The following is a 58,918-nucleotide window of genomic DNA, read 5'->3' as shown; positions in this document are numbered from 1 at the left end:
CATATCCTGTCTATGGGATTAAGGGCTTTGGGGATCATAGCATTATTTCCCCTTTAAGTGATGTTATGTTAAAGTTCATAAATTTAATCTGTACAGCACCTTATTTAGAAAATTCATCATTTAACATAAACTCTTATCAGAGAGAGAGGGAGTGTTTTCATTGAAGGATTCTGAAGTTCTTGTTACTGAATTAACTCGAGTACTACAGATGAAATACCTTTTCTTAAGTTTAATAGAGTTATAGCAACTGCTTATTGCATGCATTTTAAAGTAAATGGCCCAAAAACAGTTCCATCACGTAAGTGTGGACTTATAGAACATTGGGGCTGGGTAAGATGCAAGAATCATTTGGTCTAGCCCCCTCAGTTTCCCCCAGATGAGGAAATTGAGACCCAGAAAGGAGGCACTATTTTTCTGAGGTTGCTAGCCAATTGGAGGAAGACTAGGCCTTCTGTTTCTCAGGGCTCTTTCCCGGTAAATTCCTCTGTGTGACCACCCCAGCAACTGAGGGAATCTGTACAGTCTCTACCCCCACCCGCCCAGCTGCTTCCACAGTCCCGGCCTTCCATTCCTTTCTGCAGACCAGGGATAAGGCCTGTATCCAGGCCATCCTTAGGACAACACAGGATTAAGGGAAACATTTTGCAAACACCCTCAGGCCCCACTCCCACCCAGCTCACATCTGCAACCTGAAAGCAGGTTGCAGCCACTCCTATCCTCCAGCCACTTCCTCAGCTAGGAGCTGGAGGCCTCACTCCCAGTTTAGCCAGGTTCTGCCCTGGGCTAGAGATGCTGCAGTTTGACATTTTTGGTCTTTTTGGATCCAGAATAGAAACTCTATTAAATTTGGAGTTCATTCGTAGAGACCGCTGTGCCAGGAACAAGGAGAGCAATTCCCTTAGAAGACTGAGCCGGCTTAAAGCCGTGGAAAGACTAAGATAATAAGTCTTACCTTCTTAAGAGGCAGTAAGAACTCAAAGCTGCATTTGGGGGAAGAAACTAGAAAACATTGTTTCCCCCTCCCTCCCACTCACTTCAACCAGGGTTGAAAGGCGATAAGACAAGCACGTGACTGGATATGTTCAGCTAAAGAGAATGTCATTTCTCCAAGTAAAAGAAATGGAACTTAAAGTCCCACTCAGTTCCTGTGCACAAGTGGAGTACAATGCTTAAATACATATTTAAGTGCTCTCTAGGGCTTCTCCGGACAATGAAGGGCCCAGAGGTCAGGCTCAGGGCCGTCCCCTGGTCAGAGACTAAGTGGTACCCAGGTCTTCAGTCAGAATGGCTGACCAGCTGGGTTTTCACCTTGCCCATTTTGATGGTCTTGGCCATAGTCAGTGAGCCCAAGAGGCAGAACCAAAGGGAGCGAGAGCGCAAGCAAGTGGCTGCAACTGTAGCATCAAGGGCTCCTCCTGCACATGGCTCTCAGAGGCTGGACAACCCTCTTGGTGAAGTGAGTACAGATGGTTTTTGGCTGACTCAGTTTCCCTCCCCTTGCTGTGCCTCATCTACATACGCCCCTCTGTATAGGGTCTTCAGTACTTACTTCCTTTCCCTCCACTAAAATCTCTCAGGAAAGCTCGGGAACTCATTCATACTGGCATATAAAGCACTGATTCCACTTCAAAGTTGTTAGCCCTTTAGAAGGACCATTGCCTTTGGACGGGGATAAACACTTACACGTGGTTCTCAGCCTTGGCCATGTGTTAGAATCACTGGTGGTACGTTGATAAATACAGAAGCCTGGCTCCACTCAAACTCTATAGGTAAAAAGTTCCACAGGGGGTTCTCATGCACAACTAGGGCTGAAAACCATTCCTACGGTAGTTTAAACGCGAGGTTCTCAGTGTGTGGTCCCTAGACCAGCAGCATCAGCGTTTCCTGGGAATTTAGGAATGCAAATTTTGGGGCCTGAATCAGACCTCCTAAATCAGAAACTCTGGGGGGGGGGGGGCCAGAAATCTGTGTTTTATTAAGGTTCCAGGTGATTCTGATGCATGCTCAAGTTTGAGAATGCTTTAAGAAAAGGACCAAGCTCTAACTGGGACGTTTTGGTCAGGAGTAGGGGAAATGTGGATGGAGGGCTGGAGTACCCTGTGAAACTACACTCCATAAATGGTTGGCTTGTCCGTGTACCCATAAGTCATCTGTGGTTCCTTGTCAATTGACTGAAGCCGTCTCAGATTTGCAGACCACCAGCAGTGTTAGAACCTTTTCTTCCAGTAGGAAGGACAGTTTTATTTAAAGTGGCCACAACATATTGGGTAGTAGTATTGACTGGTGGTAGTTATGTTGGTGGTTATAACTCCCCGCTTCCTTCCTCTTCTGCCGTACAAGCCATAGACCACAAGTGAGGCTGGTGGACAGGGCAGAGGCAGAGAATAAAGTTTTGGTATGGGAGTTAAGTGATTTGATTTGTTAAGCTAAATTAAACTGAATTAGCGGCCATGGAAATCTTCTGCAGAGTATTTCTTTTTTTAAAATTAAATCTATTGGGGTGACATTGGTTAACAACATTATATAAGTTTCAGGTGTACATCTTAATAATACGACATCTGTATACGCTATTCATTGTAAATTTCATCTCAAAACAGTGATCCCAAAGCACTCACCTGAAGAGTGATATCTTCATGGCCTGGAGCATCGTATGTGGGAAAGCTGTCCTGAACATTGGCTGAAATGTGGGGACATTTCAATTCTATTCAACTAGCATGATTCTTGGTACTGGGGACGTGTTGACCACCAAAAGGGACACTATCTGTGACCTCAGGATCTCGGAGGGAAAACAAACAGGTTAGAAGACCGCAAGTGAAGAGGAAACACAGGAAGGATGCTGGGTGAGCATCTGGCAGTTTCTCTGATCTTAGTTCCAGGGCTCAGATAAGTCCTCTCTGGGTAAGTGATGTTTAATCTGAAAACTGAAGGTTGAACTGGAATCAGCCAGGCGAAGGGATGTAAGGGAGGGAGGAAAAGAGTGGGAGGAAGAACATTATAGACAAAGAAAGGGCTTGTGTGAGTCCTGGAGTTGAGAGAGGCACGGCATGGAAGTTTTAAGAAATGCAAACCGAATATGTGGGACCCTAGAGAGCACAGGGGAACATGACACAAGATGAAGTTAGAGAGACAGCAAGTCTGGACCCCGGAGGGCCAAGGAAGTTAGATGAAGGATTTGGACTAGGGCCGAACGGCAATTGGAAGCCACTGAGGAGTTACAGCAGTGGAAGAAGATGACAGATTTGCATGAAAAGTAAATCTGTTGGCTGCATCTTGGAGAGTGGATTGGAGCGGGGAAGAGTGGATTATTGAAAGACAGGAAATGAGTATTATACAGACTAAATTTAGGAATGTTTTCTTAGGAAAAATATGAAATGAACTATGAAATTATGAGATTAAAATGTATGTTTCCTCTTATGTTCTTTTTCAGCCCATTTTTGTTGAAACAGACCCATAGCAGCTATCTTCAAAGAGTGTATATATGTCCAACATATGAAGTATGCAGCCAATGGCACCAGTGAGTCAACTAATGTTAATTGAACACTAGCCATTTGCAAATCACAAACTAACACATGGCTGGACACCATCGGGAATTCCAGGAATGCTTGGTCCTTGCCCTCAAGAAACTAACAATTGAGTTATGGAAATAAAAACACTTACATATTCATTGAAAATACAAGCAGTATGTGATTAATTATCAAAAAGTGAGGATGGACTCAACACTCTAAAAGGAGTAGTAGGAGAAGTAGTTTCACGGAAGGTGTGGGTCTTGGGCAAGGCTTTGAAGGACCCTGGGAAGTGGGTAGACGGCCAAGCATGGGGAGGACATTATATGTGTGTGTGTGTGAGTGTGTGTGTGTGTGTGTGTGTGTGTGTGTGTGTTTGGGGGGTGGGGTGGGTATAAGCAGTGGGCTTTCTGGGTGAGATCCACATTTGTAGTTTTAATTTGTCTTGATTTTTAGGAAAAGTCCACTGAACCTCAGACATAATAGAAAAGCAGAGTAGCTTTTAGCAAAGAATAGGGAGTCGTAAATATTCCCATCTTAATGAGTGGTCACTTTTCTGCTGCACCTGCTGGAACAGCAGCAGAATAGGGGCTGCGGGTGGACATGGCTGGAAAGGCATGTGGGGTTGATTTGGACAATGCCTGGGGGAGCAAGGGGCCCTGGCACTGCCTCAGGGAAGTGCAGTGGACCTTCTATAACTCTGACTGGTCACTGCAGATATCAGTATGCTATGGTTTTCAACACGTTACTAGTGCCAAAGCAGTTTTTAGAAGTTACAAGTAACGGAAGGGGCCATTTCTAAAGCCACACCCACCGGAAGCCCTACTCTTTGCCCCTCAGCACTGAGACAGTCTGGTCTTGTGTTCTGAAGGCTAGGCTCGGCTCTGAATTGCCCTCAAGTCCTAGGTACAAGTTGCCACTTGATAACCACCTGCCACCAACCTGGGCAGCAGGTGGGGAGGAGGTTGAAGAGCAGAGGGACCGAAACTAGCGCCTGCAACAGCAGGTGTGGGCCAGGCTGAGAGAAAACAGGCACAGTCTGGCCAGAAGACATTAGTCTGCAAAGTGAGTTCAAAGGGGACTGTCATGGGCAGAACATTTCTAACCGTGCGTGTTCTCTGGAGACACTGGTGGGGCCCACCGGACTCATGGCCAGAGAACCCAAAGATAGCCTAGTGCTCCTCCCTATTTTCACTGGAGTTGGTCCTCTTCTATTTGTTTTATATCTGGGAGATCCATTTAATAATTCATATTTAAAAAAAGGATTCTGATGACAGACATGAGTTGAAAATCTTTGTTAATAGAATGGCTTTTTCACAAGATTCTGTTTTGGTCCCTGTTTGCAGGAATGTCCCCCAAATAGGGGAGGTACTTGTTGAGCACCCAGACTGCTGTGGCACCCACCCTGCTGTGGCACCCACCAGGGTGGTAGCACTGAGCCCCTAGATCTGCTCAGGGTGCACAGACCAGGAGAGGCTCCGCTGTGGTCGCTGGGGGCAGGCATTGGGGGGTGGGGGCAAGAGCTCCAGAACTGCCAGCAGAGGAAGAACAATGGGCCAGTGTGAGTGCTGCCTGAGGGGCCCAGCGGAGGTGACAGTCCACCGGGGCTGTGGGGGCGTGTTTGTCCAGGCAGGAAGCCACAGGGGATCCCAAGCCAGCCTCCCCTGGCACATCTCCTGACCACACCTGCAGCGGAGCCCTTGGCACCTGGAAGATGTCAGAAGCGGTTGCTGGGAAGCCTGCTCCAGCCCCCTGGCCGGGCCAATTCCTTCCTTATTTGCTGGTGTGTTTGAGGACGGCCCCCTCTGCTCCTGGAAGGATTCTCCACTGTATTCAGGTTGCTCAGCCTTCTCCCTTAGCCACCTCATGGCCCAACTATCCGGAGACACTCCCTGTGTCAGGGAGACTAAGATCTAATGAAACAGCTTCCAAGGGGGAAGGCTTGGATGGGACAGGACACCTCGTAGGCTGTCATGGACTTTTACATGGAATGATTTTATGAGTGTGCTGGGGCTGTCCCACTGTGTTAAGAATGTTGGGCCAACACAGGTATAACTACATTTTGGTAGGTGGGAGTAATTGGATGAGAAGACAACACCATTCCTGGTGTCAGTCACTTGGGGAGGAGGCTTGCATCTCAGATCAGGCACGGGCTCAGGCAGAAGCGTCTGAGCGTGGAGTCAGGGTGGGCTGACGTAGAGATAAACCGCAGAAGTGAGGAGGCAGTGAAGGTGGGCCACACACCTGGCATTAGTTTGAACATCGTGTGTGTAAAAGGCAGGACCTGTGAGAATAAACTGGTTACGGCAAGTTCCAAAAGCTGGACTTTGTTGGTTCGTTTTCTTCACCACACCTGGTGTTCTCGGGGCTCATTCCCAGGGCAGTGTCTCTTGACCAGTTTTTGGTAATACAATGGCCAACTTTGTTGGGTATCTACTATTGCTGGAACTGTGGTGCTCCTTTTCATGCAGTATTTGATTTGATCCTCACAACAGCCTGGTGAGGAATTATTATCTGTATTTTACAGATGAGGAAATTGAGACATTAGGTGACCTGCTAAAAGTAACACAGTTTAAATCATGGAACCAGAATTTATTTATTTATTTTTTTGGGGAGCCAGGATTTATACCTACATCTGATTCCAAAGATCAAATTCTTAACTGCTTTCTGCTGTGGATACTTTCTAAAATTCAAGTTTGGAGGAAACTTTCCAAGGGGTGGTAGAGCTCTCTAGGAGAACAAAGTTGCAGTGTGAGATGGAACTTGGGGAACGGGTCATGTCACTTGGTCAGTTATCCTTCCCTCCTTGAGTGTTTCCTTCCCACGCTAGCCTCAGACACTGTCGTCTTACTTTAGTAATTTGGGAGCCATCCATCATGGCTTCTTTTTGCAACCCTTCCCTGCTGCCTCCCAAAGACAGGAGTGGCAAATGAGGAAATTCTTCTAGAAGTCCGATGGTGCATCCAAAATGTCAGGCTAAAGTAGAAGACCTCCAAATACACAGTTCTCTGGGTGCCTAGCACGTCATGGACCCACACCCAGTTACTGCCTGGTTTCAGCTGTCCTTCTCAGGCATCCGTGGACGCTGAGATCCACAGTCAGTGGCTGAGGCTGCCTGAAGGCATTTGGAGGCTGGATAGGAGCAGGTGTTCAAATGTTTGATGGCTGCCATTTGCTTTGGTCAGTCTAATCAGTCCAAGCTGGCATCATAGCACCTGACAGATGGGAGCATATAGCTGCCTAGATTAGATTATGTGACTCATTGTCATGTATAAACTAGTTCCTTGACCCAGAGAAATACCAGGAGAGTGCCATGAGAACGGTGGACTTGGAGGAAGCCTGGAGAGATCTAGATAGCATCAGTCCACAGTGATCTCTGTTCTTCTAGCAATCTTTGTACTCGTTTATGAATCTAGGTGACTCTATCATGTAATCTCTCATCACCCTGCTGCCTGTTCTCATGCCTTCCTGTGTGCCAGGCAATACCACAGGACTTCCCTGGGCCCAGGCTCAAGCCCATCCACGGTATTGTAATAGTAATAGCTGTCCCTCTTAGATGCTTACTATTTGCCAGGCACTGTTATAGTGTTTCACATATTAATGAATCTAATCCTTACAAAAATTTTATAATATATGCATCCAGATTGCCTAGCTAGATGAACATGGGCAAATTTCATCTCTCTAATCTTGGTTTCCCCACCTCTAAAACGAAGGGCTCACTCCAGGTTCATTTACTTTACATTAATTGAACAAACATTACTTGAGTGCCTACCATGTGACAGATTCTGAGAATATAAAGACACTGTCCCTGCACAATGGAACACAATGACATCCAGGTGGTTGGGATCATCTATGGTCCCCACTCCAGGTTCAACCTAGTTAATTTTGCTGGAGCCATTGTTAGAAAGACTCTCTTTCTACCTCCCCTTTCTCCTAACTCCAATATATTTCCACACTGTTTCCAAGCCATGTTTAAAGGGAGCATAACTCTGACCTTGTTTGTTCCTCAGTTAAAAATGTCAGCGGCCCTCCTCCCTATTGTCTATGATTTCCAAATACAACACCAAGAAGGACCAGCCTGCTTCTGATCCTTGTAAATGGCAGAGGCGTCAGACACGACTCTGCTCAGGACACACAGGTCTGTAGGTGGTTAGAAGGAAGGAGTCCTGGCCAGCAGAGGTCCTAGGTTCTACAGAACATAATCCAGTGGCAGAAAGAAAGAGAGAAAGAAAGAAGTAGGAAGGAGAAAGAAGGAAGGAAAGGAAGGAGGAAAGGAAGGAAGGAAAGGAAGGAAGGAAGGAAGTAAGAAAGAAAGAAAGAAAGAAAGAAAGAAAGAAAGAAAGAAAGAAAGAAAGAAAGAAAGACTAAGATTCTCATGCAACATTTAGCAAAACTCTGCTCTTCCCTGGACCTCATATGACATTTCTCCAGACAAACCTGGATATATTTCCTGCCTGAGTTTCAAAACCTACAAAATGTTTGGAGTAACAGAAAATAGATGCATTGGCAACAGCATGAGATTGAGTCTCATATTGTGGCAACTGGAGCCATTGAACTCGTCAATCAGCATCCTGAATAATGTCCTTGGGGTTTAGTGACTGCAGTCAACTTACACGGGCTGGAGAACTTGCTCCCAACTTCAGGTGCAGCCCTGATGTCTACCTGGTTGTCTCACCCTCTGAAAAAGAAAAAGGGACAGTGATCAATAGGTCCATGAGACATTTTTGAGCACATATTCTGCAATTGGCATTGTGTCAAATTTTTTGGACACAAAAGGAATCCGAAGTGCTTCCCGAAGGAACTCACACTGCTTGCACCAGAAGAGGCCATTTGCCAAGGTTTCTGCATTCCGTGGCTTGGCATCATCTATATATTGGGCAATCCACACTTAAGCTGAGTGTGGGTCTGGCACTGCTTAGCAATCTGTCTGGAACTTTGCTCTGGAGTCTGTGCATCTGCCTGTGAAAGCCACCTCACTGGTGCAAATGGTCGCCTTGTTTTTGAGGGATAAGTGGTCTAAGTTGCATCCCAGGCTGTGCATGTGTGACTGCAATCCTTTGAAAAAAGAGGGAGGGCAAGGATGTTCAGAGTTCTATTTAGACTTTTAGCTTTTGGGCTCACCATTCCCTGGTTAAAACCCTCCTGGGCATCTGCGGCAGAGTGGAAAGCCCACCAGAGCCCTAGTGCCCACTTCCTACTATCTGAGTGAACCTGGGCCTCCCTGAGCTCAGTTTTTACTTTGCCATTGTGAGGACAGTGGCTGGTGCTCAACTGATGTTTGCTGAATTTGTTGAATATAGAGTATCAGGGTTTCATGCCATTGATGGTTTTTAATGTTCCCTTAGTTGGGTTTTTAGAAATGCTCCCGCTCTCTCTCTCTCTCTCTCTCTCTCTCTCTCTCTCTCTCTCTCTCTCCTTTCTTCTCTCTCACTCTATCCCTTTCTCTCTCTTCATCTCCCTCCCTCCCTCCCTCCCTCTTCCTTCCTTTCTTTTTAGTATTTGCATTTTTCCAGTTTTATATAATTGATATTGAGATATAATTGATATACAACATTGTGTAAGTTTAAAGTGTACAGTGTTGATTTGATATGTTTACATATTGCAAAATGATTACCATCATAGCCTTAGCTAATACATCCATCATGTCGTATAATTCCCATTTCTTAATTGCCATTTCTTTTTGTAGTGAAAACATTTCAGATCCACTCTCTTCACAACTTCCAAGTATATAGACTAGGATTAACTATAATCACCATAGAAATGCTTTGCTAAATGTGCCCTATGAAAACAGAAGGCTGGAAGGCTCAAGATATTTATTTGGAGAGATGCTTTCTGATTTACTGCTTTCCTCCTGGTGGGAAGATCTTTGTGCTGGCTGTCTCTCCTCCAGCCCCCGCTGCCACTCTCACTGAAATGTGATGTCCTTGAAGTCAGGGACCTGGTTTTCCTTGTTCACTGTTACAGCCTCAGTGCTAGATACAGATTGGATGACAGTAGGATGATAGTCAACAAATATTTGCTGAATGGATGGGCAGATGAATAGAGGGAGGAATGGAGGGATAGATGCATGAATAATTGACTGGGACTAAACTCTCTTGTGGGGAGTTAGTGTTATACAGTGATAGGAGCTGTTCTTACCATAGAAAAAAATCGTGACTCTATGTGGTGATCATTTTGTCATATATACATACATCAAATCATTGTGTTGCACATCTGAAACTAATATAATATGTCAATTACATGTCAATTAAAAAAATAAAACAAACAGCTGACAATCAGTTTGCCCAGGCTGGACCCCGGCTCTTCTAATGAGCTGTGTGTTTTAGCCAAATTTCTTAACCTCATTCTGTCTGTTTCCTCATCTGTATAATGAGGCTAATACTTCAAAGCATTGTTATGAGGATTAAATGAAATAATATGTGCAAAGTATTTAGAGTTCCTGGCATATAGTAAATGGCCGGAAATCTTGCCTGTCATTGGCTTTGCAAACTGGAACGTACACGTGGAGTTCCGGAAGTTGTTTTATCTCCATCCTCCTCTCCTTTCTTTTCCCCCATGACTTGACTGTGCCTATTTGTTGAACACGTTAGCTAAAGGAGGTTTGTTTTTTAAGAAGAAAATACTCATGCCAATCAACTTATACTTATTGTATACTTGTTACAAGCTCTTACTCTGTTTTGCTTTTATTTTTTGTACTTGCTCCTCTAGAGAAGAGACACGGTTCAAGTCAAAAGCTTTCCTAGTCATAATTAATAAAAAAGAGAAACAACAGTAATGGCTACAATTTATAGAGGCTTTACTATGTGCCGGCCATTATATATTTTGGTGGCTAAGTCATCGCTTGGACCAGGAGTTCATGGATACTCAGGTATCGACTGACTGTTAGCATCTGACTGTCTCTGGATTCACACAGGTGAGGCTTAGCTTCCTTCATTCACTAGTCTCTTCCTGGTGTTACTGTGGCCACACATACCTCACATTGACTTACTGCTTGATGGAGTTAACTGCTCTTCGGAGGCAATTTTTCCCTTTGACCTTCAAGATATCTAAAATTCTGAGTTGTCTTTCTCCCTTCTCACCCTTTTCTACTTCTTCTTCCTCCACTTACATTTCTTTTTATCGTCTCTCTCTTTTCAATTCATTCATTCAAGTTGCTCTCCCACTAAATTAGGGAAGTGACAGTTCAAAACAAGCAGCACAGCTGCCCGCCCAACAGCTCCACCCGTGACCGAAAGTTGCCCGGGAGCATGGCACGCATGCAAATAGACTTGTCTTGACGTGCTGGAGCCTTTTCCTTTTTGTAGTAAACTAAACCTTTGATTCACAAGGAAATGGACTTTGACTTTATTGAAATTCCTGTTTCCATAATGTTTGGGCACAAATCATGAATTACACCTGGTGAAAATTCTGAGTCACTGGAGGGCTTGGTGTTTCAGGAAGAGGAAGAGGAGGAGGTTCTTTTTTGCATTTTTAGAAGGAAGAATGATTAACATGTATCACCTCAATCATTGGACAAAATCCCTTTACCCCTTTGAGCCTTTAGCTCAAGGGGAACAAGGGACAACAGTATCCCTTATGTCTGTTGTTTGGGGGGCTCTGGTCACTTGGGGGTCTTTAAATACTACACAGAGAAGCAATGAGGCTGAGCGGTCTGAGTCATGGGTGTGCAGCGTGGGTGCCAGGTCACAGGGTCACCTGATTACTATTCCTTGGCTGGTGGAGGGAGGGGGGACTCCAGAAAAGGGATTGTCTTTGGGTGCAGAGCAAGCTCCTTCCTGTATGGGGCAAATAATGGTTATGTGCTTAGCTAGACAAAGGATCTTCCACGCTACACTTAAACTGGAGATTATTGTTTTTCTTCTTAATCAGGGCTTTCTAGGGGCATTCCAATGAATAAGAGTTGAAAGACGATAGATAGGAAAAGGGATCTTGAGGAAAAAGGGAGGACCAGTGTGGGGACAGAGCCAGGAGTGCAGTTTCCAGGCTGTCGGCCTCACGTGGAAAGGTGCTGGCTCAGTTAGTAAATGGCCATCAACCGTGATTGGATGGCCATCAGCTGGGGCTAGTTGTCCGTCAGCTGTAACCAGTGAGCCATTGGCCACTAATATAACTGCCGTGGCTACGCTAGCAGAAAAATGGGGGCTAGCAAGAAGCTAGCCCTCAGATGGTGGCTGAGCTAGCAAGAGCGGATTGCAGTTGGCACAGTGGATTGCAGCTAGCAAGTAGGGTTGGTTGGCAGAGAGAGGTGGAGGGCAGGTTCCGGATAGTGTGGATCCTGCTTCCTGTGCCTCCAGCTCAGCCGCCAGCAAGACTATAGTGATACGTCTCCCCTATCTATGGCTCTGTGGGTGTTCCTTTTTGGCCTCACCATGTCCTGCGTTCTTATGTGGGGAGCAGGACCAGAGACCCCGCCCGACACCCCGTGTGACAACCAGTATTAGATTGCATAGGTTATTAGTTCTTTCTAAATCCCAGAGTAATGTCACCTGATTTTTTTTTTTTTCTTACAAAAACAACCAACCAGCCAACAGAGTCATGGACCACTCCAGACTTACTGAGTTTTTCTAAGGGTGGGGCCCTGGAATACCTTTTTGTAATAGTTATCTTGTGTAATACGGATGGGAACCACTCTAGGAATTCTTGTAGGACTTTCCATTATTTTTAAAAATCAGATTTTTTCACACCAGTGATAATTGCTTGAGCACAGGGATTGTGTCTTCCTCACCTTAGTATGTCTAACATCTAACGTAATTCCTAGCACAGAGCACTCAATAAGCATTTGTAGAAGTATTATGGAATATATTTCTTGAAGGTAGTCATTAACTGTGCAGACTGTGGAGGAAGTTACTGTTGGTGACACAAATGTAAAACTATCAAATTAAGGCCATTATTCAGTGTGGTGGTGCCAAATAATGGTAAAACAAAACAAAACAACAAAAACCCTTTTTTGCCTTGGAAGGACCAAGTGTTAGGTAGAATAGCCTAGAGACATTTTCTTTTACAAAGGCTATTTTCAAAAGCTCCATGAAAAAAAAAAAAAAAAAAAAAAGCTCCATGGTAACAAGGACATCAAAGGTAATAACCACTAGGTTTTTGTTTTTTTTTGTTTTTCCCTATCTTCCAGGATTATTATTGGCAGTCTTGCGCCAGAGATAATAATTAAAGCCACACGTCCTTGGTTTTCTCATTAGCAAAATGGGGGCATGGTCACTTGCCAGCTGCCTGTGTTGAAGAGAGGTCAACACGACTAGACTCCATCTTTCTAACCTCAGAGGGCACTCAGGATAGCCATGAAGAGAGGTGGGCATCCTCCAGCCTGCCACAGAGTCCAGGCTGTTACATAAAATAAAGCCCTAGCTTCTGAACACTGGTGCCCATCCAGGCCACTCTGGCTTGGGTCTATGCAATCTCTATTTCATCAGAACAAATGCTATTTCCTTTTTAATTATTCCTATTCATAATATCTAATTATTTAAGGCACAAAATTCCTGAAAATCCCAATCATTAAGGCCATTTCTAGAAAAGGACCTGCCATATAGCTGTCAGCCATATTTGCAAGTGGTGGCCGGGAACTGGGGATGATGAGATGTGGTCAGAATCCCATCGCTTCTTTGGCAGGTGCAGTGGGACGTGCTCTTCTCTTGGAAAAGTACACATTAGTGAAGATTGAAGGGGTAGGGACCTGTTGTACATGAATTTTGAGAACAAAATCATAAATTCAGTTATGTAGCCTCTTGATTGGAATGAAGCAATGAAACTTAATATATGTAGAGGATTCTGCATTAGGCTATTGCATTTAATAATTGCAACAACAACAGCTATTATTATTATTATTATTATTATTACTTTGATTTTGAAGAGGAGGAAACTAACGCAAGGGGAATTTAAACAACTCAAGACCACACTGCTAGCAAAGTAGCCAGATTCCAAACCAGGTCCTCTGACTCTAGTAATCTCTTCACTATACCCTGTTGCCTTGTCCAGAGGCAAATTCTATGGAAGAATGAAATGATATTCATTTGCAGGAGAAATGAGAAATGGGCTTAGCTGCCTCAGTGTGTGAAGGAAACATGGGAGACTGCCTGTAGGCAGCAATGGAGTTTGATATTCTACCCACATCACTGGGGGCCCATTATTGTTCCAGCTGGACATATGCAATTTATCTTTGATGTGTATAAAAATTTGATATCATAGTATTTCTCTAAATTAAACAGTGTTTCTTAACCTTGGAATTCTCATGAACTCTGTGTACTGTCTGCCAAGGAAAATGTATATGTGCACACAGGACCCTCCTTTAAAATTACCCAGGCTCTCCCCCACCCTCCCACTCCACCTCTATGGTCAAGAACTCTTTCTCTAGATATTTGACTTTATAAATTGTTCTGAATTTCTGAGTCAGAGATGATCTGTATAGTTTAGGGGCTATTTCGCCTGTAGGACATCAATTTCTCTACACTCTAGTCTGCCCATAGCAACACTTACGATAAATCATTCATTGAAAAGTCATATGGATTTCCTGTCTACCCACCACCAAAATATCTGGCTATATGATGCTAACAATTTTCTGTTTTGCTTATTGCTGTATCCCTAAAGCCTAGAACAGTACTTGGCCCAATTACATGATATGATCTGTATGTTTATTTTTTGTATTTAATATGTTTCTGAAAATTGTTGTGTGTAAAAATGTTTAGAAATTAATCACATAAATGCAGTAGGAAAACTTGTTCTTAAAGGGAATTTAACTGTAATTTATCCATTATATTCATCATGGAAGATTTTTGGTATATAAACTTTACTAAGCCAAGGAAATTTCCTTCTAGTTCTAATTTTCTAGGAGTTATTTACAAAACAATTACAAACAGATGTTGGACTTTATCAAGTGTTTAGGCATTGATTGAGGTAATTTCATAATTTTTCTCCTACAATTTATTAATGCAGTGAATCACATTGTTAAAATTTTAAAGAATAAACCATCCTTTCATTCCTGGGATAAATCCTACTTTATTGTGATGTGTTATTATTATTATTATTATATCATCATCATATGTTATTTTTTAATACAACATTGAATTCAGCAAACTAATACTTTATTTAGGATTTTTGAATCTATGTTCATAAATTAAATGGGCCTATAATTTTCTTTTTTTGTATTGACCTTATCTAGTTTTGAAATCAAGAATTACATCAGTTTTTTATTTGAAATCTACCTTAGATTTTTTTTTTCCTTTTTTACTATATCTAAGAGACAACTTATTATTGGATCTTTTTAAAATTTAAATTCAATCCAGGAATCTGTGACTTTTAACTGGTAAGTTTAATCTTTTTATATTCATTATAGTTACTGTACTTTTAGAAATCATCCTGTTACTTTATTTCTATTTTCCAGTTTCTGTATTTTTTTTAATACCCCTTTCCTGTTTTCCATAGAAAGATGAGTTTTCTTCAGCTGGTTTGAAAAGTAAGCATTCTATTTCTGTTCTTATAGTAAGGACAAAAGTGGCAGATGCCCCTTACCTCAGTGCCCTACTTGCACTTATTTTCCCTTTTGATTTCTTAAATTTATCAATAGCTACATTTTCTCCTTTATAAAACAAAAACATTACTACATTTTAAATTCCCTTTGATCTCCTTTAGGGCCACACATTACACACCTGCGCAAATAAAATAAAACGTGAATGGTGTCCCCTGGACTTCTGCAATCATGTTGATATTTTCTATACATTTTGTTCTGAATTCTTACAAATGTATTTTCTCTTTTCTTCTAACTTTAAGAAAATAGTAAACTTTATCCAGGTATTTGACCACCTTTTGCTCCCATATATTTTGTAGCATCCTGTTGGATTGCCTATTTTATTTGAGTGCTTCCTCTAAGAGCAATTTTAATGTGAGGCCTTGTCTGCTTGAGGATACTTTTCTTATGTTACAATATTTGAATGACAGTTTGGCTGGATTTAAAATCGTAGGTTCAATGTTCTTTTCTTCAATGCATTAAAAATATTTCTGGGGCGGCCAGATGGCTAAGTTGGTTAGAGCATGAGCTCTCAACAACAAGGTTGGGGTTCAATTCCTGCATGGGATGGTGGGCTACGCCCCCTGCAACTAAGATTGAAAAGAGTGACTGGACTTGGAGTTGAGCTGTGTCCTCCACAACTAGTTTGAAGGACAACAACTTGACTTGGAGCTGATGGGCCCTGGAAAAACACACTGTTCCCCAACATTCCCCAATAAAAAATTAAAAAAAAAAAGTGTTTTTCCATGGGAGAAAAATATTTCTGTTTGCATCAAGTTTTGCTATTGAGAAGTATACTATCAATATGATTCTTGTTCTTCAACTATTAATATCCTCTTTTTTTCTCAGTAAGCTTTTAGAATTTCCTCTTTGTATAAGTTGTTTTTAAATTGTATTATAATACGTCCAGGTGTTAGTTTTTCCTTACCTCTGTTGTATGACTGTTCATGAGTACTTTTTTATTTGTTTGTTCACGAGTACTTTTAATCTTAGATAATTTATAATTAAAAAAAAAGTTTTTGGTATTTATCTTTATCATATCTTCAAGACAAGGAAAAGACAAAAATAACCACTATCACCATTACAGTTTATCGTAAGACTGGCCAAAACTCTAAGGAAAGAAATAGAGATATAAGGATTAGAAGGGAAAAGATAAAACTGCTATTATTTTCAGAAAAGATGCTCGTCTACCTAGAAGGACCATCATAATCAACAGACAAACTATTAGAACTAATAAGAGAGTTCAGCATGTTTACCAAAAATAAGAAACTCACAAATACTATTAGAATTTTTCTACACCAACAACCAACTGGAAAATGTAATAAAAAGTGAGATGCTATTCACAATGTCAAAAGAAACTAGAAAATAATTAAGAATTAACTTATCTAAGAATACACTGACTTCTGTGGAAAACAATTACAACTCTAATAATAAAGAACATAGAATATGATCTCAATAGTTGGAGAGCTTTTCCATGCTTAGATGTGCCAAATTACTCTTATAACGATTTCGACTCTCCTTAAATCAATCAATAAATTAAATGAAATTGGATTTTAAAAATTCCAGTCAGATTGTTTTTGAAGGACTTGAGAAACTTATTCTAAAATTTTAAGATGTACTGTAAGAAATAGTAATGAAACCGGTAAAGTGTTAGTACAGGAACAGACAATGAGATCAATGAAATAAAATACAGTTCAAAGGCAGGCCCATATATGTAACTTAATTATTTCTTTTAAAAAGAAGGAAACAATGAATAAAGTTAAGAGATGAAGAAAAAGAAAATGAGAGACGACAGATTAGGAGAAGAAATTTGTATTGAGTAAAACTGGTAGTAGCTAGAATTGTACATGTAGAATATACAAAAACTGCTAATCCACAAGAAAAACATACCAATGCCAGTAGAGAAACTGGCAAAGGAATGAACAGACATTTTAGGGAAGAGGAAATCCAGAAGGTTAAGAAGCATATGAGGAGACTCTCAAATTCATTAGTATTAGTAATATAAAATAAAATTACAATAAATTATCACTACATCTATTAGGTGGCAAAAATTAGAAAGCTGGATGATGCCAATTCTGGTGCTGAAGTGAAAATATGCGAAGAAGCTTCATTAACTGCTACCAGGGAGTCTGGAGAGCAATCTGTTTGTAATTAGTCAAATAGCCGCATATTCTTTGACTTAGGAATTCTATTTCTGGGATATAACCCCAAGGAAATTTTCACATGCCCCTGTGAAAGGATGCATATCAAAATGTTTACTGCTGCTTTGCTTTGTGGAAGGAGAGGTTAGAAACAATCTGGTTGAGGAAAATACAGTGTTTGCATTCCATGAAATACTTTCAAGCTATTAGAAGTGACAGTTGGAATGTATACATAGCAATGTGGATGAATCTTACAGCGTACTGCTGAGATATGAAACACTATGAGTTCCGTAATACTACACCACTTAAATGAATTAAAAATCCATGTGCGTAAAGCAATAGACATTTTGTAAGAACAGGTTACAAATGTCTACGAATAAAAGGATTGATATCAGAATTGAGAATTTTTTGCACGTTTTGCCCAGGGAACTTGTTGTTCATTCGATTCTTTAGGGAGAATGTACCCCTACTGACAAGAGGAACTGATTGTTTTGGCAACCTCGTGTTACTCTTCCCTGGGTCTAAGACTGACTTTCAAAGTATGACAAAAATGTTTAATTTTGATTTTTTTTAATTATGTTGCTGGGAATTATTTTAGATCTCAAAGAAGGCGTTCCAGTGTTCATCTGAAAAAGAAAAAAAAATCCTGGCAGTTTTTTGAATTAAAGCCCTGTTTTTTCTTTAAAAAAAAAAAAAAAAAGGATTGATATCAACCAGATAAAAATAGGTTGCTTTGATTGGAATGGGGGGTGTCTGATGGAGGTGGGGGGAAACAGGAAAAAGAATAGGCATGGAAGATGGGAAGGAAAGTGAGTGAATGAATGAATGAACAAAAGAATGAATGACTAAATAAATGAGAGAGAGACCTTTTGTGGACAAATGATGATAAAGTGCCATGGATAAAGAGGATGATCAAACCCAAATGGAAAGAGAAAAATAAGGCCTAGTATGGATGATAACACATAATGAACACTTAGTAAATATTTGTTGAGAGAAGGAAGAAATGAAGTCTGTGGTGAATACTTTTTGCAAAGCTGAGTTCTTTTTGCAATATGGATCAGTGCTCTTTACTGAATTATTTTAGGAGTTTTGATTTGGTATATTAATTTTTTAAAAAAATGTGAGCACACCTGTGTTTGGAGACATCTGGATGACAACAGGATTTTTTTCTTTTCCTCCACTTCTTGAGTTATTGCATAAACATGGACACCTTGTCCTCTTTTGAACTATGCCATGCAATTTGACTTTTGATTCTGAGTCACAGAAAACGTCTCCTCAGAAAATATTTGCTATTTTGATCAAGTCTTGGTTCCGAACTATCTGCCCATATGTGGTAATTAATATCTAGGGTCTTGCTGGAAGCACTGATCTGGAATCTGTTTCCTGTGCTTCAAAGTTGTCAGAGGTGGCTAGTCATGAGGGTGGACTTGTCTATTGACATTTTTTTTCCTCTACCACTATACAAGATTTGATTTGTCAGAGCATCTCTGGGTTTGTCCTCTTCCTCTCCTCTTTCCAGAGGACAAGGATTTATCCTAGGGGATATAAACTTCTATTGATCTGCTCCAGGTTTTAATGTCAGTGATCCTATGTTACTGCTAATAAACATGGCTGACATTTGGCTTTCACTGATTTCAACTTAATGAATATCTACTAGTGTAATTCTTTAAAGCTCTGGATCCAGTCAGATGAACTTGCGTCTGACACCCAGCCTATACCTGATAGTCCTATGACACTGGGAAAATTAAATTTCCTAAGCATTTCTTTTTTTCTCTAAACAATATGGCTAGAAGTTTCCTCACAGAGTTGACTAGATTAGATAATGTAGTTAAGGCTTAACATGGAGGTTGGTGCGTAGTAATTAGTTAATATTATTTTTCATGGAAATCATTATGCTAGGCTAATGAGGAGAAACAAAGATGAACTTCGAAAGTTCTTAATTTTATGGAACTTGGAGAGAATAAGACAGATACCCAAAATACAGAGCAATGTGAGGGAAGACCAGTGAGGTCACATATTCTCCTAAGAACCCTGTGAGACATTCTGGGGACCCTTTGAAACATTCTGAGGACTGCTTCTTCATTTTATTTTTTATTTTTTGAGGGGAGAAGGGGGATCGGGACTTTACTGGGGAACAGGGTGTACTTCTGGGACTTTTCCAAATCAAGTTGTTGTCCTTTCAATCTTAGTTGTGGAGGGTACAGCTCAGCTCCAGGTCCAGTTGCCGTTGCTAGTTGCAGGGGGCGCAGCCCACCATCCCTTGCGGGAGTCGAGGAGTTGAACCTGCAACCTTGTGGTTGAGAGGACACGCTCCAACCAACTGAGCCATCTGTCCACCCAACAGCTGAGCGGCAGCTCATTGACTTCATTCTAGTTGTGGAGGGCGCAGCTCGCTGGCTCATTTGGGAATGGAATCGGCAGCCCCGTTGCCCAGAGCTCGCACTCTAACCAACTGAGCCACCCGTCCGCCACTGCTTCTTCATTTTATAGACAAGGAAAGGGAGACTCAGAAGAGTTACCTGACTTGGTTAAGGGGGCACAGCGAGCGAGTGGCAGAGCCTTGACGGGAGCCACATCTCCTATAACTGAGCCAGGCCTGATGGATGTGTCTCTGTTTCCAGTGGACACTTCTTAGTGTGGCCCAAAGCCTTATGACATTGCTACTTACCAGGCCACTGACAGCATGGGGCCCTCCAAGTCCTAAAGTCCAGAGGGTTTGGAGTGCGGGCTCATAACTCAGCCAGGAGATAAACTTCTCTGTGAGTGAGTTGTTTATGCAGACAACATTTCTCCTCAAGATCTGCTCTCAAACCAACAACCCATTAGATGCAGTAACTCATTGAATCCATTACTTCATTAAATGAACATTTATTGAGGGACAAGTATGCTCCATGTCCTATGGGAGGTACCGGGGAGACAAAGATGAAACCTCTTTAAGGAACCTGTGGACTCATGCAACAATTTGCTGTCATATAATGAACAAAGTGTTCCAGGAGGTAAGAAAGAGGGACTAATATTTTCCGGACTAGGAGATTTGGTGGGTCAGAACATTTTTTTTTTTTTTTTTTTTTACCAAAAAAGGTACTATTTGAGCTGGATCTTGAAAAATGAAGAGAAGATTTTCAGGTGAGGAACTAGGGAATAGGAACCCAGCAAGAGAGGGCAGCAAGGTCAAAGACAGGGAGCTGCATATGTGTGAATAATGGAGCTTAGAAGGCACTGGGGACCAGTGGTGGGGGTGGAGGGGGGTGGGGGGTGATGGGGCTAGAAACGTAGATAAGACTAGATTGTGAGGGACCTTACGTGCCTCTAGTTCTGTGGCTGAAGGCAGTGGGTGGAGGCTTTTTAAGCTGGAGAATGGCATGATTCAATCTAGGTTGTATAAGTTGGCTCTAAGGCAGCTTGGAGGGCAGAGTAGCAAGGCCCCAGACTGGCCTAGGAGGCCCTCACCAGGTGGTCTTGACCCCAAACTGACTGGATCACCAGGGCCTGAGCATGTCTTGGACTTTACCTACACAGTGGCAGAAGGCGGCTTCCAAACTGAGAAGGTGTCTGGCCTGACACCCCATACACTATTTGATGGCGAACCCCACTACCTTCCTTTGAGAAGCTTCATACTAACAGCTGTGTGGGTGCTGGGAGAGAGGCCCTGTCGATATTGTGCCTGCAAGTTGCCTTTGCGTAACCAGCTCCAGTTAAAGAGCATGGGTGTCTTCTCCTTTCTTTCCCAAGTGAGTTGGCCTCTTTCTTAATGGGCGTATGTATGATCAGAACCAGTGTTCCCCCATATTGAAGCATGATTAAGCCTTACCATTTTGGTGGCAGCTGGAGGGCAACCGGAGGGGTGTTTTAAAATGGAATAAACAGAAAAGCAATATTAAAAGAATGAGGAGGTTGTTTAGTGAGGCTTGAAGAGACTACAGGTGTTTCCTCCTGTGCTAAGTGAGAACGAGAGACCCCTGGGAATAGCATTTCCCGCTGAGCAGGGCCCATGGCAGACTGAATCTTACTGACATCCTGATGGTGTAGAAGCTTGAACGTGGAACTGCAGAGTTTTCCACGGGGTCTTTTGGGCTCATTGTTGGTGTGGGGAGGTATACGACTTGACACATGTGCTCACACTGTTCACACTCATACACACTTTCACACTCACCATGCATCACATCACACTCTGTGGCCACGTCCGAGGGACCATGGCTTTCTGTGCTGTGTTGTTGTTCAGATCCAGCTGGCTGGCTCCGCGAGTGAAGTAGTTTGCAGCCGGTGGGCCTCTGAGGGTGTGCACAGGGGGGGTGGCAGGCAGCCTCACTGAAGAAAAAGTGCCTGGTGCCTGAGGTGGGAGGATGTGATGACGCTGTGCCCCTGCGCAGCGGGAACTTGGGCCTTTAAAAAGCTGAGGAAACAGCCTGAGCAAGCAGTGGCTACACTGGAGGAAAGCACACCCAGATCTCACATTAAAGAAGCCAAACTGTCTGCTTCAAAGAGAAAAGGCAACATCCTGTCACAGGCCATGCTCTGGCAAAAACGTAAGTGGTTTGGCCGTGGCTGTCAGAGCCATGTAAGCATGGGTAGGGGCTGGGGGTTTACCAGTTAGCCCGTAATTAGAGAGCTGGTAGTGGTGATGGGGGCAACAGCAGTCTAGGTTCCTAGCCAGGGGAGCAGGGAGGAGTGAGGTGGGCGAGATAGAGCCTGGTGGAGAAATAAGCCTGTCAGAGGTGATGCTGATTTTCCAGGCTGGAGGGGAACGAACTACTGTTCCAAGGTGGGACAGCTCATCATACCTCCGCTGCTGTGCATGAATCACTGCGGTGAAGAAAGGGCAGTTTATGATTCACAAAACAAATATCAAATGTGATATTGGTTTGGGGCTGGGAGGGGAAAGCTGTGGGGTTCTTACATGATACTACTTTATAAACAGCTACTCTTCAGCCCAAGTCTTTAGGTTCAAGCCTGTTGGCCTGTTTCTCTCTGAGTTACTTAGCTTTCTGCCAAAGGTGTGATTTGTTTCTGTGAATTCATTGGGACAATGTGGGAAGTTGGCTTTGTCAAGCAGGTCTTCACTCGCTTCACTGTTTTCCCTCTTGGCTTTCTTCTTCCCATTCAGTGGCAAGCCTTGTGTGCCCCGCACAAGGGGGCAGCAGGTTTATCTTTGACCTTAATGTTTATCCCTGCAGTTGGATGGAACAACTGTGAACTTTATTTTCCACTATGTGGGACTGAACAGAGACTTGTGTTATTAAGAACTGAAGTCATACAGAGATTTATCTACAACATTCCCTTCCTGAAATAACAAAGTTAACGCAATGGCCTCATGACAGTTGAATCTTATTGGGGCTTAGTTCTGTACGTCCTCAAGAAAGAAATACTACTAAACAATTGCTCTGTCTTTTTAAAGGTCTTTCAAATGTGTTTTAATGAATTTAGGTACACCCTACCTCAAGCAAACTTAATATAAGAGAATCTAGATTTACAGAAAAAGATAAATTAGGGAGTGCATTTCTTTTACAAAAAGATATTCTATTGGAGCCCTTAAAGTTCCGAAAATACACCTTCATTGAATAAAATATAACCTACTGTCATTTTATCATTAGTTCATTGTTTCTTTATTTCTTGTGTAAATGCTCTGAAATTGAGCTGGTTGATATGTAAGATGGAAGAAAGATTTCAAAATTTCTCAGATTTTGAAGTCTCATCACTGTTTGATATTAGCAAGATGCAATTTTTTTTTTTAAATAAAAAGAAGTGAATCCTAATTTGAGTTTGAGATTTATGGAATCCTTCCAAGATCATTGGAGATATTCTAGTATGGGTGGTGTGCAACTGCTACCTGAAGGAGAAGAGAGCAAGACCCTAACCTGTGGGGGCAATGATAGCCAGCCCCGCGGGAATGCCAAGTGGCTGAGGACAGGTGGACATTAGTGTCTTTAGTGGAAGCTGCTGCATGTCCATATGCCCTTAGAACTGAATCATTGGGTTTTATGTGAGGCCCTGGAGGGACTTCTGCCTTGTTCCTACCTACGCAGAGCAAGTCAGTCCCCTTTTATATATAATCTTTAGGTTTCTCAAATGTAAAATGGGGTAGAGATGATACCCATTCTGCAGAGCTCCCCTTAGTAAGCAGAGATGCCACCAAAATGATGTGGATTGCTCTGATTTTATTTCAGTGTCTGAGACCTGGTTTGCTTCTCTGTGTTTATATTCTCCCCTCTTGGTTATATACACTACATTTTTTTCTTCTTTAATTCCTCCTAAGAGACTAGAAATTTTTTAAAAAGGGGTTGCTGAAGGCATGTTTCCTGTTCACACCCTGGAGGTCAAATCAGGTGCAGCATAACTCCATCCCTGGGGAGGGCACATTGTAATCTTGTCAGTTGAATAACTGGGGGGAACAGTTGTACGTGTTCAGATGCACACAACCAAAATTCTCCTTAATTGTCCTTTAGCACCTTAGAGGAACTTAGGAAAGGCCGTGGTCACTGGACGCAATCCCTTGTCTAGGATCCAAGTCAGGCCCTTGTCTAGGGCACCGAGGGCACCTGGGTGACTAAACCCTGTGGGAAAACCAGTAAAAACAGGGCAGCATTGTCAGCGCACTTAGAATCACCTGCTGGAAGGGCAGGGTTTGAAATCAGACACCAAGAGTGCTGAAAAGGCACTTTCTTTTTTCAGAAAACACCCTCAAGGCATGAGCTGAAATGACTGTACTACAGGGTTCTGGAAAGGGTTAAGAAAACATTCACTTTGTAAATGTTGCCTCTTCCTTACCTGGCCCATGACCCTCCTTTGTGGACTAAGTGTGAACACGGGCTTTTGTTCAGGTCAGCTCAGACCTGATAGCACACAGAAGTAGAAATCTTCAAGCCCCATCCACACATTTGAGATTTACCTGACTGATCCATTGGATAAAAAAGTCCCTCCACCTGCAGATTCTCCCCCTGGATTCTGCACTTGGTCCTCTAGGTCCCGCGTGGATGTGAGGAACTGACATCCACTCCAAGAAGAAGCCCTTGTTAAGGCCAGTGACTAACAGTGCAGCACAAAGAGCAGGCACGATGGAGTCAGCAAGTCTGGGTTTGAAAGTTGGCTCTGCAACTTAATTATTTAAACCTAGATTTTTAAAAATATAGAAAATGGGAGATCTTAGGTGTGCCTTACAAGGTTTTTGTCAGAGCTAAAGTAGAGAATGTAGGGAAAGTGTCATGAAGTCTCCTGATACGTAATGACAGTCATGAGAGAGCACCTTCCCTCCAGTGACACCTCCTGTAAGCCCATCTCGAGTGACCAGGGTGACACCAAAGTCCTTCCTGTCTATCCTTTCCCACACTTTGATTAGAATAGTTAAAAAGGCACAATCAAAATATTCTTAAGTGATATGATCTTATGAACAGTTTTCCAAGGGGTCTGCACACTATGGCCGGAGTGCCAAACCAGTCCTGGGTTGTAATTTTACAGGAGCACAGCCCCGTCTATTCATTTACATATTGTCGGGCCTGCTTTTGCTACAACGGAAGAGTTGAGTAGTTGCCACAGAGACCATACGGCCTGCAAAGCCTAAAATATGTACTATCTGGCTTTTTGCAGAAAACGTTTGCTGACCTTGGATTTAAAATGATTTGGGTAATACCTTTGCTATTCATTTCCTTAGGTCACTCAGTATACTGAGTTTGCACAATGCCAGCACCAATGGAGATAAAGCTTGCAGTCAATTGATTAAGTGATTTGCATGATGCCGAAATTAGATTCAGTTGACTTCTTTTTCAAAAGCAATGGTACTGTGTGTAATAAACTAAACACCATTTGTTAGAAAATGAATGAACTGAAGAACTGATTTTTATTGTTGTTACTTGTATTAAGGGGAAATCTACATGATAATGAAAGGCAGGTCTGACTGATTTCCTTTGAACTGGCTATCTGTCTGATGTCCCATAGACTTGGACTTGGCATTTCTTTGCTGTAGTGCCCAAGGAGGCACCTTAGGAACAGGAAATAGTTTTATCATATTATTATGGCATGGATGTGCCTTTGCTTTCAGACAACTTGAACAGAGCAGAGGTTCACCAGACAGATAAATTAGGGTCTCAAAATTCTCATTAACATAGAATTCTGGATTTACTCCAGGGTTCCACTAAATGGTCAACTCTTTAGGGCAGTTAAAAATGCAGTTAAAGATAAGAAAAACTTGTAATAAATTTTTGGAACTCTATCCCCTGCATAACTTCAGAAAAATAAGAAGTAATTTACGTCTCTGGACTGTCTCTAATATTTCTCTTCTGTGTTACCATCTTTGTTTACTTAATAAGCTCCTTTGCTTCCTACTATGTTTATCTGTTGATTCAATGGTTCTTGTTGATAAGGACAAGTAGGATCCAAAAGACAGGTAGGAATTCACAGTCTCAGAAGGAGGGGAAGTAAGTGACATCTACTAAACTCACAGATTAACCGGTAAAAGAGCAGATGATTTTCAAAATAGATGTTTCACTTCCTTCTCCCTAAAGTTACTACAGAAAAATGCAACTTTGTCTCCCTTGACACCCAGAAAGTTCCCGAGTCAGAGATTTTGAAAGCTCTCTTCCATTCAAAGCTGCAAATCTATTCTGTTGTTTGTGAGGAACAACAACAAAAAATCAAGGTTGTCTACACTTATTAACTAAACATGTGGACATTTAATTTACTTAGAAGTTCTGTAAAATTTTACTTCTAAACATTTTTAAAATAAAGGTGTTTTTTCCTCTGACTTCTTTCTAAAGTAGTTTATTTTCCCACAGAATAAAGATGTCCGTCAGTTTCTCCCTTTGAGCCAAAAATACCAAAGTTAGCTAATTGATTATGATCATTAACATAATTTTCACCTTTATGAAATTCTTAGCAACATTCTAGTTTTCTCATTTTTCTAGAGTAACTGTAAGAATGGGCCTGCCTAGGATGGAGAGGCCTTCTCTGAAATCTTCTGGTTTTGGTTATATGATGCTATGGACAAAACATGGCTGTTGCAGGCAGCAGACATGGATTCTATTTTCCAATCCATGTAATTAGACAAGCCACCTAACCACTCTGGGTCTCAAGTGTTCCAGCTGTAAAATGGGACTCGCCTTTTCCTGCCTCAGGGTAAAGAGACCGAACTCGACTGAAGTTTTCCAGCTTTAATTGCTGAGCTCTTATGAGTGCTTATAAAAGAAACATTTATGTTTTCGGACGCGAAGCCTTCATTTAACAGAAGGGATTCTTGCATCTGCTTACAGCAGTGCTTTTAAACCTTGACTACACATTGGAATGCTCTGGGAGATTTAAGAAATACTGAGGCCTAGGTCCCGACCCAGACAGAGGTTCTCATGAAGTTGTCCTGGGCATTAGATTTTCAAATGCTTCCCAGGTGACTCTAATGTAGTCACTATGAGGACCCCCGACCTGGAGACTGAAATTGATGGCTTCTCATATACTTTTGGACATTACGCTACTGTGAGCAGAACATGCCCAATCTATATTTATCATAGCGATAAATATCTGCTGTTGGGCATCGAATACTTATTTGGTGTGTGCAGTGTACCAAAAGTCCTGTCGGATCTGTTTGAATTACATTTGGTTGCTAGTGAAGAGACCTGAAACAACATGGATTTAAACAGGACAGTGATACACATTCTCTCACATAAAAGAAGTCCACAGTAGGCTGTGTAGCACTGTATGGAGTCTCCACAACAGCCCAGGCCACTTTTGTCTTTCTGGTCTGCTGTCCTTGGCATGTGGCTTTTGTCCTCAAGATTGCTTCATAGTTGCCACTGTAGCTTTAGCCATCACATCTGTGTTTTGAATAACTAAGATTAGAAGGAAAGGAAAAGTCAGAAACATCATGCCTTTCTATCATTGCCTTTTCCACCAACACACATCTTCTGCTGACATCTAATGGCCACTCCTATCTGCAGGGGAGAATAGTGTAATGGTTTGGCTGGGCACATTGCTACTTCCCATAATGCAGAGGGTGTTGGTCAGGAAGGAGGGACAATGTTGGGTTGTGGCATCTGTGGGTCTTTACCACACTTTGAATGCATATCTCATTTAATCCTCATAGAAACTCCATGAGGTAGGTTCTATTTTAAGCTCCATTTCATAGATGAGAAAACTGAAGTTTAAAGATTAGGTTAGTAATTTATCTACACAACTAAAAGCATCTGAACCAGACCATGAATATTGTCTTGCTAAGCTACCCTGTCTCACTCACAGGGCTTAGGAGGATGTTCTTGGTAAAAGCATAGGCCTTCCACGTTAGATAAAGGACCGATGGCAAAATGAAATGCACCAGCTGGCAGATGTCTGGTGATATCTTGAGAACTCATTTTTTTTGTGGGAGGGAGATGTTTTCATTAAACATAAACAAAAAAGGACTCCTATCAAGATAAGTAAAGAATACTTTCAAATCAATAAGAAATTTAACTTCCAATCAATTACAAAGCAGTAAGATGATATAATAAAAAATTGTAAGAAATTTGAAAAGGTACTTAACAAAATGGACAATGATCATATGAAGTTATATCAGTATCAGTAAAATGGAAAATAAAACAATAATGAGATATCCTTATTTTAGATATTCATCAAAATGTCTAAAAATAAAAATTTTTATAATTTAAGTTTGGTAAGAATGTAGATCAATGGTATCCTTGTCAATACTGAGCATTTGCTTTAAACATTTTAGAAAACATATTGGCATTATCAACTAAATTTACACATAATATATAATCTGGCAATATCTAGCAGAAATGTATTAGTGTGTATAAGAATATGTATGTACAAGAATATTTATAGCATTATTAATCACAATAGCCACAAAGTAGTAACCACGCAAATATCATCCACTCCAAATAATAAGTCAACAGAACATTATATAACAATAAAAACATTGAACTATGACTACATGTACAAAAATAAACAAATCCAACAATTTGAGCCAAGTAACACAAACATAAGCAATTATTTTTATTTCATTTATTTATTTATTTATTTATTTATTTTTTAAAAACTTTTATTTATTTTAAGCGTGTTTTTGCAGGACCCATCTGCTCCAAGTCAAGTAGTTGTTTCAATCTAGTTGTGGAGGGCGCAGCTCACAGTAGCCCATGTGGGGATTGAACCGGCAACCTTATTGTTAAGAGCACTGTGCTCTAACCAACTGAACTAACCGGCCACCCTCATAAGCAATTATTTACTGGATTATTCTATTTATGTAAAGTTTAAAAATAGAAAAACGAATATACAATGTTAGAAACCGTAATACTTGTAAACTTTGAAGAGGAGAGAGAGAGAGGAATATTTGGGAGGGAGTCTGAAGAAAACTTCCAGGATTCTCAATACTCTGTTCTTTGAACTATTTATCTAGTTAATAATAATTTATTGAGCTCTAAAATATTTTAATGTACATTTTGTGGATATATTCTATATTGATACAATACAATTTTTAAGAAGATGTTTGGTAATAGTTTAGAATAAAGAAAAATGGAAACAAATGTCCTTCAATATGTTGAAAACTTATTTTTAATGCAGCTTACTTATTGAAGGAACTAAGGTCTTTGCATTGCTGCTATGGCTCCTCCAATGGGTTCTTTGCATATATTTTAGCTGCAATGGAGGGCTCAAAAGGAAGAGAGGGACGTAGAATGTCCCCAAAATAACCCAGCCCACCTGTTTTCTAGCAGTACGAATGAAGAGTCCTGTGTGGCAGCCTGTGCTGGGAGCCAAAGCTTCTGCCTCCTTGGCACTTCTTTCATTCTGAACTGTCTAGACTTCAGAAGAGTCAGGCTATTCCTTTGTGTACTCACATACGTGCGCGCGCGTGCGTGTGTGTGTGTGTGTGTGTGTGTGTGTGTAGGTAAGGGTGTGGAAAGCAAGGTATAGAGAGTAGGGTTTAATTTTGACTTAGACAGTGACATCTCTGTTCTTTCTTTGCCGTTAGTGGTTTTAAAGTTAGCCTCTGGAGCAGACAGATCTGAGTTTGAATCCTAGATTTATACCTCACTGGTCGTATGATGCAGGCAAGTCCCTTTGCCTCACTCTGCTGCCATTTCCTTTGGTACACAATGGGAATACAGTTCTTACTTCAGAGGGTTGGGGTAGGTGTTTACTCTGTGCTTGGTGTTAAGTCTACATCTAATAAATATTAGTTGCTATTATCATTTTCCTATTCTCTCTCACTTTTACCTCTGAGGACAAAGGTTATGTAGCTAATTTTAAATTACAGTTTGTGTGGCCTCTGAATTCGCATTTCTTGTGAAATAGCAGAACACGTATTTCCAGTCTCGTCCCTCGTGGTGAGGTTAATGACCAGGGCTAATGCTGACGGTTAAGCTGGCCATTCTGTGACCAAACTTGGAACCTGGGCCACAATTTCCTACCAACTTCGTAAGGTGGATGGCAGCAGGCTTGCACTTACTGGCAAGCTTGTATTTGTTTTTTTAATTCACAAGATTGAATTGACGTGTTTATAATCTCGATGCAAGGAGGATGACATTTGAGCATGCAAGAAATAGCACAAATGATACCGAAAACTGAAACAGCAATGTGCTGCCTGCTTTTCTTAGTAATGGTTTCATTAGTATCACTTTCTGGGAAGAGCAGGTAGCCAAAGAATTATAAACTAGAGTCATTCTCAGACCAGGTGTTGGGACCAAAAAGGATTTGACCACACGTAAGAAAAGCTGAATTATTTTTTAATCCTCTGGAAAGAATCATAATTTAATTGGAAGAGTCCAAAGATTGTTATAACTTTCCAGGACTGAGAATTTCTGGGAACATGAAAAAGAAAGGAAAAAAGAGAGGCAAAAAAGTTGAAAATAGGAGCAAGTTTTAATGCTGAATGAAAGCAAAACCAATGCAGGAAAAAAAGGTGTGAGGAAAATCAACCACCCATTTATCACCCCATGCATGCATCCATCCAATAATGGAATTATTTTCAAATAGAAAATTCAACTTCTAAAATCAGTTATCTTCAGCAGGAGGGACGGGAAGATGGACTTAAGGCAGGTGTCACGGAGCATATGGCATTGGAGGTGAAGCCTCAAGAATAAATGATAACCAGATATTTTACTCAGATACTGGGGGTGAAGAGGCATCTTAGGACATAAAATATGAGCACCGGGAAGAAAATCCAAAGGCATGTAGGCTGATGTCTACAACATGTTTGTCACAGATTCCTTTATTCAAAAGAAATCTACTGCAGAACTCCAAAACAAAAATAAAAATGGAGCAGTTTTGGGGGATATCAGAGCTCTGATTGCTCATTCACCCCTATACCCCTCTGCTTCCTTTCTCGTATTGGCAACTATAGGCACCTTTGCTGTATTCCAGGGTTCTTTAGATCACAGCTTGACAGCCCTGACCTGGACCAACCCTCCCTTCCTTCAGCTTCCCTGACAGCTGGTCACAGGTCCTTGGTTACTTCCAGGGTAAGGACCTCGTTCCTAGAGAAAAGTTATTGTGAAGCAAGTTGTATTTGTCTTTATGAAGCTGTGAAGGTCATATTTTCAGTCTATGTGAGTATCTATGTGGGAATTAGGAGGGAGGTACATTCCTTAAAGATTGACCTAAAGACTTCTTTTCCAGGCTTGATATCTAACAACTTCTCCAATGTCCTTCACAAGGGAATCTCCCCCACATTGTGGGGCCATTGGTAGTAACCCAAAGACTTAGCACAAGAGCTTATCTTGACTGGCAGTTATATCTCACATCATGAATCAATGATTAGGGATACTCATACAGGTTGCACCCCAGGCTACCATCAGTTTTGGGGCTTGGATAGTTGGGTTGGACCCAAAATGTACAGGTGTTGCTGGGTTTGAAGAGTCCTTCTTCCAAGGATATGGTCCATACCTAAGGGTCTCAGGGAGCATTTATTTCTTCTGTAAGAATCTCTTTGGTAAGCGGGGAGAGGGGTGGTAGATGAGGGTAAAGGGGATCAAGTATATGGTGATGGAAGGAGAACTGACTCTGGGTGGTGAACACACAATGGGATTTATAGATGATGTATTACAGAATTGTACACTTGAAATCTACATAACTTTACTAACAGTTGTCACCCCAATAAACTTTAATTAAAAAAAAATAATGCAACGAGTGTATTAAATTATAATGAATATTCTTTATCCTTAAAAAAAAAAAAGACAATTCCAAACTAGATGTTGCTTAAATCGAGGAACAAGCAATGAGATTTCCTTTCCGCCAGCTTCCTAACCATACATTTTTCCTGTTCCAGATCAGACTGGCAATGCTAGATTCAGGCTATGGTCTTGATCTAATAAGGAAAGATGTATCAGTGTCCTCTGCTTTACCTCCTCTTTTGGTGCTGCCTTGCTATAGAATTTGGGTGGACGTCTTGGTTTGGTTCACCCCCTGATATGGTCTTGTGCTCTCAGTGTGGGCTCTTTCTGTTCTGCTTTGATCCCTGCTGCTCTCAATGAAGTTGAGGCAATGCCCAATACGTCAGCTAAAAAACTGCCTTGCACTAGGAGGTGATAAAAGTCCCCTCTCTGACCACTGAAGAGCCTTCTCACATTTCCATCTCATATGTGATACGTACTCTGAGGGTTCCAGCCCTTTGAAGAAGTATCCATGACTATGTCCCTGTCCTTTTGGAGATATGTACAGGTTCCTCATGTCAGGACAAGAACATGCCATCTTACTTTGTCTGCCATTCAAAAATCTCCAAAAATCTCCCTGGGGTCATCTTTTAAAAACTCAAATTTGCCATAAACTTAATCTTCTGGTGGTGTCTGAAGAACGAAATCCTGCTCAGCTCATGGTATCTTTACCAGAGGCCAATGCCAGGATTTTGATGTCTCCTGTTTGCAAGTGAGGTATTGGGCCATTCTCTCTGTGGCATCATTGGCCTCCCTGTCTCCTGCTTGGGGACACTAAGCCCAGGCATCTGAAGGATGACTTCCAGAAGCACAATGAAGGCAGGTAGAGATGAGCCTTGCCAGCACTAGAGGGTCCTGAGTGTTCTGAGGATAGAGACATTTAGTGTCAGGATGCATCAGTGTGCGGGCAAGCCAGGGCCACTGGACCAGACAGGGGTACTTCTCTGCTAAGTGCTGGGCCATGGATTGTTGGCTGCGATCAAAGGAGAACCAGCCACTTGTGAGCACCTACTATGTACTGGGTGTTTAACGGTGTTAGTTTTATATAGCCCTCACAATAACCCATCAGGTGGATATTATTCTCATTTCGCAAATCGCACATACAGGTTAAGTGATTTGCCAAGGGTCACACAGTGATGTGCTATGTAGTAGCTTTTCCAAACTAGGTCTGTTTGAGTCCCAAACTACACCATACCACCTCTCAATGCCAAGGATTTTAGGGGTGCATTAGATGCTTCTTTCCCTCCCAATTGAAATACATCCACCCTTAGATAGAGGTGGGCTCTGAATTCATTGAGGGTAGTGATAGTCTGACTCAAAAGCCCCTGCAAATTTGAATCTCAGGATGTTATATCTGAGATTCAGTACAGAACCTCTGAAGCCAGCTGATCTCTATCTTAGAATCTGAGTTCTCAGGACTGGTCTTCCCCTAGTGGGCTAATCTGCAAAGAGAGGATAGGACCAGCTGGTGAAACATCTTTGGGTTTATCCAGGTCCCTAGGCTGGGGAAGGACCCTGAACATCTGGGGATACTTTGTATGCCATAGGCAAGACTTACATTCATGGTGTGGGTAGAACCTGACCCTCGAGCAGACTCATCATGTCTCTTGCCACTTTCCTTTTTATACAGCCCCTACAGATTGGGGCCCCCAGCTTGCTGCTCATTAAAGCCCTACTGAGTCGAGTAAATATGGAAACCAGCCAAACAAGCCCGAACCCTTCAACCACGAGGCAGATGTAGTCCTGTCATAGTTTGTAATTCTAGGTTTGCTTGTGCAATTATTTCATTAAGTCTACACATCCCACTAGGCTAGACAGTAAGTTCCATGGTGGCACCAACATGGTTTACTCTGCTCAGCAAGTACTTGTTCAGTGAATGCTCTGACAGGGGTCTCCTAGTCTTGCCCCTAACTTGGGACACGGTGTATGTGACATGGGAGCCCTTTCTGCTCTAGTGACCCCAGTTTCTGTAAAAGGCGGGCAGATGCAGCTGGTTTCTCAGGTGGACCTATCCACTGTCATTTCAGTTGAAAATACCAAAAATAAAACTTTGCGGGGAATTGTTTGGGTCTCTCAGTTCTCGTCACTCCTCATGTGAGCAGATTGCTAGTAAACCTCTCATGGACTTTCTCTCTCAGCTGGGAAACACTATTTCTTGCGGGGGAGTTGGCCATCATTGGAGACTAAATCAGAATGGTCCAAGCCCAGACTCCGACTGGAGGAAGAAGTGTTAGAATTGGACAGGGCATCATTCAATGACGGACCTCGTGTTACCTAGAAAACTAAACGTTGCTTGCCTGGGTAGGAAAGAGGTGGACAGTAAGGCAGAAACGGACTGTGCTTGGAATCAGAAGTCCTGGGTTTAGTTGATGACGCTGTTATTTACAAGTACAGTCCTTGGGCAAGTTGCTTAACACCTCTGAGCATTACTTTCCTCATCAGTGAAAAGGAGGGTGAGAGGAAGACCTCCCCTGCCAATCTCAGAAGCTGTGGTGAGGCTTCACATGAAATCATTTGTGTCAAAGGCTTTGTGAGGCACAGTACATCATGCAAAGGTGACTGTGGTTATTTCTCAGTTCTTGGGAGTTAAGGTTGTGATCAGGAAACACATGGACCCTTGGCAAGCATTCATTCAACATACCCAAGTCTTCACAAAGAAAAGGAATTGACACTGTCTCTGGGAGTAAGGAGTAGACTCCAACAGCCTTCCCTGTCTCCTTGCTCTGCAAGAGGTTTAGAAGGAGGATGGATGCGTGGTGTGAAAGGTGCTGAGAGCTCCTGGAGGAAGGATGCCTTTAGCAGGATTGCATAGAAGGAAAAAGTCTAAAGGCTCTGGCACTACAGGTCTTTTGGCTGACCCTACCCAAGGTCATGGGGTGGAACATCCAGAACTTTTGGGACAATCCATGGAATCCTGAGGCTGCAGAGTGGGTACACCTTAGGCAGGAGCTTGGTGGATGAGTGTGGGCTGTGGGTAAATGGGCTCTCTACTTAAGCCTAATGTAACTTGGGAGGAGTGTGATCACCCTGGGTGACCCTTCCAGGTGTAGCTTCCTTTAACGAGGGATCACTTGGCTCCTAGACACTTTTGGTCTGGGACTCCGTGGGTCTAAGACTGAACAATTCTTTGCAATCACCCCAAAAGTATTTTAAGAGCTTCTCATGGCTTTCTTCATCAGGGTGTTCCCTGTAGGTTTTTTGGCTTGCTTAGTTCTAGAGAAATTCTAACTGATTGTAGCCCTCCTTTAGTCTTTCCCAGTGACCTGCCCATGGTTGGTGAGTGAGCTCTGTGGGGGCTGATGGGAATATGCTTCTTAGAATGGGGACACAGCGAGGGCAAATGCCACTGACCGTTCCCTTCCCTTCTTTGACTAGACCAGAGAACATGGCGTCTACCGCCATTTTTGAGATTTTTTTTGATAGAGACATCAAGACATTATGACTTACTCCTCTTTGGCTGTCGCAGCAGCCTCACAAGCGACATCAAACTACAATGAAGTTGAGGTTCCACTTTCTCATATCTTCTGAACACCTTCTTTAAAGCTTCCTTTTTTGTGCACCGATTTTTCCCCACTGCCCGGGTGTTATCCAGATTGCTAGCATATATGAATGATGTGTTGATATTTCCTGGTTGCAGGGCCTCTCAGTTCAAACATTAGTGAACAGAAAGCCCACATTTACATACATATGGGATCTCTCTGTTGGCCAACACTTTTTTAAAACAGTACACTATAATCTAGTGTAAATTGGGCGGGAAAGCCTTTCTATAGCGTGTCAAGTCCAATTTTGGCCAAAGCCCAAGTTCTTTCTTCCTGTTTGGAAAAAAATCAGCCATTGTCCATGAATAGAAAGAACAAATTTGAAAACTTTGACACTCAGACTTTCACTATAAGAACACTTGCATTAGTGTTTCTATTAAGGATCTGAATAATCCTTTAGCTTCCCTAAGCTAAACTTTCCCAGGAGTCCTCAGCTATCTTAGGCCGAGAAACAAACAATCTTCTTTACATTAAAGTGAAAAGTGTCAGCAACTTTTCTGACTTTATTTTCAGTTAGAAGCTAGGGCAAGTTTGTTAGCCCTAGGCTTGAATTCCTATTGTTTAATTATTTGTTTTTGGTTTTGCTACAAGTAAAGAGAAAATTATTTGTATTTCTCCTTAGTGAGTCTTTTTTTTTTTAAAATAATACTGAAGATTCAGCCACAAAAGAGAATAATATTTACTGTGGTTACTTGCAGTGATTAATAGTCTATCACGTGTCCTTCTGAGTAAGGAAGGTTTTGTCTTTCAAAATGGCCTTGTGTGGCTGCACCTTTGAGGTTGAACCAGTCACTTGTAGATGGAAAGCATTTCCAGAGAGCTAGATTGTCAAGATGGGTGGGATGGATTCCTCTTCCTGGTTCCCTGGTAATGAAAATGTGGGCTTACCTGAATCTCACTTAGCCCTTAGAGCAGCAGTCTCAACTTACTGCAGGTGTCCAACTTACTGCGTGGGTCTGGTGGCTCTTGGGAAATCTGTAACAGGACAATGGCTGAGAGGAGTCTTCTTTCATGATCATCTTGAAGGCTGTTCTAAGAACACTTGTCAGAAGACGGCTCTCTTAAAGCCGCCCAGAGGAGAAGTTGCAGCAATAAATGCCTGGGTGCTAGTTCCTCTAGAAGACATTAGGAGGGACCTACCTTCTTAGCTGAGTAGCTTCCTCACTCTGGCACGAATGTGGTTTGCACGGAGTCATTAAATAAACAAGTGCTGACAATTTTGCATATTTCCTCAGTGATATTTCTTATACCTTCATCAAGGCACTGGAGGGCCATGTTTATTTAAATCAGTAGAATCCACATGTTCCCTAAGCTTGGTGCAAAGCAAGCATAATGCCCACATGCAGCCAGAGCTCTGTCTGAGGTGACCAGTCAGCTTAGGGCTGTCATGGTCTGTGCTCTCCAGCGGAACAGCAGCTGCATGACTCTTATTTTTGTGATGTGGACCATGTCCGGGTGTGTGGCAGGAGGAACTGAAATGTCCTGTGCTGACTTTTTATACCATCAGATTTTTTTCGTTGCTCTTTTTGGAAAAGGGAAGCCCTTACTGGGGCCGAATTTATAGGTTTTTCTGTAAATGAGTTTTGTTTTCTTCCCAAACTCCACTGGTGACTGATTTCCACTGGTGGAAAGGCAAAATGGCTGAACTTCTCAGACTGAAAAAGGAGATTACCAATGAGGGACAAGAGACTCTTGTTTAGGTGAAAAGATTTTTCTCAGTGGTGGATACTTGGATGCCCACAGGAGACTTACAGGGCCTTCAGAACACAAGAAAAATGGTGAGAACGCTACAGGCTTTGAAGGTGTATTACCTGCAGCTGAAATTTGATCAGGAGGCTATTAAAATCTCTGGTCAACTCTACTCTAGATAACTGGACTTTCATCTTCTGTGTATTATTTCAATCTCCTGTTTTGTTTGCTTTGGCTCTTATTTATTTATTATTATTTTAAGAAATTATTTTAATAATCTTAAATTTTTTCTTTTAAATATTATAGTTTAGTTGTTTTAAAGCTAGCTCAATGCAAGGATCCAGAAGCCCCAAGGCAAAGCAATCATTATTTCAGACAAACTTGGTTTCCTCTTCCAAATTTGTATTTGTGGGCTCATTTCTCATGCTGGTGGCAGTAGGGAGTACAGTGTTTACTGTGGAATTAGAAGTGTTTATTGTTGCTTCACAAAGGTTGGTGTGAAAGGCACCAACTGCAAGTTTTCACCTTGCAAATACACGTGGCCGTTGGGCTCCTGTGGGAATTGTCTTGAGTCTTTAGACTCTGATAGTTCAGGGTCACTTTGCAAAGATACTATCAGAAGCACCCTCATTCTTGCCTACTCACCTGGAGTCAGTTACAGGATACTTTGGCAGCTAGTGGTAGACTTATGGGTGGGCAGTCAGGAGCTCCTTGGGAGCTGTGGAAGCTTTGTGACTGCAATAGGTACTGCTTTCCATATGGTGGTTGTTCCAGGGCTTGCATACCTGTTGACATTGCGAGTTCCAAGGAAGTCCAGACATCAGAGTGATGCCCTCTGCTCATAACACCTCCCCCAAGCCCTCTTTGTTCATTGATTCAAAAACAACAGGAGGCAGGCAGTCTTTGCTTGACAAGATCCTGAAAATGCCCAGCTGGCCACTTTGCAGCCAAGTGTTGGATGTGCCTACTTCCTGGGAGGGAGTGGGATCCAGCGTGCTCTCAGTCCTTCCCCAGAGTACATGCAAATCAGAGGGGGGATTAGCCATATACCTGTCTTTGATCTGATCTGAGATGTGTGCATGTGGGATTGAAACTGTCTTGTCCCCAGCTGAATTAAGAGTGTGGCTACAGTGCTCAGACCTCCAAATAACTCTGTGCCCCGAGTTTCTCCCAAGGGCGCAATGCCTCAGGCTGCACTTTGTGCTTAGGAACAGCTGGAGACCGAATGGGAGACCAGTGTAGGTTGAGTTATATGGGTATGAACAAAGCTGATGTGGCCGTGGGTGACTGTGAGAATGAGTAAGCAGAGTGTGGGAGGGCAGGTGCTCCTGTTTGCTGCCATGTCAGGCTACACCTGGGGTCTGTGGTCAACACCGGGCATCACCTATATAAGGGGAAGTGGCAAGTAGAACTTGTGCAGGAGTGCTATGCCCGAAGGACACATGGAGGGATTCAAAACACGTCAGTAAGAAAGAGCTAAAGGAAAGAGATATTCGTTCCAACTCTACAGGGGACCTGGTATCTGTCTTTAGATGCTGGAAAGGGTTACTACTATTACGACTGCTACTACTACTACTGAATACATTAGCTCACATTGATTTGATGCTTACTCAAGTGCAAGCTCTGTCTTAAACATTTACATGTAATTCTCAAATTGCCCTACAAAATACATACCGTTATGATCCTCTTTTTATAGATGAGAAAGCTGTGAGTGGATTACGAATTGTGAGTTTCCTTAGAAGGTGCTGCAAGGAAAAATCATTACCAGGAGGCAGGTCTAGTAGGAGGAAAAGCTTTCTGATATTACAGCTTTCCAGAGGAAGGTGGAAGTGGGTGTGGGGATGGGAAGGAAAATAACATGTACTGAATATCTATCATATCCTGGACATGGCTTTGGGAGCTTCCCATGTATTATGTCAGTTAATCCTCATAACTACTGTGTGAGACAGGAATTCTTATCCCCATTTCACAGATGAAGAAACTGAGTCTCCAGGATATTAAATAAATCACCTGAGACTTGAATACAAGTAATTTTGGCTCTCAAGTCCATTGTCACTTCAGCTTAGAAGGGGGGTGATAGTCCACAGGTGGTGCTGGGCACAGGTAATAGGCTGGCTCCCTTTGTTATACACTCCCATTTCAGCCTGAATTCACAAGTTGTAAATGCTTTATTGCTTGTCTCTCCCACTAGACTGTAAGATGCATGTGGGCAAGGGCCACACCTGTTTTATTCAGTGCTATATTCCTAGTGCCTTGGGATATCTGAAAGAATGCATGAATACCATTAGAGATCTCTTGTTATGACAGGGGAAGTTAAGAGGGTAATCACTCTCCTATCAGGATGTTGGAAGAAGTTCCTTGTATTAGATCAGGGATGAATGATCAGTGGGTCTGCTTCTAGCACAGCTTCTAAATCACCTGAGGGATTTTTATAAAATCCTAGGATTCCTAGGCCCACAGCAGACCACCAGAATCAGACTCCCTGGGAGCAGGCCCTGGGTATCTGTATTTTAAAATGCTATGTGGCCAGGTTAGGAAGTCCCCATGGATGCATCTGAGTTTGGGGTTCTCTGACACCACATCGTGTTTTCCTGAGGCTCTTGGACACCCCTTCCCACTTCCTGCTGCCTTCTCTGCCTGCTGAGCCAGGCCATGTGCGGGCCTGGAGCACAGATGGAGTCCTGGTGCTGAGTCAGGCATGGGATCTTATCAGCTGGGTATTTACTGAGCAAAGTTCAACTAGGGCAACGCTGCAGATCCGGGTTTAATAGATACCCAGGCTTCCGGGCTTTTGATTCAGAACCCAGTCCCTGGCTCCCTTATCAGTGGATGATAATGAACTCCCTGCGTGAGTCCTAAGGGCCAGTGCTACATGCCACCTTATGCTGTGGGCTGTCTGGGTGATGGCTGCATTTGGCTTGCTCTGCCAGTCCAGGAAGAGCCCTATGTTCCAGCTCCATGTTTTGGTTTCCTGGCTTTGATGACAAAAAGCATAGGAAACCTTCTCTCAGCAGCAAGGCTGGACACCCTTTGACTCCAGAGCACATGGATCACCACTGGTTATTTGTCCTGTGTCCTGGGAGCCATGCAGCAGCTGGGAACTATTTGCTTCAGCCCTTTCTAAAGACCCAGGAGAGGTGGAGGGAAGGTGAATGGCAGGCAGCACATTTTGAATAATCATACAATCAAGTAATTAACAAATAACTTATTAAGCTTATTATGAACATGCCACTTGGGAAGATATAGAGAAATGAAGTGCAATACCTGGTACTGAGAAGTTAGGAATCTAGTTAAGGGCATAAGAAATTCATACCACAAAGGATAACTAATTATTACACAGTCTAAAAATGTATTGAATGCCTACTCTATATCTGATTTCATGTTAAGCATATACTATACTTCCCATTTACTATGTCAGTGAGTCCTTATAACATTCCTTAAATTGCAGGTGAAGAGGCACACAGAAATGTAATAACTTGCCCAGGATCACACAGCTAGGATATGACAGAGGCAGGTTTGGAGGCCTATGCCACCTGACTCAGAGCTCGTGCTCTGACTGTCGTCCTCTACTGCCCCCTGTGATGAATACTAGCCAGGTCTCCAAGGGTTTAAGAGGTAGTAGGATGAAACAAATTCTGCGGGCTACACTGGTTGGCCAGGAAGGTTGCACAAGTCTTGTGTCAGGAAGAATCAAGCAGTTGAGAAAAGTGAGAGGGAATTCTGAGCAAGGGAAATCTCAAGGAAAGATGAAAAGGTGAGACAGGCAAGGAACATGTAGAGTCTAGATAGACCTTCTGGCTGGAGGCAGGGTTTATGTGGCCATTAGTGTGTGAAGTGGTTGGAAAAATGGGTTGAGCTCATTCTCTGGAGTACTTTCAATTCTAGACTAAGGAACTGGGCCTTAATTGTCTGGGTGGAGGGGAGCCATAGAAGGTTGGGGGCAGGAGGAGTGGCAATACTGGGAGAAATATTCCAGGAAGTGTCATGTGATCCTCTGCGCTCAGATACAATTTGGGTGAGTAGATCCTTGAGGACAGCAGACCTTTGATGTGGGGACTTGTCTGAGAAGGGAGATGAGCACTAGTGACACTGCTTTTCACAGCCACAGCTCCAGAACAAGCCCCGGCCCCACCCCGACCGTACCAGGGTGTTCGTGTGAAGGAGCCAGTGAAGGAACTGCTGAGGAGGAAACGTGGCCATGCCAGCAGCGGGGCAGCAGTTGCACCTACTGCGGTGAGAGGGTCCTCTGTGGCCAGAGTGTGTGTGGGCCAGGGGGGTCAGGGAGGAGTGTACTTCCTTGTCCTATGGGATGCTCCCTGGGGCCTTAAAGGCAAGATATTGCAGTGAGTAATGGCTGCTGGAGAGTGGACCTAGGGCAGAACAAGTTGGTGGTTCCTTGAAGTAGGATGAGGAATGTGGGCGGCTGCCTTGGCCCACTGAACAGAGCTATTGCCAGAGCCTGCGTGAGTGATTTACACATCCCGGTGTGAGTTGGGAGCTCCCACTGGCAAATGGATGGTGCCCGTTCCCTAAGTGCTTCGCCTGCTCGTTAAATAGAAAAAGAGATCCCTCAAAAGTATAGGTGGTAATGGTTGGGATAGGGGCGGGTATTTTGTTCTAACAAAGCAGATGCTCCCCGCCACCACGCTTTCCTTCCCTGGGGTCCTCTGGGCGAGTTTCCTGCAGAGGGCTAGTTGGAGATGGCTGAACACTGACCCTCGTCTTCTCTTCTCCCCTCCAGGTGGTGCTGCCCCATCAGCCCCTGGCCACCTATACCACAGTGGGTAAGAGCTCCCCACAGCCCTGGCCTCATCCAGGCCCCTCATCTAAGTGGCACCTGCAGCTCTATAATTTCCTTCTTCCCACAGGTCCTTCCTGCCTTGACATGGAGGTCTCTGCCTCCACAGTGACGGAAGAGGGGGCCCTGTGTGCCGGCTGGCTCTCTCAGCCAGCCCCCACCACCCTCCAGCCCCTGGCCCCGTGGACGCCCTATACCGAGTATGTGTCACATGAAGCTGTCAGCTGCCCTTACTCAGCTGACATGTACGTGCAGCCAGTGTGCCCCAGCTACACGGTTGTGGGGCCTTCTTCTGTGCTGACCTACGCCTCCCAGCCGCTCATCACTAATGTCACGGTATGTCACACAAAGGTAGAGCTGCACCAACACACCCTGCACCAACCCAGCCTAGAGCACCCTTTTAGAGCTTGGGCTGGCTTCCTGACCCCTGATCTTCCCTGCTGTTGATTCCCAGGATAATCAGGTCATCTAAGCCCACCTCATCCTCCCGAAGGGCCTGCTCTTATCCCACTGACCTAAAATAGTTTCCACATGTCAAGGTCTCCCTTACGTCTCATGCTCCTCGGGTTTGAGACGTTCTCCTGGTTCTCTGTTCTAAAGCATCCCTGTTGCCCCATAAGTAGTGAGTCTTGTTATGAGTCTAAGTTTTCAGTGAATGGGGTACCACGTGAGATATGCGTGGGGTCTCCTGCAAGAGCCAGCCTTTCCTTTCTATTCAGATAACTTAGGGGGTGATCATTCACATAACAAAGGGATTTACCAGAGATTTCTAGGCTGAGCAACAAGTGATATAACTTTTTAGAAAACTACTTTTGATGGAGTCAGATCCACCTGCAGGGTAATTTTTTGAGTTCAGCCTCTAGTGTCAAGATTGTCTGGGTTCAAATTAATGCCCCTTCAACTTAATAGCTATGTGACCCTGGGCTGAGTGACCTAATTTCTCTAAGCCTCGGTGTCCTCATCTGTAAAATGGGAATACTAACAAGAGAGTTGGTGTCAGGATCAATGCGATGATGCTTAGCATAGTTACTGGCATGTAGAGAGCACTCAATAAATGCTAGTTAGTACAATTGCCTCAAAGTCGGCTAACAACATGAATCAAGGGCTGCCTTCAAGTGCCAGATAGGAAAGGAAGGGCCTGCTCCCCCAGGAATGGAGGAAGGAAGAGAAATAATTGCATGTGAATGGTACCTGTTTGACCAAAGGAATGGGAATCCCCTGAGTGTTCAGAGGAGAAAGGGCCTATGGTTACAGCTGGGTCCACCTCCAGTCCAAGAAAAACGGGGAGGTGAAGCTGGGGCCTTGTGAGTAGTTGCAGAGTCCACCCTTGATGGTGGAGCTTGCTTTGGTTCCCCAAATCCTCTAGGTTTCCCTGAAAGGTCCAGTGTCATCCTGATGCTCCTGAACTTCAAGCATCATCCAGGTATGGCCTGCAGGAGCCCTCCTACCCTATGTCCACCTGGCCATCCAGCAAACAAATTGGGTCTCGATGATGGTGGAGAGGAAGGAGGTAATTTAATGCCTCTCCCAGGCAACTGACTCATTTCCATATCAGGGGGCCTGGGGTGGGAGTCGGGGCTGGCAGACTTAATGGTTCCCAACCATTGCATGACCAAGGATTTCTTTCATTATTTATCCTTTCATCATCCCCACCTCCTGCTTTGAAAGTTTCTGTGTATCAAACAAACTATATTTATTAAGAAATAATTTATTTGTTTTGCCATTTTGTAAATTGACTCATCAAAGCTGGTTAGAGCTACCCAATCGGTACTCCTGATCAGCAGGAGATAAGACCTGTTATGGCACTGGGTTGATGTAATTCTATCCCTGAGCAAAGAAATCTGCAGTAACAGTTGTCCTGCACAGGTTTCTAACTCGAAAATGAAGGGCTTCCCCTTGGATTTTTGAAATACTGGAAATAACAAGGCCTTGTTGTGAGGCCAGAAGGCCTCTGAGACCCTTTCCAGCTCCATCATTCCACAGAAAAGCATCCTAAAGTCTTGCTGTCTAAACTATGGTCTCTGGACTAGCTAGCTTGGCATCACCTGGGATCTGATTAGAACATGCAGAATCCAGGCCCCACCCCTGCCCTACTGTACTGGAATCTTTGTTGTCACAAGATCCCAGGACATTGAAATAAGCTTTTCCCTAAATGATTATAATAGTTTACTCTCAAGACACAGTGAAAACTGGAAAGAAATATGACAGGGGAGGCAGGGGTGGTAAGGGGAGACTCTGGCCCTCGCACATCATTCCATGCAAAGACTTTCCTCTTCCACCTGCTTCCTCGATGGAGGGAAATAGTAAGAATGCAGGCCGTGTCTCTCTTGCAGGCTTGACCTGGGGTTTGTAGGGTGGTCTCTGTGCAGATGAGAGGCTTGTTTGTAGAGCATCTGGGAACATGACCCTAACTTTTGGAGGTCCCTACAATGGCCCAGCTCAGAGTTACAGGAAGTTGAGGTCATGGGAGGTGAGTGGAGCTGTGTTGGCCCAAGGGAACCTCAGAATGCCAAAGCTGCTGTGTGGAATGAGGCCTGTTTTTGTCTTTGGGCAGGACTGTGGCCACATTTGTAACACAGCTTCTATGCTATGTGACAGGCTTATTGTTTAACATGTGGTATTTCCATTCATTTTAAGATGCACATCCCTGCCCCCAGCATTTTAACATCGCTAAAATTGGGATGAATTTTATATTCAATGAAATCTGGGGAAGCATCTCTAATTTGCTCAGCCCTATGATGTCAGTCCTATTTGGAACCTATTTTATAGATGAGCAAATACGCTTCAGAGGGGAAGCAGCAAGAGCAAGGCCATATAGCTAGTGAGTGACAGAATCAGGGATACAGAAGTATGTCTGGCTTCTCCCCTGGGGGAGACTTTGAGTAGGTGGAGGTGGAGCCCCCTGGAGTGAGAAAGACAGCAGGAAAGGGCCTAATTAATCCGCAGTCCTGTGTCTCCCCCATCACAGACCAGAAGCGCCGCCCCGCCCACAGTGGGTCCGCAGCTGGAAGGCCCAGAGCACCAGGCACCTCTCACCTACTTCCCGTGGCCTCAACCCCTGTCTACACTGCCCACCTCCACCCTGCAGTACCAGCCTCCGGCGCCAGCCCTGCCCGGGCCTCAGTTTGTCCAGCTCCCCATCTCCATCCCTGAGCCAGTTCTTCAGGACATGGAAGACCCAAGAAGAGCCATCAGTTCCCTGACCATCGACAAGCTGCTTTTGGAGGAAGAGGAGAGCGATGCCTATGCGCTCAACCACACGCTCTCCGTGGAAGGCTTTTAGGGTGGCTCCCGCCCACCTGAGAATCTAGTCGCCTGAAACTGACGTGGCACCTCAGATTCATGTCTGTCTGGAGTTGCCATTTCATGACTACACCTTTTACCCAAAGCTAGAATTGCAGATTGACGTCGACCTTCCTCCCTCCCTCCTTCCTTCACTTCTTCCCTCCCTCTCTCCCTCCCTCCCTCCCTCCTACTTTGTTTCCCTTCCTCCCTCCTTTCCTTTCTCTCTTCCTTTCTCTTTTTCATCAACCCCCTATTTCAGTTACTGTTTGGGACGGAATTGTAGGAATTTTAGAATACTATTTGATGCCAAGTATTGCATATCTGTGGCCCAGGTGCTTTTATTTCTGCCACATTTCATTTCTGGAGAAGGATCCTTCTCTGGAGTGCCCACTGCTTCATTGGAGCAGCAGCCCTGCTGAGCCATCTTCATTTGATCAGTGATGCCCTGCCCTCTGTCATTTTGAGATGTACGGGGTGTCCCGCGGGAAGACTGGCCCTGCCAGCACCTTCAAGGGTAGCCCCAATGCCAAAGTTCTTGAGGTGTCCGTTCTCACAGTTGCTCCTTCTTTCGCTGTTCTCAGCATGGGCCAGATTTATAGTCTAGGCCTCAGTCTCAAGGCCTGGGGCTCAGCGGGGTGGTGGGTGAGGGTAGGGGTGAAAACGGAACCTCAGAGTGGGTTGGGGCATGGTCAGAGGGACAGAGGAGGGATGCGTACATGCTGTGTGAATATGGGGTGTGTGTATATGGTGGGGGGGTGTGTGGGGGAGGGAGGGGTTTAGTTTTACACAAGAGGAATGATTTGGCTCCAGATCACTTGGTTATTACGAAGGAGAATAAATTAAAGAAAGATACTGCCTTGATAGGTGATTTTGCTAATCTCCAGCAGATACTTGCAAGGAAAACTGAGCTCTTATAATCAGGACAAGTGATGTGTCTGGCTATTTCTTCCCATGTCCAGACCCTCTGAGGTGCTGTGTGTACGCCAACACCCACTGAAGCTCAGTGATGACTGGATCCTTGCTTAGTGCTGTCACATCTGCTTCTTTAGTGTCTTAAAGCCTACATAAGCCACCATCCTGTGGTACCAAGGCCTCCTCCCCAAGCAGTATCCTTCTTGGGAACTTCTAGAGCCTCAGCCAGAAGTACCATTGCGTTTCCTTTCCATTTTTTTTTTTTTTCTGGAGAAACATCAAATATGTGGAGGCCTGGGCACAGTTGTCACTGGGGTGCTTAGCTCCTGACACTGGCTTGTGCTTTGGGAACTGGCACACCAGTCTGCTAATGACATCACTGTCGCCATTAGGTAGACATATTAGTTGGTGTAATCCATGTAGAAGTAATGGACTTTTCTGGGACATGACAGTTCCTTTGACATTTTTTTTTTTTTTTTTTGCCATTTAAAATAAAAACTCTGGGTAAAGCTGCCTTTAAAAACATTTTTTTCTGCTTTGGATTTATTTTGACCCAAATTTCTCAGTATCTGCCTAAAATCCTAATACAAATATCTTGAATTATTTTTATTCAGACTTAATTTTTAGATTTAAAAGCTTATGACAGCATTTTAGATGACTAATTTCCATCTTTGTTGCTAGTGATGGTAAATAGCCAGGTGTGGGGGGACAGTCTCAGGCCTGTTTGATTAAAAGCCTTGGTTTCTTATAGAAAACACTATGCAAAATCGTTTAGCTTACTGTTTGAGGATTTGCGAGGATGCAGAAGCAATCCCCATAAGGGAGTGTAAAGCTGGCAAAAACTAGTGAAGAAATAAAGTACTTTACATATTTGCTAAGTTTTAAATGGTGTCTTTTTTTCTTGTTATCTTGAGGTAAAATGTCTTGGTTGCAGTAGTCCATCTAGCTTTCTTCCTGGGTTTTCCTGCTAAGATGGAAACATTTTCAATAAAGACTTGCTCAGACTTTTCTGTGCCAAAGTGTTTTATTTCTTATGAAATTAACCCCCTTTAGCTTGCAGTCCCATATCATTATAGGAATGAGCTTACACCAATCTTGTTGATTTTGCAACTTGACCTGCTTTAAGGGGAAGACAAAACCAGCCTACCGTGCCTGCAGTCCAGTTCTCCCCAGTAGAAAGTCCGAGGCCAATAGGCTGGTCTCCAGGAGAGCAGGGATCTGAGGAGAGGAAGCAAAGCTTTTTAACTATTGCTCTTCCTGTTCATCATGTTACACTAATAACTTCTTATGACCCTGGGTGTCTAGGGATAAGACACCCTAGACACCATTGGCATTCAACCATTGCCATTTCCATAGCAGGCTCTTAAAGTCTAGCAGTCAGAACCCAGGGCCATGCGACATGATGCAAAGTGCTATCCCCAAAGGAAACCATCTGTTCGGGCCACGCATCATAATGAAATGAAAATTCAAGAAGCCAGCCAATCCCCTCTAAAACCAATCCTTGGAGTGCGTAACAGTTTGGAGGGGTCTCCTTTTCCTGGTGATTTTCCGAGTTTACTAAGCGCTTGTGAGCTCACTGCCTTCGTTGTTAATATTTACTGAGTTATTATTTTTATTATTATTTAATAGTCCACCTTATTCTTTCATATGTCTTATTTCCAGATTTTTGGGGACAATAGTACATTCAGTTATTTAGCTCACTTTAGATTATTTAAATTGTATTTTTTGCTTATTCTCCATATTGATCATAACCCAGATAAAAGACATGGAAGAAAAGGGATTCGAGGGTTCCCCCCTCCAGCTTTATTCAGGCTCAACTATAGGGGAAGATCTCTTAAAAATGTGAAACTGTGAACTACTTGACCTGCAACATGAAAAGGGTGGCCAGTTTGGTGTCGATTGGTACTTTACCAGACGCTGATGCATTAGGCTGTTCATTTCTAGCATGAAATAGGGGAACAAGAAGAGGATGAGTGTGGTGAGATGAAGCAGCTGAACATCTACTAAAGAATGAAATCACACCAAGTGGCTCAAATTCTCGAAACACGAGTCTGCACCCATATCCAAGTGGAAGCTGGAAGACATGTTCTAAAGCTACACACGAATTTCTTGAAGTCAGAAATCACAGGTAACTTATTTCATATTAACTTTCTTCATTTGTGAGTCAAATATGAGGCACTTGATTATTCCTCATCAATTGAATTGATTTGGGAGATTCTGTATTACATTCAATTTAGAAAATCCCGATACGGATGATTGCAACTGATTATTGGAAACCTCCTTTGTTAGACTTATAGACACATGATGTTCCTCAGAAGCTTTTTTTCTGAATTGTTGGATAGAAACTTTCACAAGCTGCTGTTCTTAATCTATTTGTCAGTTCTTCCATGTATAGTTATGTATAGCTATGGTTGTTGTAGAAGGGCTTTAAACATTCTTTTTTTTTAATAAGTTTTTTTTTTTTTAAGAATTTTTTTTTGGGGCAGGGGAACGGACTTTTATTGGGGGACAGTGTGTACTTTCAGGATTTCTTCCAGGTCAAGTTGTTGTCTTTCAATCGTAGTTGTGGAGGGTGCAGCTCAGCTCCAGGTCCAGTTGCCACTGTTAGTTGCAGGGGGCAGAGCCCACCATCTCTTGTGGGAGTCGAGGAGTCAAACCCATGACCTTGTGGTTGAGAGCCCGCGCTCCAACCAACTGAGCCATCCGGGAGCTCAGTGGAGCCCACCATCCCTTGCGGGAGTCGAGGAGTGGAAATAGCAACCTTGTGGTTGACAGCCCACTGGCCCATGTGGGAATCGAACAGGCAGCCTTCGGCATTAAGAGCACAGAGCTCCAACCACCTGAGCCACCGGGCCAGCCCCTAAACAATTTTTAATTAAAATTTTTTTTTAATTAAAAAATTTTAAATATTGATAAGAACACTTAAGAGACTTATCGTCTTAGCAGATTTTAAGGGTACCATATGCTATTGTTATCTATAGGCATAATGTTGTAATTCAGATCTCAAGAACGTATTTATCTTGCATAACTGAAATTACATACCTATTGACTATTATCCTCTTTGTCCCCGCTCAGCCTCTGATAACCACCCTTCTATTCTTTACTTCTATGAGTTTGACTATTTTAGATGCCTTGTATAAGTAGAATCATGTAGTTTTTGTCCTTTTGTGACTGGCTTATTTCACTCAGCATAATGTCCTCAATGCATAAAGAGAAATGTGGCGTATACACACAATGACACATTACTCAGCCTTAAAAAAGGAAATTCTGCAATATGTAGCAACACCTATGAACCTTGAGAAGAGGTTCATTCATTCATTCATTGAACGTATATTATTATTCATCAATAACTCATTATTCATTGAATGTATATTGAGTGCCAACTCTGGGCTAGGCAGGCATGATGAATTATTAAAGACGCTGCTTTGAAATAGTTTTCTAGCTCAGTGATTTTTTTTTTAAGTATGAATGTCCATTCTTATACATGTATATTTACTTATTTATAAACTATATCCCTGAACTACTCTACGAATATAATATCCATTATAAAATTAGTCATAATATAGAAATTTAGACAGACACAGTAAATACAAAATAGATAATATTTAAACTAATTTATTAATGGTAGAAAAATCTTTTGAGCTCATTAACTATGAATAATATTTAGAAGGAGAAATGTTATTGAATATGTCTAATTATTTTTTAAAATCTTTGTGATTTACCAATTTGAAGATCTGGGTCTAAGTTCAATTGATTTCAGTACTTTGAATGATTGTCACAGTTGAAAAAGATGTAACACAAAACCATCCAAAAAATTTGACTAGTAAATTCTCATCTTAGTTTACGTCAACTAGTCTTGCAACTCATTGAATGTGTTGCCATTTATATTTTTAACACATTGAGTTAAAACCACTCAAATTTTTTATTTGAAAAATTTTTAAACAAACTAAAAAATTCTGCTACTACTTTAAAAAAACAGTGTGACGATATGAGAGGTTTTTATAGGTGACATACACCTATATTGTTTTCAGCAACGTATCACATTGTATCACATTGGACAGAAATGTTACCAAACATCCACCAAACTTACACTTTCTAAACGTTTTCCCCATTGCATGGGTTTCTAAAAGCATGGGACATAAAGAAAATAGCAGGATGTTGGAGCCTTCTCCCCCTTATCTCACCTGTGTACGTTTGAACTTTGGAAATGGATTGATGTATTCAAATATGGAGTGGGTTGGGCCAGCTGAAAAAGGATAATGGAGATAGAAGCTATGGCAGAATTCCCCCATTTAAGCCTTTGCTTATGGTCAATTCAGGGGCCTTCTTGGGCAGGGGGCTTTATGACATTCAAGCCAAACCAAACTGTAAGGAATGAACCATGTATAACTGAGAAATCTACTTATCCCCACAATAGGGTATAACTAAACCATGACTGGTGTCCTTATTTGCTGTCTTAGATTCTACACATTTCAGTGGAAAAAAGATTTTGATGTCTGGAAGGCATGAGAGAGCTGGAGGACTGGGGTCTCAGGAGACTAAGGAAGGCTGTCACCAACTTCTGATAAATCAGACTGGAGATCCTTGCTTCATTTACCACGTGCAATAGCATTTATGTGCTGGGTACTATCAAAGAATTAAAAGACAAGTCAGGCAAAATCCTGACCATAAGAAACTCAGAGTTCGGGCAGCTGGATGGCTCAGTTGGTTAGAGCGCGAGCTCTTAACAACAAAGTTGCTGGCAGTTGGCGACTGGACTTGGAGCTGAGCTGCGCCCTCCACAACTAGATTGAAGGACAATGACTTGACTTGGAGCGGATGGGTCCTGGAAAAACACACTGTTCCTCAATATTCCCCAATAAAAATTAAAAAAAAGAAAAGAAACTCAGAGTTAGTGGGGAAAATGGAAGGTTACAATATAATGAAATAATATCGGTAGACAGATGCTTTACCTACTTCACATTTGCTAATAAAGTTGTTACCACGATCTCATTTAATCCTTACCAAAAAACAAAGGAATGTACCATTTTAATTCCCATTTATAGGGGGAAGAAACAGACTTAAGAAAGTTAAATAATCTGTCCGAGTTTACATAATCAATAAATGGCCATGTGGGTGTTCAAACACTGCTTGTTCAATGTTCATTCTTTCTGAAAACATTTTTATTTTATTCATTATTTTTATTTTTTACAATGTATGTGGTGTTTTTTTAAATTTAAAAAGTCCTTTTCAATTACAGTTGACATTTAATATTATATTAGTTTCAGTTGTACAGCATAGTGATTAGACATTTATATAACTTATGAAGTGATTCACCTGATAAGTCTAGTACTCACCTGACACCATACATAGTTATTACAATAATATTGACTATATTACAATAATAGTGACTATATTCCCTATGCTGTACTTTACATCCCTGTGACTATTTTGTAACTGCCAGTTTGTACTTCTTAATCCCTTCACCTTTTTCACTCGGCTCTCTTCCTTCTGGCAACCATTAGTTTGTTATCTATGAGTTGTTTCTGTTTTGTTTGTTCATTTATTTTGGGTTTTTTTTTGGATTCCCCATACAAGTGAGATCATACTATGACATTTGTCTTTCTCGATCTGACTTATTTCACTTAGTAGAATACCCTCTAGGTACGTTCATGTTGTCGTAAATGGTAAGTTTTCATTCTTTTTTATGGCCAAGTAATATTCCATTGTATATATGTACCACTTTTTTATCCACTTGCCTTTTGATTGGAGCAATTAAACCTTTTACACTTAAAGTAATTATTGATAGATGTGTCGTTACTGCCATTGTATTAATTATTTTCTGATTATTTTTGTAGTTCTTCTCTGTTCCTTTCTTATTCTCTTGCTCTTTTCCCTTGTATGTTGATGACTTTCTGTAGTGTTGTTTTGGATTCCCCTCCTTATTTCTTGTATATCTCTTGTAGATTTTTGGTTTGTGGTTACCATGTGCTTCATATATATCAAGCTATGTTTATAATAATCTATTTTAAGTTGATGGTTGGTTAAGTTTGAACACATTCCAAAATCATTATCATTTTAACTCACCCCCTCCACATTTGTGTTTTTGCTACTATTTTTTACATCTTTTGTTTGTGTGTGTTTGTGTGTATCCCTTAATTTACTGTTGTAATTACACATGATCTTCCTATTTTTGCCTTTTTAATCTTTGTACTAACTTTAGTGTTGGTTGATCCACTGCTTTTATTAGGTGTTTGCCTTTGTCAATGTGAACGTTTTTCCTTATGATATTTTCTGATTCATACTTTATATTTTTTTCTTCTTTTTAATGAAGTCCCTTTGACATTTCTTGTAATACTTGTTTGCGAGTGTTGACTCCTTCAGCCTTTTCTTGTCTGGGAAACTTTTTATCTATCCTTTGATTCTAAATGACAGCCTTGCAGAGTACAGTAATCTTGGTTGTAGGTACCTGCTTTTCATCACTTTGAATATTCTGTGCCAATCCCTTCTGGACTGCAAAGTTTCTTTTGATAAATCATCTGACAGTCTTATGGGGGCTCCCTTGTAGGTAACTAACTGTTTTTCTCTTGCTGCTTTTAAGATACTTTCTTTGTCTTTAACCTTTGCCATTTTAATTATGAGTGTCTTGGTGAGGGTCTCTAAGGATTCATCTTGTGTGGGACTCTTTGTGCTTCCTGGACTTGTATATCTATTTCCTTCATCAGGTAAGGAAAGTTTTAAGTCATTATTTCTTCAAATAGGTTTTCAATCCTTTGCTCTCTTTCTCCTTCGGGTACCCCCATCATGTGAATATTGTATGCTTGATGTTGTCCCAGAGGTCCCTTAAATTAGCCTCATTTAAAAAAATTCTTTTATCTGTTTGCTGCTCTGATTGGGTGTTTTCTCCTACTTTGTCTTCCAAATCACTGATTTGATCCCCTGTTTTATCTAAATTGCTGTTAATTTCATTTAACGTATTCTTCATTTCAACTATTGTATTCCTCATTTATGACTGGTTCTTTCTTTGTTTTCTACCTCCTTTTCTATGCTTCCTATTCTTTGTTGAAGTTCTCACTGAGATCACCTATTCTTCCCCTAAGTTCATTGAGCATCCTATAACCCCAGTGTTTTGAACTCTGCATCTGGTAGATTGCTCACCTCCATTTGTTTAGTTCTTTTACTGGAGTTTTGTCCTGTTATATTATTTGGGGCATGTTTCTTTGTCTCCTTATTTTGGCTGCTGTATTTGTTTCTTATATTAGGTAGATCTGTTATATCTCCCAATCTTGGCAGAGTGACCTTATGTAGTAGGTGTCCTGTGGGGCTCAGTGGTACAGTCTCCTTGTTCACCTGAGCCAGATGCTCCAGGAGTATCCCTTGTGTGGGTTCTGTGTGTGCTCTCTTGCTGTTGTTGAGCCTTGATTACTGTTGGCATGTCAGTGGGTGGGATTGACCCCCAGGTTGACTGGCTATAAGGACTACAACAGATAAGCTGTTGTGTAGGGGCTGACCCTATGGAGCAGGATTCACTTTAGCGGGGCTCTGGTGCCTGCCCAGTTTGCCGTTTGGATGTGTTATTTGTGGAGGAGGTTGGGTAGTGCTCTGATGTGGTCTGAATCTGGCCACTAGGTAGGTGTTGATTCTGGGACCTCTTGGGAAGAGCTCTGGTGCAGGCCAACGTCAGACTCTGACTGAGTCCAGCTGGGGGGCACCTGGTAGTAGCTGCAAAGTAATCTGTTGTTGGTAGCTGCCTGTGCTAGGCTTGGAGGCACCTGTGAGTGATTATGCTGTGAACCTTGGCTGGCTGCTACTAATGCCAGGCATGAGGCCACTTAGAAAGAGGCCACTTAGGAAGAGGTACAAGACATGCTAAGACCAGCCACTGCTTGTTTGGGATTTGTAGACCTTTGAGAAATTTTAGGAAAGTCTGTAGCACAGGGCCAAGCCTGCTACTTGTGTGGATTAGCCTCTGAAAGGGGTTCGCACCAGGCATGTGAATTGGGTGGGGCAAGGTCTCAGGGAATCACCAGTGTGGGGCTAGAGCAGAGTTAGCCAGGTTAATGGAGACTCAGATTTGGCTCCCACCAGTGCCTGCAGCCTGTGTGTGTGTTGGGGGGGGGTTGAGAGGGGGAGAAAGGGGAGCTCAACAAAGGAACAATGGCATCTGATGGCAATTTAGTTCTAGAGAGAGCTGCCCCTCCAACCCTCACCCTGATGTTAGACAAGTCAATTACTCTCCATATGTGTCTGGGTGCTGTCCCTTCTCTGGAGCTTAGAGTGAGTGTTTGTGGGTGTGTGAGTCTGTGCTTGCATCCTTTAAGAAGACACCTGAGTCTACAGCATTCCTCCATTTCACCCAGACTGAGTCCCTGTGGATTTCACAGCCAGCTGTTATAGGGACTCCTCTTACTGACAGTTGTACTCCAGGCTGGGGAGCCTGGTGTGAGTCTGGGAACACTTGCTTCTCAGTGGGGCTTCTGCAGCCAAGATATTCCTCCGAATTCTTAACCAGCACATAGGGGTGTGGGACCAGCCCATTTCGTGTCTCTGCCCTCTCGTATCACTCTTGATGTGGCTTCTTTTTTATATATCCTTAGTTATAAGAGTTCTGTTCCACTAATCTTCAGGTGGTCCTCAGGATGGTTGTTCTATGGTTTAGTTGTAATTTTGATGTGGTCGTGAGAGGAAGTGAGCACAGTGTTTACTTACTGAGCCATCTTGACAAGAAGTGAAAGTTCATTGTTTTAATCATTGTGTCATACAACCAGTAATGTTATTGACAACATCTGGATGCCTTTTACTTTTATTTTTAAAAGGCTTAACTCCAGTTCACATTAATTCATCGAGTACTTATTGTCTACCCTGTGCCAGACACTGTGGGTAAAGATAACCAGACACTCTACCCCCACATAGAGTGCCTCAAATTATAGTAACTCAGGGAGTCTGCATACTGGAGAATCTATTCCAAAGGGAGCTTGAAGGGAGAGGTAGATGTGAAGGTTTCATGCATGTGCTCCAAGACCCTCAGTTAACACTAGATCCAGAGTGGATGTGTAGAGAGAAGGGCTATATGTTAGACCAGCATGCTCTGTGACCCTGAGATCTAGACGCTAGATGGTGAGTTGTGCTTCTTCTCAAAATTATATATGCTCTCTAATAGCCTCATGGTATGCTAAACTTTCATCTCACAGTGCTGATTATTTATGTACTAATTTTCAACCCCCTAGTGGTTTTCGCTACTAGATGAGGTAATGTCATTTTGGACCCAGAGTATACATCCAATATAGATAAGTTAGAAGAATGGATGTAGATATACAGAATTGGATATATTAAATGGATTGCACGGATTGTAGCTGGAATTCTTACCATTTTGTACTTTTGTGGTCTTTATGAAGCTTTTCCCTTAGTTGCCCTACAGCCAATAAATGGATTGGCAGAGGCAGCACCATGGTTGTGTGCCAAAACTCTTCTTCAGGTCTCTGGATCCTGAAAGTTGCCATTAAGATTGTAAGCCTGCCTTGCCACTTATGGGCTCAGATTTTTTCTCTCTCTATAAGTCAAAGGCAGTACCATTTCCCCATTTCTTAGGGTGAGGAATTTTGAGGATTAGTAAATTGTAGCTGCAAAGCATTTAATGCAAGCTGATGCTTGGGTGCTTTACAAAAATCAAGGGATATTATTTTCATTATGCTTCTTCTTCTTCTTCTTTTTTTTTTTTGCATTCTTGTTGGTATTTTATCTACCCATTCAACAAATGCTTCAGTGACTTCAATTCTGCAATTCTAACCTGACACTATCTGGAGATAGCCATCAGATCCCATAGATTAAAGGCTCAGTCCCAGGAGACAACCCCTACCCCCTCTTCAGATGCCAATTTTAAGTTCAGGTTGTCACTTGTGTTTCTGACTGACTGGCTATAGATTGGAGGTTCCAATGACCTCCTCCTTAGGTTTGATTAATATGCTAGAGAAGCTCACAGAACTCAGAGAAACATTCTACTTAACAGCCAGATGGAAGTGAAGCATAGAACAAAGTATGGGGAAAGGCCCTGGAACTTCCGTGCTCTCTCCTACAGAGTGAACCACTCTCCCCAAATCTCCACATACTCACCAATGAGGAAGCTCTCTGAACCACCTCCTTTTGGGTATTTATGGAGGCTCCATTACATTCACATGATTGATTAAATCATTGTCCCTTAGTGATGGATTCAACAGCCAGCCCTTCTCCCTTTCCCCAGAAGATGGGACTGGGACGCGGGGGTGGGGGGTGGGGGTGGGGGGAGTGGGGTGGGGGTGGGTGGGACTGAAAGTACCAACCCTCTAATCACATGACTGGTTTCCCTTCTGGCAACTAGCTCCCATTTTTTGGTTACTGGGGACTTTCTAAAACTCACCTCATTAACATAACAAAAGACTCTTCTACTCTCAGCTCACTTAGGGTTTCAGGAGCTCAATGCCAGGAATGGGAGGAAGATCAAATATATACTTTTCTTATTATAAATCACAGTATTAGGGTGAGCAACTATTATGTCAGCCCTGGTATTGGGACACTTTACAAACCAAGAATTTGTTTCCTTACTTCTTTGTCTCCTGACATACTTAACACAAATCAGAACATTTAAGGGGCTAAAATAAAATGCATTAAACATTTTGACCAATTTCAACACAGTATGAATTTTTTATAGAAATAATTTGAAATAGGTATTTCTTTCTACTCTGAAAGGGATACTCTTGTTTTTTCAAACAACTTAGACTTACATGTCCATGTTTCCTCCTTTTATTTATTTATCTTTCAGCTTTTTTTTTTGTAATTTTTTTTTTTTAATTGGGGAATATTGGGGAACAGTGGGTTTCTCCAGGGCCCATCAGCTCCAAGTCATTGTCCTTCAGTCTACTTGTAGAAGACGCAGCTCAGCTCCAAGTCCAGTTGCCATTTTCAATCTTAGTTGCAGGGGGCACGGCCCACCATCCCATGTGAGAATTGAACCGGCAACCTTGTTGTTGAGAGCTCACGTTCTAACCAACTGAGCCATCTGGCCGCCCCTCCATCAGCTCAGCTGCAGCTCACTGTCTTCAATCTAGTTGTGGAGGGCGCAGCTCACTGGCCCATATGGGAATCAAACTGGCAACTCTGTTTTTCAGAGCTTGTGCTCTAACCAACTGAGCCATTCAGCCACCGCCCCCCCATGTTCCCTCCTTTTAAACAGAAGTCTGCAAGCCATTTTATTAAACAGAAATAGCATAATCCCTTCTGCACAAGCTAATAAAGAGTCCAAGGAGGAAAGATGCCTGAAAAATGTCTAATCGTCATGGCTGACCTGGATTTCTAGAGGCGTGCCTTCTTTCTGCCTAGATAAGTAAGTCAAGATAAAGATTTTTCGGAGTTGCAGCATTTGGCCCTGTTTACCACCACCACCACCACCCCAACATCTCTGGGGTGCAGTGACTGGTATGAGTACTTGAAGACAAGGAAGCAGGCAGGAGATCCTCATAATGCTGAAGGGGCTTTTGAGTAGAACTGCTAGCTCACTGCCAAGTCACAGGGATGGGTTCAGACTGCTGTGTAATCACTGCTGTGTTCCATATCCAAGTCTTGATTAGATGCACATTTGAAATGGAATAACAAGCTCTTCCACTTGTCAAAATCCATTGACACCTCCTCTAAGGCAGTGGAGCAGAGTGGAAAGGAGAACAGTTTGGAGCAGACAAAATTAGGTTTGAATGGGTGTAAACATGCAATAATATAATTAAATGTTCACTGTAATGTCTGACGTATCATAAGCCTTCCACAAATGTTAGTTCCTCTTAAGTAGAAGGTTAGAAGTTCTTGCATCTTAAGCTTTTAACATTTAAAAAGAGCTCCCAGGTATGCTAGAAACACTTTATAAACAAGTGTAAAAGCAAATTAATTTTCTTACAGCTGATATTAGAATAGAAATGTCCTGGCTGGAAAATAATTTAACTTCCTATTTACAGCAGTCATTTTTCACCAGTTTTAAGTCTGAAGTAAGAGCACCTTTAATATATTGAAATAATGTAGTTGTCATAAACTTTGTTAGACTGGTAACCTCTGTTATTAAAATTAGAATGTACACACAGACTTACAGAAAACACTGTATATTCTTCTTCTGGGAAAATTCAATACAATGACATGGGTTTATCAGAAGCCTGTACATGGCACAGGTGCGTTGGTGGGCTGGTATGCGGTGGGGTGAGATAAGGCCCATCTACCAGAGGCTGAATTCTTCAGGGTTATGCTTTCAGGTTACCAGAGAGAGTTTTGATATTTCACATCAGCGTTACTTTTTTCTACTTACCTTTTTTTATTATGAAAATTTTCAAACATGCATTAAAGTGTCAAGAATTGTTTGGTGAACACCCATATACTCACCTCATAGATCGTACAGTTAACATTTATCTCTGTTTTATCACAAATCTGTCCAATCCATCTACCTACCCTCTATTTCTCCATTACTCTGTTTTATATTTAGATGTATTTCAATGTGAGTTGCAGACATCAGTACACTCACTGTTAAATACTTTAGGATGCAAATGTTGAACTGATATTAGATTAGGGTTCTTGTTTTTTTATTGTGAGATCAAATTTACATAAAGTGTAGCATATAAATTCAATGAGTACACCTGTGTAACTTAAATCTCTATGACGACAAAGCATCATTATCAACCCTCAGATTCCCTCATGCCCCTAATCATTCATTCTCCACTTCCACCTCCTTAGAGGTAACCACCATTTTTTCTTTTCAACATAGATTAGTGTTGCCTGTTGTAGAATTAATATGAATGGAATCACACAATATGCACTCTCTTGTGTAACTCTTCTTTCCCTCAGCATAATGATTTTGTATTCATCATGTTGTTGCCTATATAGGTAATTTTTTCTTTTTTGTTGCTGAGTACTATTCCATTGCATGAATATACCAGTTTGTTTATCTATTTTCTTATTGATTGACACCTGGGCTATTTTAAGTTTGGGGCTATTATAAATACAGTTGCTAAGAACATTCATGTACAGGTTGGTTTACTTTGTGTGTGTACATATTTTTTTTTCCTCTTGGGTAAATGCCTAAGAATGAAATTATTGGATCATACAATAAGTAAATGTTTAGTTTCATTAAAAAACTGCCAGATATTTTTCCAAAGTGGTTGTGCCATTTTACACTCCAACCAAAAACATGTGAGAGTTCCTGTTACATCCTGGGCAACATTTGGTTTATCTCACTTTGGTTTTAATTTGCATTTTTTGATGATGATGTTGTACACTTTATCCTGCACCTAAGTATTGTTCATTTATCGTCCTTTGTGAAATGTCAGTTCAAATCTTTTGCTCATTTTAAATAGGGTAATTTGTCTTCTTTTTATTGAGTTATGGGGTTCTTTATATATTCTGAATATAAGTCCTTTGTCAGGTATATGTTTTGTGAATATT

At 42.3% G+C, this 58,918-nt stretch overlaps 1 protein-coding gene across 1 annotated transcript; it reads left to right on the top strand.

Moving 5' to 3' along the window:
* Positions 1–21,471: 21,471 nt before the first annotated feature.
* Positions 21,472–46,497, top strand: POU2AF1 (POU class 2 homeobox associating factor 1). The gene is made up of 5 exons (XM_033121899.1): positions 21,472–21,679; positions 40,601–40,731; positions 41,240–41,282; positions 41,367–41,632; positions 44,265–46,497. The coding sequence occupies exons 1-5, from the start codon at positions 21,502–21,504 to the stop codon at positions 44,577–44,579; spliced, it is 933 nt and encodes a 310-aa protein (XP_032977790.1). The 5' UTR covers positions 21,472–21,501; the 3' UTR covers positions 44,580–46,497.
* The last annotated feature ends 12,421 nt before the right edge of the window (positions 46,498–58,918 follow it).

This window comes from Rhinolophus ferrumequinum, chromosome 11 (assembly GCF_004115265.2).
Source record: "Rhinolophus ferrumequinum isolate MPI-CBG mRhiFer1 chromosome 11, mRhiFer1_v1.p, whole genome shotgun sequence".
NCBI lineage: Eukaryota > Metazoa > Chordata > Mammalia > Chiroptera > Rhinolophidae > Rhinolophus > Rhinolophus ferrumequinum.
Note: the sequence above shows the minus strand (reverse complement) of the source record. Positions and strands in the feature narration are given on the sequence as shown.

Coding starts and splice junctions, on each gene's coding strand:
- POU2AF1 (XM_033121899.1), top strand. CDS start 21,502: ATGACGCTGTGCCCCTGCGCAGCGGGAACTTGGGCCTTTAAAAAGCTG. Junction 41,283..41,366: donor GGCCACCTATACCACAGTGG/GTAAGAGCTCCC, acceptor TTCTTCCCACAG/GTCCTTCCTGCCTTGACATG. Junction 41,633..44,264: donor CGCTCATCACTAATGTCACG/GTATGTCACACA, acceptor CCCCCATCACAG/ACCAGAAGCGCCGCCCCGCC.